Below are 72,089 nucleotides of genomic sequence, written 5' to 3'. Positions count from 1 at the left end.
TAGGATGTGTTATTTCAGTGTTCCCTTTATTTTTTTGAGCAGTGTATATATATATGGTTTTTCTGGCCCTGAGGACGGAGAAGCTATCTCCGAAACATGTCGGCCTTTAGCCAATAAATTTACCACGTTCATTCAGCCTGACGAGTGCCGCCTGTTTATCTCGCTTTTCTATCTGATGGGAATTATTTTCTTCATGAGGAAGGCACCGCAGCAAGTCGTCTCTTTACATGAGAGTGCCGGACACCACACTGGACGCTATATATATATATATATATATATATGCACACTAATGACAAAATGATATAGCGCTCTCATTCGGTCTACAGGGACCTGGGCCCACTGTGTGACAACGGCCGGTAGGTCAAGGTCAGACTCACAAGATTCAGCCTCCTGCAGCATGCAAAATCAGCATTCAAGAGTGGGTCCCATCTCACAGTCCAGCAGCAGCAGTGGGTGCACCATTGCTTGCTGCAGTGCAGGCTAAGCGGTACTAGGTAGGAGCCGCCCTGTCCCCTTTTGCCGGAGTTAGCAGGGCTCCTGGGACAGAGCTGATTAACTCTGCAGCAGCAGCAGCAGCAGATGCGTCGCAGAGCTCTGTTGAAACAGCAGTCCTGCTATAAACCACACAGGTGCTGCTGTACATGCAGGGCTTGGAGCCCTGAGGCAGGTGTCTCCATTGCCTCTGGGAGTTCCCCCCTGCAGGCACTGCTGGCCTGGTACCATGTCTGTTGCTGTGCTGTGACTGCTTTAGGGGTGGGGAGGGTGTCTGCAGTGCTGCTGTACAGTGGGTGTTGTTGAATGCTGCTGCTTGGTTGGCTGCAGACCATACCACACTGCGCTTTTGCACATGCCCATCATGCCTCCTCCTGCTCCTCCTAGATGGCCACACAGCAGGGACAGGAAAGTGCCGCTGCAGTTCAAAGTCGCACATAATTATGCCGCCACAGCAGACGCAGATTAAGGAACAGGAGAAATTGGGAAGGGTTACCTTTGCTTGTTTGTTTTTGTTTAATATTGCACCACCCAGTCAACCAGCCAGTGCAACCTCTAATTCACATTTAGACAGTTGACACTGCGGCCATCAAGGCTCAGGGTCACTCTGAACATCCGAGCCCGGTACAGGTGTTTGAAATACCCTTTTATCTGTCCTGCAGTGCTACCATTATGCACACTGGGAGGAAGTCAATTATCCGTGAAACTTATCGTGAGCTTCTTGCTCCTGGGTTAAGACCCCAGAGCTATTCAGTTATTGCCCATGGTATGTTCCCACAATATGCACCTTAAGCAGTCCCACTGCTCTTAGTACTCACTGCCCTATTGTGGCAGGATCCCGCTGAATCCTCAGCTTTCATTTCTCATACGTCCTAGAGGATGCTGGGGACGCTTCAAGAACCATGGGGTATAGACGGGATCCGCAGGAGACATGGGCACTTTAAGACTTTGAATGGGTGTGAACTAGCTCCTTCCTCTATGCCCCTCCTCCAGACTCCAGTTAGATTCTGTGCCCAGTGAGACAGGATGCACACTGAGGAGCTCTCCTGACTTTCTCTGAAAAAGACTTTATGTTAGGTTTTTTTATTTTCAGGGAGACCTGCTGGCAACAGGCTCCCTACTTCGTGGGACTGAGGGGGAGAAACAGACCTACTTCTGTGAGTTTCATGGCTCTGCTTCTTATGCTACTGGGCACCAATAGCTCCAAAGGGTCTGATTGCTAGGTACGCCTAGATGCTCGTTCCCGGAGCCGCGCCGTCACCCCCCTTGCAGAGCCAGAAGTTAGAAGATGGGTGAGTAGAAGATCAGAAGACTTCAGTGACGGCTTTGAGGTACCACGCAGCGGGCGTGTTGCACGCCATGCTCCCACACACACAGCGGCACTACAGGGTGCAGGGCGCAGGGGGGGGGCTCTGGCCAGCATAAAACCTCACAAATGGACTGGCAAAAGAGGTATAAAGTGCTTGGGCACTAAAACCAGAACCCCACCAGTATAAATATTTGGAAAATAGGGGGGCTGAAGCGCGCCATTGAGGGGGCTTGGCTTAGCCTCACAGCTCTAATCAGCGCCATTTTCTCTTCACAGAGCTGCAGAGACACTGGTCCTGACCTCCTACACTGCTGTACAAGTAACAGGGTGCAAAACGGGGAGGGGGGGGGCACAGTAATTTGGTGCTGTTTTATTAATATTAAAAGCGCTAACAGGTCTGAGGCATTATATGAAACGTTTCATAACTGGGATAGGCACTGGGTTGTGAGCTGGCAAAACTCCCTCTGTGTTTCTCTAACAGGCTTTGCTGTGGGTCTGTCCCCTATAGCCCCAGTGTGGTTGTGGGTGTCGGTACACGTGTGTCGACATGTCTGAGGCTAAGTGCTCTTCCCAGGAGGAGGATGGAGTGGGGACACAAAAGACGGTGGGAGTGACCTTGTCGGCATCGCCGACTGCTGAGCGGGTACATTTTTTTAGTGTTTTGAATGCAACTGTGGCTCGATTGAATAAGAGATTAGATAAATCTGAGTCTCAGAACCAGGCATGGAGAAAATCCATGGAGGATGCATTGTCACGAGTCCAGACCCCCTCGGGGTCACAGAAGCATTCATTTACCCAGATAGCGGATACAGATACCGACACGGACTCTGACTCCAGTGTCAACTATAGTGATGCCAGGTTGAATCCTAAACTGGCTAAGAGCATTCAGTACATGATTGTGGCGATAAAAGACGTATTACATATAACGGAAGACCCTGCTGTTCCTGAGAAAAGGGTCTGTATGTATAAAGGAAAGAAACCTGAGGTAACGTTTCCTCCCTCTCATGAACTGAACACTCTTTTTGAAAAGGCTTGGGAAAATCCTGACAAAAAGTTACAGATTCCCGAGAGAATTCCGGTGGCATATGCGTTCCCCTCTGGGGAAAGGGAATAGTGGGAGTCAACTCCCACTGTGGACAAGGCTCTATTGCGTCTCTCCAAAAAGGTGGCGCTTCCGTCTCCTGACACGGCAGCCCTGAAGGATCCTGCGGATCGTAAGCAGGAAAATACATTGAAATCCATTTATGTCACTACGGGTATGCTGCTCAGACCTGCCGTTGCATCGGCATGGGTGAGTAGCGCTATTGAGAAGTGGGCAGATAACTTGTCATCTGATATAGATTCCCTGGATAGGGATAGCATTCTTTTGACACTGGGTTATATCAAGGACGCTGCAGCCTACCTAAAGGAAGCTGTGAGGGATATTGGCCTTTTGGGATCAAGGGCCAATGCCATGGCAGTCTCGGCTAGGAGGGCATTGTGGATTCATCAATGGAATGCTGATGCTGACTCTAAGAAGTCTATGGAGTCTCTGCCGTATAAAGGTGGTGTCTTGTTTGGTGACGGCCTTGCTGACCTGGTATCTATGGCTACCGCGGGTAAGTCATAATTTCTACCTTATGTCCCTGCACAATAAAAGAAAACGCCCCACTATCAGATGCAGTCATTGTCACGGTACCCCCGTCACAGCAGGGAGAAGGCTTTTATTCGAGCCTGTTCGTGGTCCCGAAGCCGGATGGCTCGGTCAGACCGATTCTGAACCTAAAATCCCTCAATTTCTACTTAACAAAATTCAAATTCAAGATGGAATCTCTCCGAGCAGTGATCTCCAGTCTAGAGGAGGGGGGTTTTATGGTGTCGGTCGACATAAAGGATGCCTACTTACATGTCCGCATATATCCTCCACATCAGGCTTACCTGAAGTTTGCTGTTCAGGATTGTCATTACCAATTTCAGACGTTGCCGTTTGGTCTGTCCACGGCTCCGAGGATTTTTACCAAAGTAATGGCGGAAATGATGGTTCTCCTGCGCAAGCAAGGAATCACAATTATCCCGTACTTGGACGATCTCCTGATAAAGGCGAGATCCAAGGAGCAATTACTGAAAAACGCTACGCTCTCCCTGACAATTCTGAAACAACATGGTTGGCTCCTAAACTTGCCAAAATCACAGTTGGTTCCGACAACATGGCTGTCATTCTTGGGTATGATTCTGGACACAGAATTACAGAGAGCCTTTCAGAATTACAGAACATGGTCAAACAGATTCTCAAACCAGCAAGAGTGTCGATTCATCAATGCACTCGGTTGCTGGGGAAGATGGTGGCGGCCTACGAGGCCATTCAGTTTGGCAGGTTCCATGCCATGGTGTTTCAGTGGGACCTGTTGGACAAGTGGTCCGGGTCTCTCCTGCACATGCACCGGAAAATAATCCTATCTTCCAGGACCAGAATCTCTCTCCTGTGGTGGCTGTACAGTTCTCACCTCCTAGAGGGACGCAGATTCGGGATCCAGGATTGGATCCTGGTGACCACGGATGCAAGTCTCCGAGGCTGGGGAGCAGTCACACAGGGGGAAAATTTCCAGGGAAAATGGTCAAGCCAGGAAGCTTGTCTGCACATAAACATTCTGGAATTGAGGGCCATTTACAACGGCCTTCTGCAAGCGGAACATCTTCTTCGCGGTCTGCCCGTCTTGATTCAGTCGGACAACATAACAGCAGTGGCGTACATAAACCGCCAGGGCGGAACAAAGAGCAGAGCGGCAATGGCGGAGGCCACAAAAGTTCTTCGCTGGGCGGAAAGACATGCATGCACTCTGTCCGCAGTCTTCATTCTAGGCGTGGACAACTGGGAAGCAGACTTCCTCAGCAGACACGATCTCCATCCAGGAGAGTGGGGTCTTCATCAAGAGGTCTTTGCAGAAGTGACAAGTCGTTGGGGAATTCCTCAAATAGACATGAGGGCATCTCACCTCAACAAGAAACTTCAGAGATATTGTTCCAGGTCAATGGACCCTCAAGCGATAGCGATAGCGGTGGACGCCCTAGTGACACTGTGGGTGTTTCCGTCGGTCTAGGTGTTCCCTCCACTTCCACTCATTCCAAAGGTGATAAAGATCATAAGCAAAACAAGGGTTCAGGTGATACTCATTGTTCCAGACTGGCCAAGGAGGGCCTGGTATCCGGATCTTCAGGAATTACTCATAGGAGATCCCTGGCCTCTTCCTCTATGAGAGGACATGTTACAGCAAGGTCCGTGCGTGTATCAAGACTTACCGCGGCTGTATTTGATGGCATGGCGGTTGAACGCCAAATCCTAGCCCGAAAGGGTATTCCCAGTGAAGTCATTCCCACACTACTTCAGGCTAGAAAAGAAGTAACGGCGAGGCATTATCACCATATTTGGAAAAATATGTGTCTTGGTGTGAATCCAAGAAGGCCCCTACGGAAGAATTTCAGCTGGGGCGTTTTCTCCATTTTTTGCAAGCAGGTGTGGATGCGGGCCTAAAGTTAGGCTCCATTAAAGTACAAATTTCGGCGTTGTCAATTTTCTTTCAGAAAGAATTGGCCTCCCTTCCAGAAGTTCAGACCTTCGTGAAAGGAGTGCTGCACATCCAACCTCCCTTTGTGACCCCAGTGGCACCGCGGGATCTTAACGTGGTGTTGCAATTCCTTCAATCTCATTGGTTTGAACCTTTACAGAAGGTAGAGTTGAAATTCCTCACTTGGAATGTGGTCATGCTGTTGGCCTTGGCATCCGCAAGGCGGGTGTCTGAATTAGCGGCCTTGTCTCACAAGAGCCCTTATTTGATATTCCATGTAGATAGAACTCGTCAGCAATTTCTACCAAAAGTGGTTTCTTCGTTCCATATGAACCAACCTATTGTGGTGCCAGTGGCTACTGAAGCCTTGGCGGACTCGAAGTCTCTCGATGTGGTCAGAGCTTTGAAAATTTATGTCGCCAGAACGGCTCAGATTAGGAAAACGGAGGCTCTGTTTGTCCTGTATGCTCCCAACAAGATTGGGGCTCCTGCTTCCAAGCAGACTATTGCACGTTGGATCTGTAATACAATTCAGCATGCTCATTGTACGGCGGGATTGCCATTGCCAAAATCGGTGAAGGCCCATTCTACGAGAAAGGTGGGCTCATCTTGGGTGGCTGCCCGAGGAGTCTCTGCGTTACAGCTTTGCCGAGCGGCTACTTGGTCGGGTTCGAACACTTTTGCTAAATTCTACAAGTTTGATACCCTGGCTGAGGAGGACCTTATGTTTGGTCAATCGGTGCTGCAGAGTCATCCGCACTCTCCCGCCCATTCTGGAGCTTTGGTATAAACCCCATGTTTCTTGAAGCGTCCCCAGCATCCTCTAGGACGTATGAGAAAATAGGATTTTAATACCTACCAGTAAATCCTTTTTTCCTAGTCCGTAGAGGATGCTGGGCGCCCGTCCCAGTGCAGACTCTATCTGCAGTAATTACTTATTAGCTATTGGTTATGTTACACACGAATTGTGTTTCTGTTATGGTCAGCCTGTTGCTGACATTGTTCATGCCGTTGACTGGAATTTTGTTAAATGCCAGGTTGTACGGCGTGTTTGGTAGTGTGAGCTGGTATCTCACCCTTAGTTTAACAATAAATCCTTTTCCTCTAAATGTCCGTCTCCCTGGGCACAGTTCCTATAACTGGAGTCTGGAGGAGGGGCATAGAGGGAGGAGCCAGTTCACACGCATTCAAAGTCTTAAAGTGCCCATGTCTCCTGCGGATCCCGTCTATACCCCATGGTTCTTGAAGCGTCCCCAGCATCCTCTACGGACTAGGAGAAAAGGATTTACCGGTAGGTATTAAAATCCTATTTTCTTCGGACAGGGATGCTGTATGCAGACAGAGCAGCTTTCCGCTCTCTTAGTGTTACGGATGTGACATAACACTTAAGAAACTCAGAAGCCGGGAGCTGCCCTGCATGTTGCATTCAGGAACAGTAGTGCAAGACACAAACAGTTTGGCCCACAGAGGATCTGCTTGGTTACTTTGTAGGTCAATCTGACTCTGTTTGGGGGTCCCCCATCTGTGGGTGGCTTGACGGCGACCACCCCAGCCTTCCCTGCCAGTAGTCCAGCACTAGCCCTCTATGTTGCAGGCACAGCACCAGCTTTTGCCACAAATACCACCAACAATATGAGCAGCCTTTTGGGGATATCACTCTGCAATACAGTATGTTGTTTTCAATGAGCAGAATTTCTCTGTAATACGTTCCTCTCAACTGTGTATTTATCCACAAAATGTGATTTGTACTGCAGCAGATTTCTGTGCAATATTATCCCAAAAATAATTATTTATCTCTGTGCCAAAAAGGTCTGGCAATGATGGCTTGTTTCATGGATAAAAGAATGGCATTAATTTGCTATTTAGGAGGATGGTCGCTGTTGGCAGTACAGAAGAAAGTTTCCATTGTGTTATGTGCTGCGTTATGCTGTCCCACATATGCTTCAAAAGGATATTTTTAAAACACCACAGGTACGTACGTTCTCTATAGGATAGAGACACTGCCCAGAATTCATCTGCATCCTTAAATAGTAGATTATATGCTTCCCTAATAAAATGTGTTGTTGTTTTTTGTATATAAAGCATATAATAGAAATTATTCTGTAAAACCATATTTTGTTTACTAGGAGATGCTACTCAGGTTGAGCGTCCCATATCATAATGCTTGGGATCAGAAGTATTTTGGATTTCAGATTTTTCCATATTTTGGAATATTTGCATACCATTATGTGATATCTTGGGGATGGGACCCACGAAATGCATTTATGTGTCAAAATACACCTTATACACATAGCCTGAAGGTAATTTTATACATAGGTTTAATATTTTTGTGCATAAAACAAGGTGTCACTATCTCCGACACTCTCATATAAATTGAATATCTGAATACAGTATTTCGGATAAGGGAGTACTGCCGTAAACCAGCACATGCAATATTGTCAATAGACAGCAGATGTGTGCTCATACACTGAGCTTCTTTACACCATATGGTGTGAGATGCCGGACATGACTGAGACATTCTGAGGCATGTAGTACTGTACACAGAATTTTTCTTTACATTTTGTGTATTAGTCGCGTCACAGATGCAGTGAAAAGCTGCAAACAATATACCAGAGCCGCTAGGCTGCGACTTTAACGTCACTGGAATTGATTTTACAGATGCATACAGTCGCAGATAAAGCACAAAGGAACTTGGCGTGAGGAAAACCCACAGCTGCTTACATCTGAGCCCTGTTCAAGAGCATAGCTACCATAAGTGCAATAACTGCAGCTGCTATGGGGCCCAGAGCTGAGAGGGGCCCACCTTCCCTGTCAAAGTTACATGTGTTATATACAGTACATTTTTATCCATTGGATGGTATGTAGGGGTCCTTTCAAACTTTTTCCTTGGGGCCTGCAATATATCTAGGTATTCCCCTGGACCTGCTCATTGTAGTGTGGTATAAAATGAACTGGAGGGCATTTTAATGTTACATAATATGAACCTGGACACTGTAATGAGGCACAATATGAATGGGGAGCACCATATATCATAATGTGAATTGGGGGTACTGTGCGGCATAATGTGTACTGGCAGCTCTGAAATGTGACATAGGGTGAACTTAAGCACTACTACGATTCATAAAAGAAACTAGGACACTACTATGGGGCATAACATTAACTTAGACACTACTATGGTTCACAAAATGAACTAGGGCTCTATTATAGGGCATAAAATTAATAACTGCTGCAGAGAAGTGTCTCTCTAGCAGTATTGGGGGAGGGGTCCCTTGAAAATGTTACAAAGTTACATAGTTAGTGAGGTTGAAAAGAGGCAAAATGCCCATCGGATTAATCCTGTATTCTGTGTTAAGCTGTTCATATTATAATGCACCTGCTGAAGTAATGGTTTAGTACCAATTGACAACTATGATTCTTACCACTCCCAGATATTAATGTCACTATGTTAAATGCTATAACCCTGGATACTTTTTCCAGTTAAAAATTTGTCCAATCCGTTTTTAAATGCATTTACAGAGTCTGCCGTTATTACCTTCTCCGGCAGGGAGTTCCAAATCTTTATTGCCCTTACCGTGAAGAACCCTTTCCTACGTTGTGTACGGAATTTTCTCTCCACTAGCCTCAGCGAATGCCCACGTGTCCTATACAGAGTTCTTCTAATAAACAAATCCCCTGCTAACTCCTTGTAATGACCCTTTACATATTTGAAGATATTAATAATGTCTCCTCTTAGACGCCTCTTTTCTAGTGTACACATATTTAACCTAGTAAGCCTTTCCTCGTACTCCAGTGTCTCTAACCCCTTTAATCAATTTAGTAGCTCTCCTTTGAACTCTTTCTAGTTCCACGATATCTTTTTTATAATATGGGGCCTGATAAAGCTAAATATTTATCGTGTATATAACCCTTTATGAGGTCTAAGAACACTGTACGCTAGCTACGTAAGAAGTACCGTAAGGGTACGCTAGTTGCGTATCGATTGCTTAGCCGTGATCTAGACGCTCAAGCGTCACGTTCACTCACGGCCAAGAGATCACAGGCAGACACGTTATTGGCTGTTGACTATTGAAAGGGTTAAAGCTCGTCTCTGCTTCAATGTCATAGAATTGCTTGTGTTATAGAACTTAATGTTCCAGCACATTCCTTGCTACTGTCCTTGTCTCTTATCTTTTTTATACCGTGTGAACAACCTCCCTATTTGAAATACAAACTTGCCCATATATGCATATCCTTCCACTGCGGCAGTTCCTAGCCAATCATGTTATGTTAGCCCCTTTTTGTGTTCTGTCCAATTAGTTATTGACTTGGGATATACACGCCCTAAATCCTTTCTTTTATATACTTTTGTTAAACGAACAATAAACAGTGTGAATCTTTACTGCTTGTGTTGTGCATGTAACTTGTGGCTAAAGGTTTACACTCACGGACGTCTGAGAGGCCATCACATCGAGGGTTAAAGAATATAGGGGCAATCCTTTCAAGTGGGGGCTCCGTCCGCGATTCAGTGATCGTCCCTGGATGGTAAGATAGAGAATTTATTGTCTGTCTTTGCCATACGGGATTGCGGTCATACACTGAAGCTGAATCCGTGTCAGTGTTCTGGGAACACGTGACCAAACATCTTTAATGTCTGGGACTTAAAGATACGTCTGAGAAGGGACCAGGGGTCCAAGCGCAATTCTCCAAAGACGTTAGTATCTGGGATACTTAAAATAGACCTGGGAGTCTATACATAACGTGACGTTAGTATCTGGGATACTTAAAATAGACCTGGGAGTCTATACGTAACGTAGATTATACCTCGATTTGATCGTCTATATATTCTTTTATGTTTGTAGTGAGATAAGTTCTTATATTTGGTCAAACGGCTGGTAAGTTTTCGTCTGCCAGATATCTTTACTCAAACACTTTTCCTGCTTCCTGTTTAAAACGCTGTATTTTTCTGACATCTTGTACGAATGGTAAGTATCGTACACGTCAAAAGATTTCATGTTCTCACTATACAGATAATATTGTGATATTGTCAATGACTAATTAACTGGTTAGCTGATGCATGTATAGTAGAGTGTTGTAAATTTTAGATATTTTCTTTTAAAGTTGTACTGTTGATTTATATTACTGTCTGACAATGGGCTCTAGTCAGAGTAAAAAAAAACTACATATCCCCCGCCCCTCCCTGGTGAGACATGCAAGATGTATGTCGCCCGCAACTCTACCTCAGAGTATTACTTAGTTAACCCATGGGTGGATAATTTAGCGGGATGGACAGAGAAAGCAGGACAGGACCCATTCCTACGGGAAGGCAGTAATTACCCTTTCTATATGGAGGATTAAAAATGTCAGTTCCCAACAGCACAGAAGCGAAGAAGTGAGAAACTGTAAGTCTTTGAAATCCCTCTCGCCTCCCCCTTGCATTCCAATGTATCCTGCGCTCGGAGACACAGATCTCTTGGCAGCAGCAACCCTTTCACACCAGATGGGATCGCCTCCAACTCCACTGCTGGAGGGTGCGTCCACTAGCTCTATCCCTAACGCACCAGTAACCCAGAGTTTAGATAATAGTAAAACACTGTCCCAAGCCCACTATTACCCTCGATGGCTGTATATCTTATTTGCGCAAAGCTTGCAAAGGACGCAGCTATACACATATGAAGGAAGTCTTTAAAACCCGTGCTCCTTTGCCTGTGCTTTTTTGCCTGTCGCTGTAGCTTGTAAACAGAAACCTTCGGAGTCTGTTACTGAGTTTTGGAAAAGGTTTAAGGACTGCTGGACAAATGACGCTGGCTTACCTTTGCTTAACTCAGAAAGCTTACTCATTTCCACCTTCATTAACAACCTTCTACCTTCTGTCATAGTTTCTGTTAAGCAAAACGTCTAACGTCTCTTCCTGGACTTCTGATAGTACGATAGATTTTGAAAAAAAAACATCTGTATGAGAAAGAGGCTGCAGGGTGTTTTGATGTAAAGAAACCTGCGCCCACTCATAACTATCAGAACTCCAGACGCTTTGACAGACAGAACCAACCCCGCAGTCAGGGAAGATTCCAAAGACCCCGCGCACTGACGGGGCCCGGAGGAGGGTATCCCAGCCTTTATTCAACTCACCCGTCATAGTAAAGATTCACCTCTGCTGCCACTTATTATAAATGGAAGTAAAATTCCCTTTTTAGTGGACAGCGGTGCAACAACCAGTGTTTTGTGTTCTGACCTATGCAGTATCCCCTCTCACCAGAAAAGATAGAAGGTCTCCGCCCCATGATACAGCAATTCTTACAACAGGGTATTCTCAGACATATTGTATCACCATACTGTACTCCTGTGAACCCTGTTGCCAAAGCTGATGGCAGTATAAGATTTGTACAGAATCTCAGAGCGATCAATCAGTTAATTGTCCCAATTGCACCAATTGTTCCAGATGTAAACTCACTCATTTCTGCAATCCCTGCAGATGCTGCGTTCTTCTCTGTAATTGATTTGAAGAATGCCTTTTTTCAGCATACCTGTAGATTCACAGACACAATTACTTTTTGCCTTTTCTTTTGAGGGTAAACAACTTACCTGGTGCAGATTATTGACGCACCTGTTGTCTCCAGGCCACATTGGGGCCCTGGCAACCTCACCATGGTTCAGTCCTGCTACAGTATGCAGATGATCTGCTGCTCTGTAGTCAAACTGAGGAGGCCTGCCGAGAGGATGGTGTTTCATTACTAAACTGGCTTTGTGAATGTGGACACAAGGTGTCCAAAACAAAAATGCAATGATGTAAAAAGCATGTTGATTACTTAGGTTTTGTGCTCACTCAGGGAGAGAGGAAAATCAGTCCACAACGCATACAGTCTGTATTGGGCCTGGTCACCCCAACTACCCAGAGGGAACTACTGTCCTTCCTGGGTATGGTAAATTACTGCAGACAGTGGATTTCTGATTGCTCTTATTATGATAACATTTTGAGACAAGCCACACTGAAGGACAAACCTAAAACTGTACAATGGTCACAAGAAATGTTAACTGCATATGAAAGTTTAAAATGTATGTTGATGAAAAGTCCGGCACTTGGCCTCCCCAATTATGTACTACCTTTCCATCTATATGCAAGGGACAATTGTAAAACCATGGCGGGGGTGCTCACACAGTTTCATGGAGGGAAGTTGCGCCCCGTGGCATTTTTTTTCCAAAGTCATGCCAGTGTCTGTGCAAGGTATGCCTGCCTGCCTCAGGGCTTTGGCAGCCTGTGCAATGGTTGCAGAAATGGCCACTACCCTCACTTTAGGCCACATCACAGTACTCCACACCACACATGATGTCCTGGCAATACTTAAAGGCTTACACACACAGCACATGTCAGCACAACGCCTTAGTGGATATGAAGTACTCCTTTTGAGTAACCCTACCCTTACCATTAAGTACACTGCTAGTTCTTCTGGCCCTGCACCCATTCTCAATGCCCTTTTAGGCTTGAAAGGTCCCGAGGATGAACCACCCGACCTACATGACTGTGCTGCTTCCATTGAAGCTGAAACTTCTCCCAGACTTGACATGTCTCCCGTTCCCATACCAGGCGCAGACATAGTTTTTGTTGACGGCTCCTGTAGTAGGCCCAATGACAATACATACCAGGCTGGCTATGCCATTGTCACCCTCCCTGACACTGTGTTGGAAGCCCTACCAACACCTTATCAGTCCGCGCAAGCTGCAGAACTCATTGCACTCACTAGAGCATGTCCCTCCCTTGACAACGTCCATCTGCTCACTCAACTTCAAGCTGCTGCGACTAATACTGATCTCTCCGACTGGACTTACCCAATTCTGCAGAAAAAATCCTAAATCAGGATTAATCTGCAAAGAGGGGAAACCCTGTATACCCCAGTCCAGTGCCCCTTTGCTCGTTGCCCAGTGCCGTGGTGTTGGTCACCGTGGTGAAGCCACAACACTCCTCCTACTAACCAATGATTTTTATGTTACTAATGCCAAATCACTTGTGGACCAGTATGTTAGCAGATGCATCACTTGCCTCAGGAACAACCCTAATAAAGCTAAACACCAGCATCTTGAATACCCCACCACCCCTTTTACACACTTACAAATTGATTTTACCCATATCCCTGGTACAGGTAAACAAGAATATGCCCTGGTCATTGTAGATATGTTCTCTCGCTGGCCAGAAGTATTCCTAACTAAGTCAGAGGATGCCAAGACAGTAGCAAGAATCCTAACACAGAAAATCATCCCTAGATGGGGGTGCCCCCTGCAAATAAATAGTGATAAAGGCTCAGCCTTTACAGCCAAAATCACACAGGCCTTAGTAAAAGCTCTGCAGGTGGAGTGGAAGTTTCACATCCCGTACCACCTGCAGAGTTCAGGGGTCGTAGGAAGAATGAATAGGACCCTCAAAGACAAACTAAGGAAGGCCACAGGAGGTACCTTCCACAAGTGGAAGCAGGTCCTTCCCATTATCCTAGCAGAAATCAGAATGACCCCACAGAAAACTCTAGGATACTCACCCTTTGAAATACTAATGGGTAGACCCTTCCCCACACCCTGGGCTAAGAAACCGTTGATGATACAGGAAGGAGATCTAGAATTTATAAGAGAAGAGTATGTCAGGTCCCTCATAACCAAACTGAATGAAATTGAACATGAGGTTGTTTGTAAAAACCCTTTGAATCCACAGGAACCTACACACCCCTTTAAAGTCGGAGACAGAGTAGTGGTGAAGATCCTCCCCCGCAGCAAGAGCCCAGGAGACTTCACCTATGGCCCAGAGGCGGAAGTCGTAGCAGTTACCCGAACAGCAGTCCTGACAGAGGAAAGTCCTACCTGGATCCATGCATCCCGAGTAAAAAAGGTTCCTAGACCAGACCTAGAGAGGGAAGCAAGTGATTCCAGTGAGGTACGAACCGGGGCGGACAGCCCTGACCTCCCACCTAGCGAAGACAGAAGAACAGAAAACGATGAAGAACCTGCCCCCTATCTTTACCCTGGGGACTATCTTGATAGCCCTACTGGCCCATTTTTCCCCTCTCAATGACTGAGGTTGATATAACTCAGAATAAGGGAAACTGACACTATGGTATAACTCTTCCACCACATACAGCGCAACCTACATACTAGATTATTTCCAATTCCCCCAACTAGCTGCTGTCCAAAAGTCTGTTGACTACCAGATCCGCGCTGACACCACAGACAACCTAAGCCCCGAGGTACCTTATATTTGCGTTACAGGCCATAACTGGGGAAATGATTGCAGCTCATGGTCCGCGGCTGCCTGGAACACAGGTACCCCATGGGGCTATAAGCCCGCTGAAGCCTTAGATGAAAAGGGTAAACACGGAACATCATTAACTCAACGATTAACCCTTCTTAAAATGCCCAGCAATTACTGCAACTCCCGCTCAGGCTAAAAATTGCGCCATTGGTGTGCAGAAAGACGTAAGCTTTGCAAGAATCATATAGTATAACAATAATGATTCTAAGAGGGGATTGAAAGGGTTAAAGCTCGTCTCTGCTTCAATGTCATAGAATTGCTTGTGTTATAGAACTTAATGTTCCAGCACATTCCTTGCTACTGTCCTTGTCTCTTATCTTTTTTATACCGTGTGAACAACCTCCCTATTTGAAATACAAACTTGCCCATATATGCATATCCTTCCACTGCGGCAGTTCCTAGCCAATCATGTTATGTTAGCCCCTTTTTGTGTTCTGTCCAATTAGTTATTGACTTGGGATATACACGCCCTAAATCCTTTCTTTTATATACTTTTGTTAAACGAACAATAAACAGTGTGAATCTTTACTGCTTGTGTTGTGCATGTAACTTGTGGCTAAAGGTTTACACTCACGGACGTCTGAGAGGCCATCACATCGAGGGTTAAAGAATATAGGGGCAATCCTTTCAACTATCGTAATGATTCGCTATAGCGTAGCGGCGCTCGGGACCACGAGGAGATCACCAGCGATGCAGACGCTCACAACGTTAAACCTTTATATCTATACCTCTAACAATGAAATACACAGTAAACCTTAGTGTAGAGACAAAGTGTAAGTGCAACCTTGTGTAACCTGATTACCTACAAAGCTGCTTGAGCGTCACCGACGCTCAGAGAATACTTAACACTACAAAGAATACACAGATACCTGGCTTAGGGTCCGAAACCTATCATATGTATTATGACTATTACTTGCAAAAAGAATCACAGTACAAAGCATACACTACAGTATAACATAAACCAACTAACCAGATAACTACACAGGAAATACAATACAATACAATTCAAGTCTAATCAAGGGAAAATACGAGAGAAAGAGAAGAGAGGGAGAGAGAGAGAAATGGCTCACAGTAAGACAATATGATTACGGAGAAAACTTACGCACAAGGGGAACGATCGCATGCGCCTCGATATCCAGCTCCCGATTATCAGCAATGAGAACCGTTGAAGAGAGTGAAGTTGGATATGGTCGGCCTGCTATTTATGCTCCACACACAATACAATTCAATGGTCCCTACAATCTCATTGTTCATTGGACACAGGAATTCGGCTTCGCATTATAACAAAAGGTCATAGGTTGATTCATACAGGTGGGCTGTGACTATTTCCAACTGCTCAGGTGGGAGGGAAACTGAGTTTCCCGCCGCATGGGTAATAAAGTGCAAATAGAGTAAATGTTCATAAACTTCTTATGTCCATAACTATTCGCACGAGCGATTGATCTGCTTCAAACCAACACCGGAATATTTCTAATTAAATATTCTTCCGATGGATACTAAACACCACTGTATTACTCCTATCTGACCCTTCGTATCAAACAAAGAGGGATTCCTCTGTTCATGAACATTCTATATTAACCAAACTTTCAGAATCTATCAAAGGGACCATGATCTACAAAATACATTATTAGTGAAAATATGTAATGATTGAGTCGCACGCTATGATCGCATAAACTCTACCGTAAATACGCATACCATGCGCCTGCGGGTGCCCGCGACTGTGAGTATGTGCACGTACGGGAGAGCGTACGCATGCGCAGCACGGACCTGTGTGCGGTGCAAATATGGTAGTGTGCATAGAGATATTTTTCTGACTTTGACAGTCCACCCTTTGGCAGTCAATAATAACTGCCACTTCCTGAAAACATTTCAAAAGGAGAAAAATATATGTCAGGGGTTAATTCATTTCCATGGTTGGGTAAGGGAAGAGAGAGGAGTAGGTGGGAAGAGGGTATGACCTAGTGAGATAGCAGAAGCATGTGTGTATGGGTCCATGTTTGGGGGGTCATGTATCATCGTGCCGTACGTGTTGTAAATCAAGCTTCGAGGTATTGCGAAGTATACATTTGAATTCCTTCTTATCCCGTGGTACAGGTCTGTGGATGGGCTGTCAAACTTTACCGAGCTCTTTTCGGATTTTGAACAAAATGGGGAGCACATTTTAGTTGATGATACATGAATGGGGGAATATGTGATTGCTGATATCTGTGCCTGTATTCCCTATACTATGTGTGTCATTACCTGAGGGTTGTAGAAATGAAGAAAAGACATAATTACGGTAAATGCGGTGGTATTCTATGTCAGGTTAATGTACATCTGTCGGTTGAAGTTTTGTTCGGTATCAGTTGAAAGTCGTCTTCTTTGCGCTGTTTTGCTCATTAAGCGTGAGCAATAAGCTTTGTCAATGCCATTAGATTTACAAAAAATGTTGGGCTAGCGTAATTTTAAGAATTCTAGGGAAACTGGGGATCCATGGCAAAGTTCATCAAGTGTCCATATCTCAAGTGGTCAAAACTTCTTCTTTGGTCTATCCGTTGTCTGTATAGCGTCTCATCAACTTCCTCGTCCAAGGGGGTCTTGTTATCTTGGAGAAAAACCAGAAAAACAGGTGAAAGAAACGGACCGTAGAAATCGCATTTTCATCACATCATTGTTTCTATCGTTGGGTCGTAAATCAAATCCAGGTTAATTACAGTTTCCTCACTCCTCAAACTTATCACTCTGGTACTTTGTTTGCACCTCATTACAGCCTGCCCGCATCTAAATATCAATCCAATCGATATAACGACACCTAAGATACATAGTAGAAACTTCCCAACATCCATTATGACTCCTTGAGCCCAGTCTCCTAAACCAGAGAACCAATTTCGCGGGTTCAACCATGACACCCAACCAGTCAGCTCATTACCTACAGCAGCAAGAGTGAGATTGTGTTTTCGACGAAATTCCCACTTTAATTGGAGAATATCGTCCATCTTTTGGTCTATGACCTCTACCGGATCCTCGGTGCTATTCGTGATATAAGTGCAACACTTCACGCCGTACTGTGTTGCTAATGTAACACAATATCCGCCTGTCACTGCTGTGAGGTAATTAAGAACCATTCTATGCTGTACCAGTTCTGTTTTATAAGCCTGAAGTTCTCTTCCAGTATATCTAAACGTGTCATCATACATTTCAGTGATATTATCTAACAAATTGGCGAGTGCGGAAATGTATCTATAATTCATCACTCCTCGAGCGGTGCGAGTGAAATCTAACGCCACCAGAACCTGAATCCCGGTGGATTCATGGATCAGATCAGAGGCCGGATGCTCTAACCTTTCTGACAGTTGTCTTTTAACGAGGTGCTCGTAATGAGTGTGAGTATAAGGAGCTTGGGCACCACGGTGTATGTCTTTCATTTTATCATGAGTTACAGTCATTACTTCAGGCAATACTCTTCCAATATAACACAATCCTTCAGAGTTTGGGGCAAGCCACTTGTACGCCTTTCTCCCGCATATGAAATATGCATCATCGGGGAGAACATATGGGACGGAGAAAGACATTACCATATTACACACCTTCCAGGTGAAATCTCCTAGCCCTAATTCTTCCATCTGCTTGATGCACGTATCAGGTTGTACGATATGTGCACAGTATCCTGGTGATACTTCTCCAACTCTAGTAATCCTATTTCCTAGGGTGTATCTATACCGGAAAGATTTTCCTCTACTGGCTATGTGGCGTACAAGCTCTGTATCTGTAGGCATTCTATCTGCTCTGTGTGAAAAGGTCATGGTGTGGTCGCTCCATGATACTTCCCAATTTCCCGGCTTTCTGGAATTGGAGATGTTAAAACATAATAGGGACCTATCCACGTGGTATTGGTGGAGCTTCAAACTAGGAGGGCTGGAGATATTAAACCTCCGGTCCACCGGTCTCCCACCATTTAACTCAAGTACCTCCCCTATCGTTAAAGGAAATGGTACTAGCCCTGATTTGCTATGACCCTGAGGTACTTGAGAGCATACCCAACAATCTGTTTTGTTTAATACATTACCCACTAAGGAGTGATAATCACTCAATGGATGCCGGTCCATATGGATATTAAAACTGGATTGGCATTTCTTAATGCACCCATCTTCAATGACATTGTTACAGAGCCTACAGATACAGTTTTCTTCAGCTAACAATCCGTCACAATTTCTTCTATGGTCAATGCTATCGGATCGTTTTCTGATACTCGCCTTTGCTTGTTGGTTAGGTTGATCTTGGAAAACTACGCCTCCATCTTTATCATCAGAACCCATTCCAGAACCTCTATCGACCTCCATGGTACTCTCGCCGGAACAGACTGCTCTGGTCAACATCATGGTCAACAGGAAAATCCGGATCACAGTCTCTTGGGGCAAGTCCATCTTTGAGGAGGAGACGAAGAAGAATGAGAAGGAGGAAAAATACATTTGAGGGAGAGGGGATGGGAAGTGGAGAAAAACAATAAAAGGGGGTGGGGAGTCGACAACAGCTCTCGGTCTTCAAGGCTCAGGTGCCGCCTCAGTCCTCCTGGAACAGACACTCCAGTGATACAACCTCTACCGTCAGTTCCTTATCACGGGACTTCTCTGGATCAGCAACCTTCTTGCAGTGGGATGAATGGACCCAAGTCTCTCTCTCAGCAACCTTCAGTGCTGTAGTGCTAGTCAATAAGACCTGGTATGGTCCTTCCCATCTGTCAATAAGGCAACCTGAGCGTAGAAAATTTCGTATCATTACATAATCCCCAGGTTCAATGTCATGACAACTACTATCAGGTAGATCAGGAATCACCAACTTTAGATTATCATTTTGATTCCTTAACTGTTTACTCATGTTAATCAAGTACTTTACAGTTACTTCATTGTTACATTTCAAATCATCCTGAGGGTTAATCATGACATGCGGTTGTCGACCAAATAAGATTTCAAAGGGGGACAGATTAAGAGGGGACCTGGGAGTGGTTCTGATACTGTACACTACAATGGGTAAAGCTTCTGGCCATGTCAATCCTGTCTCTGCCATCACTTTACTCAATTTATTTTTAATAGTGCTGTTCACTCTTTCGACCTTCGCACTCGCCTGTGGACGGTACGGAGTGTGCAGCTTGCTATCAATTCCCATCAACTTACACATTCCTTGAAAGACATCACCTGTAAAATGGGTACCCCTATCACTTTCGATTATTCTAGGGATACCATATCTACATACAAATTCCTGCACAATTTTCTTAGCTGTAAACATAGCGGTATTTGTAGCTGCAGGAAATGCTTCGACCCAATTCGAGAAAACATCTATACAAACAAGTATATATTTCAAATTCCGACAAGGGGGTAATTGAATGAAGTCAATTTGTATTACCTGGAAAGGGCCGCCGGCAGGTGGGATATGGGATGGTTCTGTTGGTATTGCCTTTCCAATATTCTTTCTCAGACAGGTAAGGCATGACATTGCTCTTTTACTCGCATGAGAGGAGAATCCTGGGGCGCACCAATAGGCTCTTACCAATTTGCACATTCCCTCCTTGCCTAGATGAGTCAGCCCGTGAGCTGCTTCAGCCAGACATGGAAGATATGCTCTGGGGGCCACTGGTTTACCATGTCCATCCGTCCAGAGTCCTGAGGACTCTTGGCCACATCCCTTTGCCTTCCAGACTGCCTTTTCCTGTGTGGAACACAAATTTTGCATTTTACACAACTTCTGTGTGTTGATGGTATTGAATACCATCAGTTGTGTGGTGTCTGTCTGTATGGGGGTAGCAGCTGCTAACTTAGCAGCTTCGTCTGCTCGGCTGTTACCAAGTGATACCGGGTCTTGGCTATATGTGTGTGCTTTACATTTGATAACAGCCACTCTGTCGGGTTCCTGTATCGCTGTTAGAAGCCTTTTTATGTGAGCTGCATGCGCTACCGGTGTACCAGCTGCCGTCATGAAATTTCTGAGGCGCCATAGGGCTCCGAAATCATGGACTACCCCGAATGCGTATCTAGAATCGGTGTAGATATTGGCTGACTTACCCTTAGCCAATTCACATGCTCTGGAAGGGCGACCAGTTCAGCAACCTGGGCTGAGTGAGGTGGGCCTAGCGGTTCCGCTTCTATGGTGTCTTGGTCATCTACGACTGCGTATCCAGTACACAAATCTCCCGAGTCTGACTGTCTGTGACAACTACCGTCCGTGTAGAACGTGAGTTCTGCATCTTCCAGTGGGTTGTCACTGATGTCAGGCCTTGCGGTAAAATTTTGGGTCAAATATTCCATACAATCATGTGTATCTTCCTTTGTATTAAATCCTCCTTCCCCAGCACTCTCACCTTCCACCCTTTGTGCCTGACCAGGCACACCTGGGAGATATGTTGCAGGGTTTAATGCACTGCATCTCCTTATGGTGATGTTTACGGGGGCCATTAGTGCCAATTCCCATCTTGTAAACCTCGCTGATGAGACGTGTCTGGTTTGGGCAGAATTCAATAAGGCTGATACCGCATGTGGCGTATGGATTGTGAGGTTGTGGCCTAGCACGACATCTTCGCTTTTTGTCACTAGCAATGCTATCGCAGCAACGCTTCGCAAGCATGTGGGGAGGGATCGCGCTACCGTATCTAGCTGAGCGCTGTAGTATGCAACTGGCCTGCTGGCATCACCGTGTTTTTGGGTTAGTACGCCTGCCGCGCAACCAGCACTTTCTGTTCCGTATAGTTCAAAGGGTTTCCCATAGTCTGGCATACCTAGTGCTGGTGCCTGTGTTAGGCACTGTTTAAGTCTCTCAAATGCTGTTTCGGACTCGTCTGTATGCGAGATCCTATCAGGTTTGTTTGAGGAGACCATTTCCTGCAAAGGTAACGCTAAAATGGAAAACCCTGGGATCCAATTACGGCAATACCCACACATTCCTAAAAACGTTCTGATCTGTTGCTGGGTTTGTGGCAGGGTCATGTCTCTAATTGCTTGGATTCTATCAGCGGTCAGGTGTCTCAGTCCTTGTGTTAGACAGTGTCCCAAATATTTTACCTTAGTTTGGCATAATTGCAACTTGTCTTTGGACACCTTGTGTCCGGTGTCTGAAAGATGAAACAGGAGCTGTTTCGTATCCTTCAGAGATGCTTCCAGTGAATCTGAACACAGTAATAAATCGTCCACATACTGTATCAATACTGATCCACTGTCTGGTTGAAAAGACTGTAAACAATCATGCAAAGCCTGAGAAAATATACTTGGACTATCTATGAAACCTTGGGGTAATCGAGTCCACGTGTATTGGACTCCTCTGTATGTGAATGCAAACAAATATTGACTGTCAGGGTGCAGAGGTACCGAAAAGAAAGCGGAGCAGAGGTCAATAACAGTGAAAAATTTGGCAGTGGGAGGGATTTGCATTAGGATGACAGCTGGATTTGGCACTACGGGGAACTGACTCTCAACTATTTTGTTAATCCCCCTTAGATCCTGCACTAGCCTGTAACCCCTCCCCCCACTCTTCTTAACAGGGAAGATGGGACTATTGGCAGTGCTGGACGTTCTTACCAGAATGCCCTGTTGTAGCAAGCGCTCTATTACTGGGTAAACTCCTAACTCCACCTCTGGCTTCAGAGGATATTGTGGGATTTTTGGAGCTATCCTACCATCTTTTACTTGCACAACTACTGGAGCTACGTTTGCCATTAATCCAGTGTCCTGTCCGTCTTTTGTCCAAAGTGACTCTGGTATCTGAGATGTCATCTCTTCTACTTGGGATGGATTCCTATTTGTCATAATGGTATGTGACATTAATTTTGATGGGGAGTCTAACATGTCTCGCACTTCCTGAGCGTGTTTCTCAGGTATGTCCAAGAATACACCTTCAGGAGTACAATAAATGACGCACCCCATTTTACACAGTAAATCTCTTCCCAGGAGATTGGTTGGTGCCGATGCAGCCAGCAAAAAGGAATGCTTGGTATGCAAAGGCCCTATTGTAATCTCGGCTGGTTTGCTAACAGGGTAGTGCTGGACTACTCCTGTTACTCCCATGGCTGGAATTGTCCTACCAGTGGTCCTCATGCCCACTGTCGAATTTATCACTGACTTGGCCGCCCCTGTGTCTACAAGAAAGTTTAAAGTTTTACCAGCTACATTAATTGCGACCTCGGGTTCACTTTCAAGGTTGGCAATCAATTTCACTGGCTGCAGATTACAGGTATGGCCACACCCCTATTGGGTATGGTGACCTCCCTGAATCCCGCTGGCAGCAACTATTTGTGAGGGAGATAGTTGGGAACTACCAGAGGCATGCCAGTCTCTGTTTGGGGGATATCTTTTTGTTTCCCCTGTATGTGGCTCATAACTCTGTTTCTGCGGACCTTGCTCCCAATGTCGTGTGTCGTGTCGTTGTCTAGGGGGTTGGTATGATCTTTGCGAATTTTTCGCTCTACAGTCTCGTGCATAGTGCCCCTGTCTTTGACAAGAATAACATGTTATCATAGTTGACTTACCCACAGGGTTGGATGGTACATACGCAGGCTGCTTTGTGGTCAGAGCCTGTATACTTACTGACATTAGCTTATCACTCTGCGACTCCCTGTGTCTGGTGATGTTTCGGTCGTGATCAATAGCAGCCTCTCACAAAGTGGACACTGACAGACCTCGCCAACATAGTTGCGTGGTCTGTACCCTTGCCTTTAATGTTTCCTTCAAACCATCCATTAGTACAGACACTGCTATTTCTCGATGGTTTGGATTTGTCCTAATGTCCTCTATACCAGTGTACTTTGCCATTTCTAATAGTGCCCGGTGAAAATATTCTGCAGCTGTTTCTGACTCTTTTTGTTTAATGGAAAATATTTTGTTCCATTTAACAACTGCTGGGAATTGCTCCTTTAACTGTAAGTTTATCCTTCTTACGTTATCTTTGTTGTACACATCTGTAAGAGGTACATCCAGATCTAGTCCACAATCAGCTAAAAATTGAGCTGAGTCGACATTGGAGGGTAAACAAGCTTTTAGCAATATCTGCCAATCTTTATTATTGGGCTCTAAAGTGTTTCCTAAGTCTGTGATGTATTTTTGGCTGGCAACTAAATCTTTTCTAGGGTCAGGGAATTCAGACACTATGGTCCTTAATTCCATTCGGGAAAATGGGCTGTACATGGCAATGTTCCTTATGGGAGTGGCTCCTGATACATCTGTTTTCCCATTGGGAACTGCTATTACCCTAACAGGAGTAATTCTAACAACCTCATTCTGTGTAGATTCTACAGCTTGTGGTGAAATAGTCTCAGCATAATGTATGGTGCCGTACTTACCAGTTGATACGACCTCACCTATCCCTCCGCTAGGGGCCTTTACTAATCTCGTGGGTGTTGCTGTGCCTACTGTGGTCTCTGCTATGGTGGCTGCTAGAGAGAGCGCTGAAATCGTTGTCGCTTCGTCCTCTTGATCACACTCCTGAGGAAAGTTCAAAACAGGGTACAACTTGCACGGGTTAATACTTGCATGGGTTAATGGGTTAACATTATCATTAACATTTACACAGTTACTAAGTGATTTTGTGTTACACCTTAGTGCGTCTTTCTCCGTAATCAACTTCTCTCCTGATATATATGGTGGCGGCGGGGCCGTGGCAATTAGTTTTCTGTTAGAGCCAGATCCTGCCGCCTGAGCCAAACCTCTCTGTATCTCACCTTCCTGTTGCCACAACTGTAAATAATCATAATGCTGAACTCGTCTCTTTGTTGATTTTATGAGACATATCCTCCTCCTTAAATTTTGTAACACCTCTGGGCTGAAGCTACCTATTCTTGGGAATTTCTCCCGGTCTTGTACCGTCATTCTCTCCCATTCATCACATAAAACCTCTGTGTGACTTCCATATTTCTCACACATGATATACCTGGCCGACCCAATTGGTCGGACCACTGAATCAACCCGAACCGAGGTTGATCGCCCCCTACCTGAACAACTGGCCCCCATAACTCTGCAGGCGTTGCTTGCTCTACCTCTGATCTCTATATCAAGGTCTTCAGCGAATCCTTACAGAAAACCAGATTGTTCACAATAGGCCGACGGTGGCGGTTTACCGAGTACCCCACTCACTCGCCCACGCCGACCAATACGACCTGATCACACCGATATGGTGCTGGCGTACTCGACCCAGGGCACCTATAAAAAACGTTGTTTACTGGAACATGTGAGGGCTATCCGCAGAACACTTACTCTTTCCAGTAAAGGTGAGGTTTGTCAGATAGTTCCTGAGTGACCAGCGAACTTCCCTTCTTGAAAAATAAAAAATTACACAAATCACGTCAGAATGTACAAATAGCGTTTGTGACCCCTTTACTCTAAAGGTACTAGGTCAGATTACTAACTACTGTACACAATTACGTGCGGTCCAGTCGTTCAGTACACAAACAACTAAGCTTGTGTACAGAAAGACCAATGGAATCGAAACTTACGACTGCGAATTCCTTCAGCCAGAGCTTGTACGGCCTATATGGGTCTTGCACCAACCCTTCTCGGTGTTGTGCCTCTGAACTGTATAGCGGACTTCCCTGTTTACTGTACCTGGACCTCCTGGTCTGTTATGACCTCCTGGTCTTGTTCTGTACGACCTCCTGGTCTTGTTCTATACTGGTCCGCTATACTCTAATGCTCAAATATTATGTTTAACCAAGGATGCCTCCCTAGCCACCGTGCACGTCACTTACACGCGTGTACCTCACGAGTACTCGACTTTTCTTGTGGTTCAACCTTTAAGTTATATAAACTTATGTAATACAAAAACACTCACTCATCACATGTACACTTTTGCTTCTATTTCTATTTCTGCGCAGAAATTTTTCTTTAGCCCAGCTGTGTTACCAATTAGGAGCAGGATCTGTTAATTTAAATTTTGGATTTCCAAAAATAGACTTGCGTTATTTATCGCCTGTGGCGCTATTTACCGCTTTGCGTTACTTATCGCGTTGCGTTAAAAATCAATTTATCGTGACTTGAGCTACGTGGGCGTAACCGGACGCTCCGTTGCGTAATGTACGCTGCGTGCGTCCGCCTTTGGATTGCGTACACAAGTCTTTTGTTAGGGACACGTGTACGCAAAGCAAAGATCCACCGTAACACAATTTATATTTTTATCAATGTAGATGATCCCTGGTCATCTACCACACAACACACTGACTTCGCCTTATCTCCCAGGCAAAACTGTGTGTTTGTCTATCTTTTAACTATATTACCTTTACTCTTAAACTATGAAATAACGGCAAATCTTTTTTTAGCACTTCTATTGACTATAAAACTGGCAGACAGGAGAGTGATATACGAAAATGAAAAAGAAAAGAAATGCAGATATATATGTGTGCGTGCGTGTGTACGCAAGACAGAAAAATACAGTTTTAAAAGACACTAGCGTTTTGTTCTTACCTCCGGTTCCCGGATTCCTTCAGCACTCTTTTGTCTAAGCGAAGCAGACGCTTATCCCGTCAGCACTACGAGACAACCTCCCGCCCTTTGCTGAGGGATAATGTCTGCTGATCTACCTAGTGCAGATATGTGAAGGACAGGACGAGCCGCCAATTGATAAAGCTAAATATTTATCGTGTATATAACCCTTTATGAGGTCTAAGAACACTGTACGCTAGCTACGTAAGAAGTACCGTAAGGGTACGCTAGTTGCGTATCGATCGCTTAGCCGTGATCTAGACGCTCAAGCGTCACGTTCACTCACGGCCAAGAGATCACAGGCAGACACGTTATTGGCTGTTGACTATCGTAATGATTCGCTATAGCGTAGCGGCGCTCGGGACCACGAGGAGATCACCAGCGATGCAGACGCTCACAACGTTAAACCTTTGTATCTATACCTCTAACAATGAAATACACAGTAAACCTTAGTGTAGAGACAAAGTGTAAGTGCAACCTTGTGTAACCTGATTACCTACAAAGCTGCTTGAGCGTCACCGACGCTCAGAGAATACTTAACACTACAAAGAATACACAGATACCTGGCTTAGGGTCCGAAACCTATTATATGTATTATGACTATTACTTGCAAAAAGAATCACAGTACAAAGCATACACTACAGTATAACATAAACCAACTAACCAGATAACTACACAGGAAATACAATACAATACAATTCAAGTCTAATCAAGGGAAAATACGAGAGAAAGAGAAGAGAGGGAGAGAGAGAGAAATGGCTCACAGTAAGACAATATGATTACGGAGAAAACTTACGCACAAGGGGAACGATCGCATGCGCCTCGATATCCAGCTCCCGATTATCAGCAATGAGAACCGTTGAAGAGAGTGAAGTTGGATATGGTCGGCCTGCTATTTATGCTCCACACACAATACAATTCAATGGTCCCTACAATCTCATTGTTCATTGGACACAGGAATTCGGCTTCACATTATAACAAAAGGTCATAGTTTGATTCATACAGGTGGGCTGTGACTATTTCCAACTGCTCAGGTGGGAGGGAAACTGAGTTTCCCGCCGCATGGGTAATAAAGTGCAAATAGAGTAAATGTTCATAAACTTCTTATGTCCATAACTATTCGCACGAGCGATTGATCTGCTTCAAACCAACACCGGAATATTTCTAATTAAATATTCTTCCGATGGATACTAAACACCACTGTATTACTCCTATCTGACCCTTCGTATCAAACAAAGAGGGATTCCTCTGTTCATGAACATTCTATATTAACCAAACTTTCAGAATCTATCAAAGGGACCATGATCTACAAAATACATTATTAGTGAAAATATGTAATGATTGAGTCGCACGCTATGATCGCATAAACTCTACTGTAAATACGCATACCATGCGCCTGCGGGTGCCCGCGACTGTGAGTATGTGCACGTACGGGAGAGCGTACGCATGCGCAGCACGGACCTGTGTGCGGTGCAAATATGGTAGTGTGCATAGAGATATTTTTCTGACTTTGACAGGCCCAAAATTGAACACAATATTCAAGATGTGGACGTACCAATGATTTGCACAGTGGCAGGATTACATCCTCGTCCCTTGTCTCAATTCCCCCGTTTTATGCATGCAAGCACTTTACTTACCTTTTTTGCTGCATTTTGACATTGTGTACTGTTATTAAGCCTATTATCTATGAGCACACCCAAATCTTTGTCCACCACAGTTACCCCTATATTTTCCCCATTTAGAGTATAGGATGCATGTGTGGTTTTTGTCCCAAAATGCATAACCTTGCATTTTTCTATATTGAACCTCATTCCCCATTTAGACCCCCAGGTTTCAAGTTTAAATAAGTAATTCTGTAGAGACTCCACATCGCTTTCTGACTTAATTACCTTACACAGTTTAGTAACATAGTAACATAGTAACATAGTATTTGAGGTTGAAAAGAGGCAAAATGCCCATCGCGTTCAACCTATTATATTAAGTTGAGTTGATTTTAATGTATCTGCGAAGCTGTTTTATGACTAGTTAACAACTACAAAAAACGTTACACCCGGATTAACAACTTCAGTATTTTAAGTGTTTTAGCCTTGGATAGCCTTTTCAATCAGAAATTCATCCAATCCCCTTTTAAATGCATTTACAGTGTCCACCATTACCACCTTCGCTGGCAAGGAATTCCAAATCCTTATTGACCTAAGAATGAAGAACCATTTCCTCTGTTGCATGCAGAATTTTCTCTCCTCCAGCCTCAGCGAGTGCCTGCGTGTCCTAAACAGAGTTATTTTAATAAATAATTTGTCTGATAACTCTTTGTAGTGCCCTTTTACATATTTGAAGACATTAATAATGTCTCCTCTTTGACGCCTCTTTTCCAGTGTATACATGTTCAATCTAGTAAGCCTTTCCTCGTAATCCAGTCCCTCAAGCCCTTTAGTCAATTTAGTAGCTCGCCTTTGAACCCTCTCTAGTTCATCGATATCTTTTTTATATAGGGGTGCCCAAAACTGAACACAATATTCCTGGAGCGGACGTACCAATGATTTAAACAGCGGCAGGATTACATCCTCATCCCTTGTCTCAATTCCCCGTTTTATGCACGCTAACACCTTACTTGCCTTCTTTACTGCGCTTTGACATTGTATACGGTTATTACGTTTATTATCAATGAGTACCCCCAAATCCTTTTCCAAAACTGTTACCCCTAGACTTTCCCCGTTTAATATGTAGGATGCAAGTTTGTTTTTAGTCCCAAAATGCATAACCTTGCATTTTTCTATATTGGACCTCATTCTCCATTTAGACGCCCAGATTTCAAGTTTATATAAGTCATTCTGCAGAGATTCCACATCTTTTTCTGATTTAATTACCCTACACAGTTTGGTATCATCTGCAATGATTGACACTGTGCTTTCCAGGCATATTTCTAGGTCATTGATAAATATGTTGAACAGTGGTGGCCCGAGTACTGACCCCTGTGGTTTTCCGCTGAACACCGGTGTCAAGCTTGAGGACTTCCCGTTGACCACTACTCGCTGTACCCTGTTTTCCAGCCAGTTGCTTATCCATGTACAAACAGTTTTTCCTAGACCAAGCTCTTTTAATTTGATAATTAATCTCCTGTGAGGCACTGTATCGAAGGCTTTTGCAAAATCTTAGTAGACCACATCCACTGCTTTTCCTTGGTCGAGATTGTCACTTACTTCCTCGTAGAAGTTAACTAAGTTAGTTTGACATGATCTGTCCCTCATAAACCTGTGCTGGTTTTTGCTAATAATCTTAGTAGTCTGCAGATACTCCTGTATGCTATCTCTTAAAATTCCTTCCAAATTTTTCCCCACTATAGATGTCAAACTAATCGGCCTGTAGTTACCCGGATGATTTTTGGATCCCTTTTTAAATAATGGCACTACCTCCACTATACACCAATCCTTCGGTTCCATGCCAGATCTAATTGAACTATTGAAAATCAAGTACAGGGGTCTTAGTAATTGTGACCTAAGCTCCATAAGAACCCTCGGATGAAGTTCTTCCGGGCCAGGTGATTTATTAATCTTTATGTTACGTAATCTCTCCCTGACTACTTCTTCACTTAAACAAGTATCTAACCACAAAACATTACTATCACTATCGCTATGCACTACTCCCACTATCAGTTCCTTCTTGTGAACACTGATGAAAAAAATTTGTTCAGTATTTCTGCTTTTGATTCGTCATCAATTAACAATACATCAAATTCATCTTTTAATGGACCTATGTTCTCATTTTTTAACCTTTTGCTGTTTATGTATTTAAATAAAATTTAGGATTGGTTTTACTCTCTATAGCAATTAGCTTTTTGTTATCAATTTTTGCTGCTTTTGACACTGTGCTTACCAGGCCTATTCCTAGATCATTGATAAATATATTGAACAGTAGCAGGCCAAGTACGGACCCTTGTGGTATTCAGCTGACTACTGGTGCTCAGCTCCCGTTGACCACTACTCGCTGTACTCTGTTATCCAGCCAATTTACTATCCATGTACAAATAGTATATCCTGGGCCAAGTTCCCTTAATTTGATAATCAGTCTCCTGTGAGGCGCTGTATTGAAGGCTTTTGCAAAATCTAAATACACCACATCCACTGGTCAAGGTTCTCGCTGACTTCCTCATAGAAGCTAATTAAGTTAGTTTGACATGTTCTGCCCCTTATAAACCCATGCTGACTTTTGATAATAATCTTATTAACCTGAAGATATTCCTCTATGCTATCCCTCAAAATACCTTCCAATATTTTACCCACTATATGTCACAGCGCTGCGGCCGCCACGCTTACCTCTCCGGGTGCGCTGGGTCGCCTGGCGGTCGTCCCCGCTGGTGGGCTCCGGGTCCCGGCGTCCGTTGCCGCTGGTCCCGGCGGTCTTCTGGGGAATGGATGGCGCCGGCGCGTCCAGCGTCCACGGAGGTGGGCGGGTGACATCATCGGCTCTCTTCCTCCCTGCCAATCAAACCGGGGCGGGAAGTTCAAAAGCAGACGCCGGGCAGAGCCCCGGCGCCTGAGTATCTTCTCTTTCCCTGAAAGTGACTCCAGTGCTCCTGTCTGTATGGTTACCTGCTACTGCTTTGAAAACTCCAGCGTTCCGGTGGGCAAAGTGACTCCTACTACTGCTTACAAGCTCTGGTACCTCTTTGCTGCACAGACCTCTGCGTCTCCAGCATTATTCAGTGTCTTTCACCATCGCTCACAAGTTCATCAGTGTCTATAACCATCGCTGACAAGTTCTTCATGCTTCAGTGTCTTTCACCATCGCTCCCAAGCTCGTCAGTGTCTTTCACCATCGCTCACAAGTTCATCAGTGTCTTTAACCATCGCTCACAAGTTCACCAGTGTCTTTAAACGTCGCTCACAAGTTCTTCATTCTTCAGTATCTTTAAACATCGCTCACAAATTCTTCAGTGTCTTTCACCACCGCTCACAAGTTCATCAGTGTCTTTAAACATCGCTCACAAGTTCATCAGTGTCTTTAAACATCACTCACAAGTTCATCAGTGTCTTTAAACATCGCTCACAAGTTCTGCATTCTTCAGTGTCTTTAAACATCGCTCTCAAATTATTCCGTGTCTTTCGACATCGCTCACAAGTTCCCATTCTGCTATGTGCTTCAGCATCGTGCTCCAATCCTTCTCATCATAAAGTTCTTTAGCGTTTTACACCAATTATAACTGTTAAAGTTCTGCATGAGGAAAACCTATATCCGGCCATCTCTACTCCGACCCAGCTGTGGTTCCCCTTCCCGACCATCGGAAGAACCCCCGAGTTCTCAACACTCCCAACTCAGGTCAGTGATAGTATACTCAGGCCCCATGGACCCGGGGGATCGGATCCCAGAGTCAAGCGCCATCCAAAATTTGGCATCTCGAGTTCAGAGTCAGGAGGCGGCACAGGGCCAGGTGATGCAGTATCTCCAGGAACTATCCTGCCGTCTGGATCAAATTCAGGCCTCCCTGGCTTCAGTAGTTCCGGCTCCTGTTCTGGTATCCGCTCCAGTGCCCGTTCCCAGTAATGCCAAATCCTCGGCTGGAATTAGGTCCCGCTTTCAGCTTCCCACTCCCTCTCGTTATAATGGCAATCCAAAGAATTGCCGAAGTTTTCTTAATCAGTGCGAGGTGCACTTTGAGCTTCTTTCACACAATTTCCCTACGGATCGATCCAAAGTGGCATATATTATTTCTTTGCTCGAAGGGTCAGCCTTGGATTGGGTGTCCCCGTTATGGGAACGGTCAGATCCATTGGTTTCTAGTTACACCAATTTCATCGCATCCTTTCGTAGGATCTTCAATGAGCCCGGCAGAACAACTACTGCTTCTTCCAATTTACTCCGTGTCCGTCAGGGCTCCCGCTCAGTCGGACAGTACGTGGTTCATTTTCAGACCTTTGCCTCTGAATTGCGCTGGAATAACGACGCCCTCAGGGCCGCTTTTTGGAATGGGCTCTCTGATCGTCTGAAAGATGAGCTGGTTACGAGGGATCTGCCGGATCCTTTAGAGGAATTGATCTCACTTTGCGTCAAAGTGGACCTTCGCATGCAGGAGCGTGGAAGCGAACGCAGCCGGTCAGATCGATCCAGGTTCCGGCTCCCTCCCTCTAAGCAAACGCTTGTACCGAGTCCAGACGAACCGATGCAAATCAACCGATACCGGTTGTCTCCGGAGGAACGACAGCGTCGACGGGAGGGTAAACTTTGCCTCTACTGCGGAGCTGCGGATCACTTCATCAAGTTCTGCAAGTCCCGTCCGGGAAACGGGCAGGCCTAGCTTGTTCTGGAGTTGGGGGTCACGTCCAAATCTTCTCCGATGGTGGATTGCCTACTCTCTGTATCTTTGTTTTTTGAGTCAAACGCCAAGTCTTTTAACGCCCTACTGGACTCTGGGGCTGCTGGGAATTTTGTTTCTCTTTCTTGTGCTCAGAGTTTGGGCCTAAAGCTGCAGGCCATCAAACGACCTATTAAGTTGACCGCTATCAATGGTACCAGAATATCCAATGGTCTCATTACAAGTCGCACAGAGCCAATCAAGTTACAGGTCGGAGCTCTGCATCAAGAACTTTTGGAGTTTTTAGTAATTCCAGAAATGCCTCACGATCTTGTTCTCGGGTTGCCTTGGCTCAAAATTCATAACCCCCATGTCGACTGGAAGTCGTCACAAATTCTATCCTGGAGTTCATTTTGTCACTCTAATTGCCTCACTCCCGTTTACCCACTTCATGCATCTGCCAGATCGGATGAAGAGCTCATTCCAGAGGCCTATCAGCAGGGCCGGTGCAAGGTCTCTATGAATCCTAGGCAAATCTCCAGCCTAGTGGCCCCTAACCTGCAACCCTCCCCCCCCCCCCCCAGGGAAGATGCAGGTTGACTAGGGTATATTGCATTGTTATACATATGCAGAAAAAAAGAAACAACACTCATGGACTTTTAAAGTGAAAAAGTATATTTTTGTGACTTTGTTCACAATATACAGTACTTTTACTTTCAAATCCTTGAGTGATGACCATTCTTTCTGCCTATGTATACATGCTAGCTGGCATGATGGCAATTGTATAGGACACTGAGGCCAATTTACATTTTTTTTGCTGAGTGCTGGAATTATCTATCTATCTTGTATACATTGCATCTGTATATGGCGGTCTGGTGGGATATTTATTATATACATATATTTGTATGCTCCTTATTGTGTTCCATCCCCCCATCTGTAAGTTAATTACTAACCCCCCCCCCCCCCTCCATATGTACTGTATTGTACCCCAGTGCCTGTGTTTCCCTATTATGCTGTTTACAAGAGCAAACCACCCACCAGGCTGTAAGGTGTGTACTGCCTGTGGTCCTGCAGAAACCCCCATGGGTTACTTACCTAATAGTTGTTTCCTTGTTTTCCCTCATAATTGGTACGGCTCCTCTTACAGGCGGCAGCAGCATTACAACGATGCTGCAGGTGCAGACGTAGTCAGGTGCTGCTTGCTGCTGGAGAGTTGGGATCCAGGGGCCTGCATCAGGACTATGAGGAGCGGCCATGGGGGCGCCCCTTTGGGAGCCATAGTTACATCCGCATCCTATGTGCCTTCATATGACATGATGTTACACTTGTTAGCACGGAGGAAGCGCTGAGGCACTCTGTGGTACAGCCTGATGGTGACGGCTGCACCTAATTAGACCCACAGCAGCAGCCAGCGCAGTGTAAGGAGGAGGCCGCACACAGAGTCATCCTTCAGTTTTTTGCTAGATGAATTTAGTGGCCCCCCCAGGAGCCGGCGCCCCTAGGCAGCCGCCTAAAGCTGCCTAATGGTAGAGCCGGCCCTGCCTATCGGGAGTTTACAGATGTGTTCTCTGAGCAGGCGGCCGATCAGTTACCACCCCATAGACCCTGGGACTGTCCCATTGAGCTTATCCCAGGAAAGATGCCACCTTGGGGTCGCACATATCCCCTGTCATTACCCGAGACCCAAGCTATGTCAGATTATATTAAATCTAATCTTCTGAAAGGATTCATCCGCCCCTCTACTTCCCCGGCTGGAGCAGGTTTCTTTTTCGTGAAGAAGAAGGACGGGGGGTTAAGACCATGTATCGACTATCGTGGCTTAAACGATATCACCATCAAAAATAAATACCCCCTGCCGCTAATCACTGAGCTATTCGATAGGGTTCGTGGAGCCCACGTCTTTACTAAACTCGACTTGAGAGGGGCTTATAATATTATTAGCATCCGACAGGGGGACGAATGGAAGACTGCCTTCAATACCAGGGATGGGCATTACGAATATCTGGTAATGCCGTTCAGCCTCAGCAATGCTCCTGCTGTTTTCCAGGGTTTTGTAAATTAAATCTTCCGAGATATGTTGTACCAAAGTGTAGTGGTGTACTTGGATGACATTCTAATATTTTCCAAGAATCTTGCAGAGCATCGACTACAGGTCAAAGAAGTACTTCTCCGCCTACGGAAAAACCATCTCTATGGCAAGATTTCCAAATGTACCTTTGAGGTTCCTTTAATTCCGTTCCTCGGTTATGTCATCTCGGGTACGGAGCTTCGTATGGATCCGGAAAAACTTACTGCCATTCGGGATTGGACTCAGCCCCTCTCTTTGAAAGCAGTACAAAGATTCCTCGGCTTTGCAAACTACTACAGGAAATTCATTAAGGGGTTCTCCACTATTGTTGCACCCATTACCGCCTTGACCAAAAAGGGGTCAGACCCAAGTCTTTGGCCTCCTGAGGCTGTAGTAGCCTTTATTCGATTGAAATTAGCTTTCATGTCAGCCCCGGTACTCCAGCAGCCGAACTTCTCGGAACCATTCTTCTTGGAAGTCGATGCCTCCTCTGTCGGCATCGGTGCCGTTCTGTCACAATACTCTTCTGATGGGAAGCTGCATCCTTGCGGTTTTCATTCTCGTAAGTTCTCCCCTGCTGAGCGAAATTACACTATTGGAGATCAGGAACTTCTGGCAATAAAATCCGCCCTAGAGGAATGGAGGTACTTACTGGAAGGTGCTAAACATCTAATCACCATTTACACCGATCACAAGAACTTATTGTGTATCAAAACTGCCCAGTGCTTAAATCCCCATCAAGCTAGATGGGCGCTCTTCTTCACTCGGTTCTCGTTTGTTATCAAGTACCGGGCTGGGTCTCTCAATGCTAAAGCTGATGCTTTGTCTCGTTCACTCACGGCCTCGGATGAAGAGAATTCCTTTGAGAAAAGTCTAATTCTTAGTCCAGTCACCATTTCTGCAGCTCCCACTTCTTTAGGTCCTCCTCCTGGGAGAATAGTCTGTACCAGTGGAATTCCGTCCAAAGTTTCTGTAGTGGGCCCATGTCTCCAAGTTCACCGGTCACCCAGGAGTTCAAAAAATGTGCGATTTTCTGCGAAGGTCGTATTGGTGGGACACCATGAAGAAGGATATACAAGATTATGTTAATTCTTGTCCTCAATGTGCCCAGCACAAAACTCCTCATCTGCCTCCTGCTGGCTTGCTTCGTCCACTATCCATTCCTAGAAAACCCTGGACCCATATTTCCATGGACTTCATTACCGAGTTACCCCTCTCCAAGGGTTGTAATACCATCTGGGTGATTGTTGATCGCTTTTCAAAAATGGCGCATTTCGTCCCGTTGACTGGTCTGCCAACAGCACCCAAGTTGGCTCTGCTATTTATCCGAGAACACGTCCGCCTGCACGGGTTACCTCAGGAGGTGATCTCGGATCGGGGGGTGCAGTTCACAGCAAGATTTTGGAGGGCTCTTTGCTCAGCCTTACAAATAAAACTCAAGTTCTCGTCTGCCTACCATCCGCAAACCAATGGGCAAACCGAACGTGTCAACCAGGATTTGGAGACTTTTCTTCGTGTTTATCTCTCTCCTTCGCAGGACGACTGGGTAGAACTGTCCCTGGGCTGAGTTTGCCCATAATCATCTGTACCACTCCTCCACTGGCGAGTCGCCATTCTTCATCAATTATGGACTCCATCCACGATTTCCTGAATTACCACTCCTTCCCTTAGAGGATGTTCCTGCTGCAACTTCCGCTCTTCGGCACTTCAGTCAGATTTGGAGTAGGATTCATGTTAATCTCAAGAAAGTCTCCAGCCGATACAAGTTCTTTGCGGACAAGAAACGGTGGGCAGCTCCTCAATATAAGGTTGGCGACAGGGTATGGCTCTCTACCCGCAATCTTCGTTTAAAAGTACCCACTATGAAGTTTGCTCCGAGATTCATTGGCCCTTATCCCATCGTGCAAGTCCTGAATCCTGTTGTCTGTAAATTGGGTTTGCCTTCTCACTTTCGGGTTCCAAATTCTTTCCATGTTTCTCTCCTTCGTCCTCTCATTTTAAATCGTTTCCACTCAGAGTCTTCTAGTCCAACCCCAGTGGAGACCGAGTCTGGAACAGAATTTGAGATCAAAACCATACTGGACTCTCGTTACTATCACAAGAATCTACAGTATTTGGTAGAATGGAAGGGTTATGGACCTGAAGAAAGAAGTTGGGTAAAGGCCTCTGAGGTCACTGCTCCTTGACTAGTTCGAATCTTCCATTCTAAACATCCAACGAAGCCAGGGAAGTGTCCAGGGGCCACTCCTAGAGGAGGGGGTACTGTCACAGTGCCGCGGCCGCCGCGCTTACCTCTCCGGGTGCGCTGGGTCACCTGGCAGTCGTCCCCGCTGGTGGGCTTCGGGTCCCGGCGTCCGTTGCCGCTGGTCCCGGCGGTCTTCCGGGGAATGGGCGGCCCCGGCGCGTCCAGCGTCCACGGAGGTGGGCGGGTGACATCATCGGCTCTCTTACTCCCCACCAATCAAACCGGGGCGGGAAGTTCAAAAGCAGACGCCGGGCAGAGCCCTGGCGCCTGAGTATCTTCTCTTTCCCTGAAAGTGACTCCAGTGCTCCTGTCTGTATGGTTACCTGCTACTGCTTTGAAAACTCCTGCGTTCCGGTGGGCAAAGTGACTCCTACTACTGCTTACAAGCTCTGGTACCTCTTTGCCGCACAGACCTCTGCGTCTCCAGCATTCTTCAGTGTCTTTCACCATCGCTCACAAGTTCATCAGTGTCTATAACCATCGCTCACAAGTTCTTCATTCTTCAGTATCTTTAGACATCGCTCACAAATTCTTCAGTGTCTTTCACCACCGCTCACAAGTTCATCAGTGTCTTTAAACATCGCTCACAAGTTCATCAGTGTCTTTAAACATCGCTCACAAGTTCATCAGTGTCTTTAAACATCGCTCACAAGTTCATCAGTGTCTTTAAACATCGCTCACAAGTTCATCAGTGTCTTTAAACGTCGCTCACAAGTTCTTCATTCTTCAGTATCTTTAAACATCGCTCACAAATTCTTCAGTGTCTTTCACCACCGCTCACAAGTTCATCAGTGTCTTTAAACATCGCTCACAAATTCATCAGTGTCTTTAAACATCGCTCTCAAATTATTCTGTGTCTTTCGACATCGCTCACAAGTGCCCATTCTGCTATGTGCTTCAGCATAGTGCTCAAATCCTTCTCATCATAAAGTTCTTTAGCGTTTTACACCAATTATAACTGTTAAAGTTCTGCATGAGGAAAACCTATATCCAGCCATCTCTACTCCGACCCAGCTGTGGTTCCCCTTCCCGACCATCGGAAGAACCCCCGAGTTCTCAACACTCCCAACTCAGGTCAGTGAGACTATAGAGGTTAAACTAACTGGTCTATAGTTACCGGGATTATTTTTAGTTCCCTTTTTAAATAGAGGCACTACCTCAGCTTTGCGCCAATCCTTTGGTACCATGCCTGATGTAATTGAACTTTGGAAAATCAAGTATTTGCTAGCTGCGACCTAAGCTCCATATTAACCCATCTGGCCCTGGTGATGTATTAATCTTTATGTTGCTTAGTCTCTACAGGACTACTTCCTCATTTAAACAAGCATCAAGCCAAGAGTCATTACCTTCACTTTCGTTATGCACTACTCTCACCATCTGATCCTCCCTGGTGAATACTGAGAAAAAATGTTTTCAGTATTTCAGCTTTTATTTTATCATTGTTTATCAAAGCTCCCAATTCATCTTTTAATGGGCCTACATTCTCCTTCTTTAACCTTTTACTGTTTATGTATTTATAAAACATTTTAGGATTGGTTTTACTCTATATAGCGATTTGCTTTTCGTTTACAATTTTAGCTGCCCTTAATACTTTTTTGCATTTTTATTGCATTCCTTATAATGCTGGAATGACTACTCCCCTGCATTAGATTTAAATGTTTTTAAAGCACGCCTCTTTTTAGCCATTGCTTCTTTGACTTTCTTATTGAGCCACATTGGCTTGTGTTTAGTACTCCTGCATTTACTGGTCATGGGAATGAATTTGTGAATATTGATATCAAGCAACCCTTTTAAAGCTACCCACATTTCTGTTGTGTCTTTACCATGAAACAAAACTTCCCAGTCAATGTCGTTTGGTGCCTGTCTCAGCATATTGAAGTTAGCTTTTCTAAAGTTAAATGTTTCAGTTGTTCCCTTATAGCTATGTTTCTTGAAACTGATGTCAAATGTGATCATATAGTGGTCACTGTTTCCCAAGGTCTCCCCAACTTTAGTGTTTGATATAATGTCCACATTATTGGTAATAACTAGGTCCAGAATAGTTTTACCTCTAGTTGGGTCCTCGACTAATTGAGACAAGTATTGATTGATCTTTTAATGTATTTAAGAATCTGCTGCTCCTAGTTTTTACACATGAATCGTTACTCCAATTTATATCCGGATAGTTAAAATCCCTAACACTAGTATGTCTCCCATTCCCGCAGCTTTTTCAATTTGCAGTAAGAGTTGTTCCACGTCATGTACGCTAATATCTGGTTGCTTGTAGCACGTGCCAATGATTAGTTTCTTTGCTTCTGTGCCCCCACTTGCGATCTCAACCCACAGTGACTCCACTTTATCTCCAGTCCCCTCGTAAATACCATCTATTAAGTTTGGTTTTAGAGATGGTTTAACACAGAGACATACCCCTCCTCCCCTTTTGATAGTCCTATCTCTCCTGAAAAGAGAATATCCATCCAAATTCGCAACCCAGTCGTGAAAGTCGGTTGCAAATTTGGAGGGGCTATGGGGCCCACAAAGTTCTGGCTACACCCCTGGCCCTGTTTATATAGAATATACAAATGTTGCAAGCAACAGTGTTCTGTGTATACTAGTAATGACATTTTGTCACTTCCAGTTGTTTTATTTCTGCAAATAAGATGTACCTTTTGAGCAGTAAGACGCTTGATGTAGCCAAGTCCCAGGCTGGTGCACCAAGAGGTGCTATTTGGTGTTACTGAAGCCACAGTATACAACAGACCTGGGCAAAGTACAGCCCGCGGGCCACATACGGCCCTTTGGCAATCCCTGTCCAGCCCACCTATTTATTCCAGTCACACGGCTCCCCCTCCTTAATCTCACACACACGGCACCTGCGCCTCTCTGCCCACAGGCTCCCTGCACCACACACTGTGCTGTATCGCTAGGTCACAAAGACCCTGCGATGCAGCTTAACAATTGAGGGTCAGTGACTGCCCGCGAGTCGCAAGCTAAAGAGCCGCAGTGCACGGGCAGTCACTGCCGGCGGTCCCCGCCCCCTGGGTCCCTAGCAACCAGCGCCTGATGACGTGTATCCCGCGGGAGACGGCTTTTCCCTGTCACTTTCTGCTTAAACTTCGGGGTGCTTTAGAGATCCCGTCAGACCGGCATCCAGGGTGAGTCTTGCAGCAATGGGACAGCAACCCGTCATACAGTGCACATTGCAAGCCAATAGCAGAAAAAAATTACATTAAAAAGTAGGTTTGTGCATTTATTATATATTGAGCATAATTAAGTTCAAGTTATCATTGGTTAGGCCCTCCAACACAGTTCAGATTTTTCATGTGGCCCCCTATAGAAATTAATTGCCCACCCCTGGTATAAAAGGACATATCTGTAAAAAAAAATCTTCAAGCCATTTTAGAAGTTACTTAAAACTGACATTTGAAAATTGGATCACATGATCATACCCACCTACTACCTTAAAATGCCATGACATACCTTCCAACTGTCCCAATTCCAGCAGGACAGTCCCAATATTTGGACACTGTCCTGCCACGCTGCACACACGCCGCAGTGTCCCGCGAGCAGGTTGGGAGAGTCAGTGATCACCGCCAGGGCCGGCTCCAGGCCTACTGGCACCCTGAGCGAGAAAATTTAAAAGTGCCCCCCCATACTCGCGCCGAATGCGCGTGCGCTCCTGAAAAAGTGGGCGTGGCCTCCTGAAAAAGTGGGCGTGGTCTCGCCCCCCAGCAGTGCCAGCTACACATGACATGCCCTCCAGCAGTGCCAGCTACACGTGACATGACTCCCAGCAGTGCCAGCTACACATGATAGTGTTCACTTTTTAGGGCAGGTTGCTGATCACAGGGAGGGCACATTTTTAAGTTAGGTGGGCAAAATTATGTACATATTGTAATGCTTGTTGTTCCCATTTCCACACGCTAAAGCATGGACAGTGCGCGCCGAAAAATTCAGGGGAGTTACTTCGTGGGGAAGGTGCGTAGCCACATTATAGTGGCAATTCACATTACACCACACAGTAGTGCAGCTAATACACATTGCACCAGGTAGAACCTCCTATAAGAGCATGTTAGACACATTGCGCCAGGTAGAGCACTGAGACACACTGCCCAGCCACAGACGCCTAGCGGGAACACTACATGATATGCCCCCCAGCAGTGCCAGCTACACATGACATGCCCCCCAGCAGTGCCAGCTACACGTGACATGCCCCCCAGCAGTGCCAGCTACATAAATGGCCACACAGTTCCAGATGGATAAATGCCCCCACAGCGCAGATATGCCCCCACAGTGCCAGATACATTAATGCCCTCACAGTGCAAGATATGCCCCCACAGTGCAAGAAATGCCCCCACAGTGCCAGATACATAAATGCCCCCACAGTGCCAGATACATAAATGCCCCCACAGTGCCAGATACATAAATGCCCCCACGGTGCCAGATACATAAATGCCCCCACGGTGCCTGATACATAAATGCCCCCACGGTGCCTGATACATAAATGCCCCCACAGTGCCAGATACATAAATGCCCCCACAGTGCCTGATACATAAATGCCCCCACGGTGCCAGATATGTCCCCACAGTGCCAGATATGCCCCCACAGTGCCAGATATGCCCCCCACAGTGCCAGATATGCCCCCCACAGTGCCAGAAATGCCCCCCACGGTGCCAGAAATGCCCCCCACGGTGCCAGAAATGCCCCCCACGGTGCCAGATATGCCCCCACGGTGCCAGAAATGCCCCCACAGAGCCAGATATGCCCCCACAGAGCCAGATATGCCCCCACAGTGCCAGATAAATGCCCCCAAAGTGCAAGATAAATGCCCCCAGAGTGCAAGATAAATGCCCCCACAGTGCAATATATGCCCCCACAGTGCAATATATGCCCCCACAGTGCCAGATATGCCACCACAGTGCCAGAAATGCCCCCAGTGTGCCAGAAATGCCCCCACAGTGCCAGAAATGCCCCCCACAGAGCCAAAAATGCCCCCAGTGTGCCAGAAATGCCCCCACAGTGCCAGATAAATGCCCCCACAGTGCCAGATAAATGCCCCCACAGTGCGGATCCCCCCCCCAAATACCTGCGGCTCTGGGGAGGAGTACTGCTGTCCGCCTGTCCGAGTGCGGGAGTGCTGGCGGCCGGGCGGCCGGGCGAGTGAGAGTGAGCCTGGGTCCGGGTCCGGGTGCGGGCGGGCGGCCACTTGTGTGCGCTATGCGCGTTGCGCGGCGCCGGCGTCTGACATCAGACACCGGCGCCGCGCAGCGCGCATAGCGCACACACGGGCGGGACGGGCCAATGCTGCACACACAGGGCCGGCTCCAGCATCGAATATGGCGGCGCCAGCGCGCGGCGCCCATTAAGGGTGGCGCCCTGCGCGGCAGCTCTATTCGAACATGCCTAGAGCCGGCCCTGATCACCGCTGCACTGCACTGCAGAGCAACCAGTGATCACTGAATATTGCAGGGAGGTGTGCCTGGGGCTGCCTAGCTGCTCAGGAAGCGCTGGGCACACCACCAGAATAACGAAAACGAGGGTAGTGTGGTGAGACCCCACCCTCTTCTTCTGAGGCCCCACCCCCTCCTACGGTCCCGTCCGCTTTTCAGCTCTTAACAACTTGGGAGGTATGCCATGATCCACCAAAAACACATACATTTTTTCAAAGCAACATATATTTTGTTTAGCTACACACCATTGCACCCATCAGAAATTGTTTGCATGTTCCCAAGCATACAATGCTCATCTAGTTTTTCAAATCAATAATATTTGTATGTAAATAGGATCTGTGTTATGTCTTTGTTGTTTACCTGCTGTGTTTTATCTATATTGGTATTATCCTTTTAGGAAGTCTTCTATGCTATTGTATTGAGCATTGTATTATATCAATTGCTTCTCTTATTTCCCTAAAGTATGACATATGATATATTAGCTGTGAAATATTACATTACAGATTATTTGTATTCCCTATGTACAGTTTTAATAGCAAATGTTTCCCTGAAAATCATGAATTAACCTGTGTTTTTGGAGAGCTACGCTACTGTAATCAACTATTTTAATGTGTAGACTCTTGTACATGATTTATGTTTCTGGTTAAAATGTTCTACAGAAGAGTAACGATTTCTCCTGTATGCTGAAGTTTTCTAGATTTGTCTCACATCTACAGTACGTCCTGCTTTGTGATTACTCCCCTTCCAGGGGCAAACACAGGATTTCTAGAGGGGATTACCAAATACTTGATTTCAGCGCCAACCCCAACCCCCCAAAAAAAAAAAAAAAAACTTGTTGCAATTAGCATGCAACTGACTAACAGTATATATGTATTTTTTAAGTAATATTGATTATCGTTGATTTATTCAATATTTGCTATGCCAATTGCTCTACTTGAGAAGGCTAAATATTTTCTCTGACTGACAGTGTTTGCAATGGGTTGGGTAAGATACGTTGACAGCCAAAATGTTGACATTCATCACGTAGACAGTGTTGAAATTACGATATGTTATAATGTTGACATATCATCTCTGCTGGCCCAGTGGTGACTTACCTGCTCCTGATGGCCACAGCAGCTCCAGTGGTGTCTTCTGGATCCCTGCAGTCATGTTTCACTTCTGCGTCAGACCTCTGATGTTGCAGGGGTCCACTAATCCTCAACCTTAACCCTAAACCTCCCACCTACCTCTATTGACTAACTCTACCCCCCCCTGTCCCCACACACACTCATGCACTCTTACCCTCCCACCCGCAGCATAACCATAATGTCGACATTCTGACAATGTCAGTATTTCACCTGTTGACATTATGAGAATGTTGACACATTGCTTTTGTAACCAAACGTGCATAGCACACACTTGCCACAGCCCGTGTCTTGTTGCCATGACAACTGGATGGCTCGTGTAGTAAGAGATACTATGAAGTATAAAAATAAGAAAGAGAGGGGCAAACTGTGAGAGACAAATGAGGAGGAGAGATGGATAGAAACTGGTGGGCATGAGAGAAACAGGGACATAGAACGACAAGAGTAAGAAGGAAAATAAAAAGCAAGGATTTGAAGAGTGTACAGGGAGAGAAAGAACGAGGAGAACAGAAATAGTGGAGACAAAGGGCGAGGAGAAAGAAAAAGACAGATGGGGAGGATAACGATGAGAAAAAGATAGAGAAGGAAAACAGAGATGAAGAAAGAATATTAGAGAGAGGTGAAGAATAAGACAGCCAGAGAGAGGACTTAAGACAAATAATTAAATAGAGAGACAATAGAAAGAAGAGAGAGAAAAAGGTCCTCGGTAGCACCAGGGACAAACCTTAAATTTGTCCAGTGTCCGACTGGGACATGAAGGGCCCACAGGAGGAATTTATGGTAGGGGCCCACTGAAGGGAGGCAGCCCACACTGTACAGTCATGGACAGCTGATTGATGGAATGAGGTATAAAGCATTTACCATCATATTATACACAGAGCATCACAGTGACCACCATATAAAACAAAGTGCATTGCAATGAGCACCATATAATACATACAGCATTGCAGTGACTGGCAAAAATACAGAAAGCATTGCAGTGATCGCCATATAATACAGGGAGTGTAGCAGTGATCACTATAGAATACAAGGAGCATAGCAGTGACCATATAATACAGAGAGCATCGCAGTAACTACCCTATAATACAGAGAGTGTCACAGTGACCATCATATAATGCAGAGAGCATCAGTGACACACAGATAATATGAATACATCTCCACCACAGACAACTTTAAAACACACACCAACATTAAAACACACACCAACCCTCCAGGAAAAAAACTGTTACAAATCTCCACACTGTATAAATATACAACCCACCTAGATAACATTAAAACATTTTCACACCTCCACTGGCACTTACCTGTCCAGAGGGAGGATCTGTCAGATCACTCTGGAGCACCAGAGTGTCCTGCATCTGCAATGCTCCTCTGTGACATGAAAGAACTATACATAGACAAGCTACAGAAGAGGAAGGAGTGGGGAGTTTGTGTGATGGGGTGGGATCTCAGGCACTCTAGTGTATTTAGTACCAGTTTATGCCAGTAGGTGGCAAGATAAGAAAATATTGTAAGCCCTTACTAAAGGAAGTTATACTGTATCCATACTGTTTGTGGTCTTGTTGTTTATTGTATGCAAATAACGCACAGTGGAAGGTACATCTCTCTGCTCTAGTTATGGATGGCCATCCATGCGTTAACCATTATGATCAATAGTTTTTTTTCATCATTTGGGAGAAAGCATTGATGGATGGGGCATGTGCAAAGAAATGGGGGCTCAGCTACGCTCAAGCAAATTGAAGATCTCATTGGACAGAAATCAGGAGAGAACCAATGAAGTCAATGGTTGATAGGCTGATCATATTATCCATTTAACCTGGGACACTCAGGAATTACATGGGTTCTGTGGCTGCTTAAAACTAGGGATTAACGGGTTCGATTCCCTGAGAACCGAACTCTACCAAACATCACGTCCCGGGCATGGATCCAAGCAAACATCATCATCCCGCTGTCGGATTCTCGCTGGTTTTGGATTCCATAGAAGGAGCCGCACGTCGCCGCAATCTTCACTCCAGTCCTAGAGAGTGTAGCGAGAGGACGTGCCTCCTCAGTGTCTGTGCAGGAAAGTGACTTGGTCCGTGGGGTGGCGACCTGCTCTTATGTGTAATTCCAGTGCTGTCTTGTGCTGCATCAGTCCAGTGGTGGTGTCCTGTGCTGCATCAGTCCAGTCACAGTGGTGGTGTCCTGTGCTGCCATAAGCCCAGTGCTGTTGTATAAGTCCAGTCCAATTGTGCTGTGTTGTGCTGCATCAGTCCAGTAGTGGTGTCCTGTGCTGCAATAAGTCCAGTGGTGGTGTCTGGTGCTTCCATAAGTCCAGGGGTACTGCCGTATAAGTCATGGGGTACTGCCGTATAAGTCCAGTCCAGTGTTGCAGCCGTATTAGTACAGAGGTACTGCCATATAAGTCCAGGGGTACTGCTGTATAAGTTCAGGGGTACTGCCGTATAGCCGTATAAGTCCAGGGGTACTGCCATATAAATCCACTGGTGTAGCCGTATAAGTTCAGGGGTACTGCCATATAAGTCCAGTGGTACTGCCTTATAAGTCCAGTGGTGTAGCCGTATAAGTTCAGGGGTACTGCCGTATAAGTTCAGAGGCACTGCCATATAAGTCCAGTGGTACTGCCGTATAAGTCCAGGGGTACTGCCGTATAAGTCCAGTCCAGTGGTGCAGCCGTATAAGTTCAGGGGTACTGCCATATAAGTCCAGGGGTACTGCCGTATAAGTCCAGTGATGCTGCCATATAATTCCAGTGGTACTGCCGTATAAATCCAGTCCAGTGGTACAGCCGTATAAGTTCAGGGGTACTGCCGTATAAGTTCAGGGGTAATGTCGTATAAGTCCAGTGATACTGCCGTATAAGTCCAGGGGTACTGCCGTATAAGGGCCTAATTCAGACCTGATTGCTCAATAGGGTTTTTTTTGCAGTCCAGCGTTTGCATAGTCTCCGCCCCTGGGGAGTGTATTTCAGCTGTGCAAGTGTGCGATCGCATGTGCAGCCAAGCGGTACAAAAATACTTTGTGCAGTTTCTGAGTTGTCCAGGACTTACTCAGCTGCTGCGATGACTGCAGCCTGTCCGGGGCCAGAATTAACGTCAGGCAAAAGCTTGGACACGCCTGTGTTTTTCCAACCACTCCCTGAAAACGTTCAGTTGCCACCAACAAACTCCTTCTTCTTGTTAATCTCCTTGCGATCGGCTGTGTGAATGGATTCTTCATAAAACCCATCGCACAGCAATGATCTGCTTTGTAGCCGTGCGTCGCACCTGCGCATTGCGGTGCATACGCATGCGCAGTTCTGACCTGATAGCAGCTCTGCAAAAAATGCTAGCGAGCGATCAGGTCTGAATTAGGCCCATAGTCCAGTCCAGTGGTGTAGCTGTGTAAGTTCAGGTGTACTGCCGTATAAGTCCATGGGGTACTGCCATATAAGTTCAGGGGTACTGCCATATAAGTCCAGTGGTACTGCCGTATAAGTCCAGTCCAGTGGTGCAGCCGTATAAGTTCAGGGGTACTGCCGTATAAGTCCACCGATATTGTGCATGTATTACATCTGGGCAAATTCCAGCACATCCCATGTTTTGCACATATAATTAATTTGGTGGTGCAGTATTTTTTTTTTTTAAATGACAGGGGCGTGCAGGAGATGCTGTCGGTGGCCCAAAAAAATTGCGGGCCACTTTCGACATTCAGCCACTTCATGACACTCCTAGATGGGCCAGGTGTTTGTGCCGCATACTTGTGTCGCTTAGCAAAGTCATCCAGCTACCTCATTCCACCTCTTTTTCTTCTTCTTTGCATGATGTGCTGTTTGGGGCCTAGTTTTTAAAAGTGCCAACCTCTGTGACACTGCAGTGCCACTCCTAGATGGGCCAGATGTTTGTGCGCACACTTGTGTTGCTTAGCTTAGCCATCCAGTTACCTCATTGCACCTCTTTTTCTTCTTTGCATGATGTGCTCTTTGGGGCCTATTTTTTTAAATCGGCCATCCTGTCTGACACTGCAGTGCCACTCCTAGATGGGCCAGGAGTTTGTGCAGCACACTTGTGTCACTTACCTTAGCCATCTAGCTACCTCATTGCACCTCTTTTTTTTTTTTGCATGATGTGCTCTTTGCGGCCTACTTTTTAAATCTGCCATCCTGTCTAACACTGCAGTGTCATTCCTAGATGGGCCAGGTGTTTGTTCCGCATACTTGTGTCACTTAGTTTAGCCATCCAGCTACCTCATTGCACCTCTTTTTCTTCTTAGCATGATGTGATGTTTGGGGTCTATTTTTTAAATCTGTCATCCTGTCTGATACTGCTGTGCCACTCCTGGATGGGCCAGGTGTTTGTGCTGCACACTTGTGGCACTTAGCTTAGCCATCCAGCTACCTCATTGCACCTCTTTTTCTTCTTTGCATGATGTGCTGTTTGGGGCCTATTTTATAAATTGGCCATTCTGTCTGACACTGCAGTGCCACTCCTAGATGGGCCAGGTGTTTGTTCCACACACTTGTGTCACTTAGCTTAGCCATCCAGCGACCTCATTGCACCTCTTTTTCTTCTTTGCACGATGTGCTGTTTGGGGCCTATTTTTTAAATCTGCCATCCTGTCTGACACTGCAGTGCCACTCCTAGATAGGCCAGGTGTTTGTGCCGCACACTTGTGTCGCTTAGCTTAGTCATACAGCTACCTCATTGCACCTATTTTACTTCTTTGCATAATGTGCTGTTTGGGGCCTAGTTTTTTTAAGTGCCATCCAGTCTGCAACTGCAGTGCCACTCCTAGATGGGCTAGGTGTTTGTGCCGCTTAGCTTAGTCATACAGCTACCTCATTGCCCCTCTTTTTCTTCTTTGCATCATGTGCTGTTTGGGGCCTATGTTTAAAATCTGGCATCCTGTCTGACACTGCAGTGCCACTCCTAGATGGGCCAGGTGTTTGTGCCGCACACTTGTGTCGCTTAGCTTAGTCATCCAGCCACCTCGGTGCAAACTTTTGGCCTAATGTTATTGAGGTTAATAATACCATAGAATCAAAATTACCCCCAAATTCTGTGATTTTAGCTTTTTTTCTGTTTTTCTCAAAAATCATCCAGATCTAAAACCAAAACCCGAAAAGGTGGTTTTGGCAAAACCAATCCAGATCCAAAACACGAGCGAGGATCCAGATCCAAAACCAAAACACAAAACACGAAAAGTGCCCGCTGCACATCTCTACTTAAAACCAGGTGAAATGCAGGCTTGTTGTCAGCCAGCCACAGAACCCATGTAATTCATGAGTGTCCCAGGTTAAAGGGATAATATGGTCAGCCTACGCAGTGGTTGATGACGATCCCTAGCTCTGTTACCTGATCATGATATCAGTGCTTTCCTTCCGCTGAATACACCTGGGGGTATATTTACTAAAATTTTGTGTTTGTCCGATTTGTGGGTTTTTTTCCAAGTCCCAACACGGCAATTTACCAAGCACAAATCTCGGCAGTATTGGTGCAATTCGTAATGGTTTTCACGGCTAAGTTCAGAAATACGAATGAATAGACCATTGGTCAAACGCGGCTGTTTGTTCATACAACACGGGAATTTACTATTAATTCGTATTTGGGTGTTAGTCTCTGAGTGCTCAAGCGGTGTATTTTTTGCGAATCGTTAAAAAAAGCAGCAAAAAAATAGACCTGCTTTTTCCAGGCGAGTTTGGTTAATCATGCACAGATCAGTGAGATCTGTGCATGGTTATCTATGGGAAAGGGTCTGTTTAGTATGAAAACTGGAAAATAAATTGCATGGGGTCCCCCCTCCTAAGCATAACCAGCCTCGGCTCTTTGAGCCGGTCCTGGTTGTAAAAATACAGGGGAAAAATTGACAGGGAATCCCCCATATTTTAACAACCAGCACCGGGCTCTGCGCCTGGTCCTGGTGTAAAAAATACGGGGGACAAAAGACGTAGGGGTCCCCCGTAATTTTCACACCAGCACCTGGCTCCACTAGTCAGAGAGATAATGCCACAGCCGGGGGACACTTTTATATTGGTCCCTGTGGCCCTGGCATTAATTCACCAACTAGTCACCCCTGGCTGGGGAACCCTGGAGGAGTGGGACCCCTTAAATCAAGGGGTCCCCCCCTCCAGCCACCCAAGGGCCAGGGGTGAAGCCCGAGGCTGTCCCCCCATCCAAGGGTGGCAGATGGGGGGCTGATAGCCATAGTGTAAAAAAAAGAATAATGTTTTTTGTAGCAGAACTACAAGTCCCAGCAATCCTCCCCCGCAAGCTGGTACTTGGTAGACCGCGAGGTTAAGTGGGGTCACTCTTGTGATTGGCCCCACTTAACCTCGCGGTCTACCGCAGACCGCAAAGTTGCCACCATTGGATACAATGGAGCGCCTATGCGCTACACTGTATCTTCAGTGCGCAGCCTGACTGACAGCTCAGGCACGCACAGCCAATCAGGAGAGTGCCATGACATGGCGCTCCCTGATTGGCTGAAGGGACCCTCTTTGACAGGAGTCACGGGGGGTCCCGCCAGTCGGGGAATGGGGTCCCATGTGTAAACATGGATCCCCTTTTAGTGCGTGGTCCGGGTAACCCGTTTTTTTATTTTGCCAAGTACGTGGATTACAAACAGAAGAGGACCGATCTACACTGGATTGTTGTGAGTATAATTTTATTTACAGATATCCCTGGATTCTACTGGAGAAGAGGACCGACTGCTTCGTGTCAATATAGGTAAGTATCTATGTGTGTAAGTGTGCATGTATGTAATAAAATTGTACTATAACGGTGTGTGCGTTGTGTTTTTTGGGGGGTATTTTTTTGTAGTACAACTACAGGTACCAGCGGGCCCGTTTCCCCCCCGCATGCTGGTACTTGTGGTTCTCCAAGTACCAGCTTGTGGGGAGACTTGCTGGGACTTGTAGTTCTGCTACAAAAAATAATATATTTTTTTTACACTATGGCTATCAGCCCCCCATCCGCCGCCCTTGGATGGGGGGGACAGCCTCGGGCTTCACCCCTGGCCCTTGGGTGGCTGGAGGGGGGGGCCTTGATTTAACGGGTCCCCATTCCTCCAGGGTACCCCGGCCAGGGGTGACTAGTTGGTGATTTAATGCCAGGGCCGCAGGGACCAATATAAAAGTGTCCCCCGGCTGTGGCATTATCTCTCTGACTAGTGGAGCCCAGTGCTGGTGTGAAAAATACAGGGGACCCCTACGTCTTTTATCCCCCGTATTTTTACACCAGTACCAGGCGCAGAGCTGGTTGTTAAAATATGCGCTGGTTGTTAAAATATGGGGGATCCCCTGTCAATTTTTTCCCTGTATTTTTACAACCAGGACCGGCTCAACGAGCCCGAGGCTGGTTATGCTTAGGAAAGGGGACCCCACGCAATTTTTTTCCCCAGTTTTTAATAGAGATGTGCACTTGAAATTTTTCGGGTTTTGTGTTTTGGTTTTGGGTTCGGTTCCGCGGCCGTATTTTGGGTTCGACCGCGTTTTGGCAAAACCTCACCGAATTTTTTTTGTCGGATTCGGGTGTGTTTTGGATTCGGGTGTTTTTTTCAAAAAACACTAAAAAACAGCTTAAATCATAGAATTTGGGGGTCATTTTGATCCCAAAGTATTATTAACCTCAAAAACCATAATTTCCACTCATTTTCAGTCTATTCTGAATACCTCACACCTCACAATATTATTTTTAGTCCTAAAATTTGCACCGAGGTCGCTGGATGACTAAGCTAAGCGACCCTAGTGGCCGACACAAACACCGGGCCCATCTAGGAGTGGCACTGCAGTGTCACGCAGGATGGCCCTTCCAAAAAACACTCCCCAAACAGCACATGACGCAAAGAAAAAAAGAGGCGCAATGAGGAAGCTGTGTGAGTAAGATAAGCAACCCTAGTGGCAGACACAAACACCGGGCCCATCTAGGAGTGGCACTGCAGTGTCACGCAGGATGGCCCTTCCAAAAAACACTCCCCAAACAGCACATGACGCAAAGAAAAAAAGAGGCGCAATGAGGTAGCTGTGTGAGTAAGATAAGCGACCCTAGTGGCCGACACAAACACCTGGCCCATCTAGGAGTGGCACTGCAGTGTCACGCAGGATGGCCCTTCCAAAAAACACTCCCCAAACAGCACATGACGCAAAGAAAAAAAGAGGCGCAATGAGGTAGCTGTGTGAGTAAGATAAGCGACCCTAGTGGCCGACACAAACACCGGGCCCATCTAGGAGTGGCACTGCAGTGTCACGCAGGATGGCCCTTCCAAAAAACACTCCCCAAACAGCACATGACGCAAAGAAAAAAAGAGGCGCAATGAGGTAGCTGTGTGAGTAAGATAAGCGACCCTAGTGGCCGACACAAACACCGGGCCCATCTAGGAGTGGCACTGCAGTGTCACGCAGGATGGCCCTTCCAAAAAACACTCCCCAAACAGCACATGACGCAAAGAAAAAAAGAGGCGCAATGAGGTAGCTGTGTGAGTAAGATAAGCGACCCTAGTGGCCGACACAAACACCGGGCCCATCTAGGAGTGGCACTGCAGTGTCACGCAGGATGGCCCTTCCAAAAAACACTCCCCAAACAGCACATGACGCAAAGAAAAAAAGAGGCGCAATGAGGTAGCTGTGTGAGTAAGATAAGCGACCCTAGTGGCCGACACAAACACCGGGCCCATCTAGGAGTGGCACTGCAGTGTCACGCAGGATGGCCCTTCCAAAAAACACTCCCCAAACAACACATGACGCAAAGAAAAAAAGAGGCGCAATGAGGTAGCTGTGTGAGTAAGATAAGCGACCCTAGTGGCCGACACAAACACCGGGCCCATCTAGGAGTGGCACTGCAGTGTCACGCAGGATGGCCCTTCCAAAAAACACTCCCCAAACAGCACATGACGCAAAGAAATAAAGAGGTGCAATGAGGTAGCTGTGTGAGTAAGATAAGCGACCCTAGTGGCCGACACAAACACCTGGCCCATCTAGGAGTGGCACTGCAGTGTCACGCAGGATGGCCCTTCCAAAAAACACTCCCCAAACAGCACATGACACAAAGAAAAAAAGAGGCGCAATGAGGTAGCTGTGTGAGTAAGATAAGCGACCCTAGTGGCCGACACAAACACCGGGCCCATCTAGGAGTGGCACTGCAGTGTCACGCAGGATGGCCCTTCCAAAAAACACTCCCCAAACAGCACATGACGCAAAGAAAAAAAGAGGCGCAATGAGGTAGCTGTGTGAGTAAGATAAGCGACCCTAGTGGCCGACACAAACACCGGGCCCATCTAGGAGTGGCACTGCAGTGTCACGCAGGATGGCCCTTCCAAAAAACACTCCCCAAACAGCACATGATGCAAAGAAAAAAAGAGGTGCAATGAGGTAGCTGTATGAGTATGATAAGCGACCCTAGTGGCCGACACAAACACCGGGCCCATCTAGGAGTGGCACTGCAGTGTCACGCAGGATGGCCCTTCCAAAAAACACTCCCCAAACAGCACATGACGCAAAGAAAAATTAAAGAAAAAAGAGGTGCAAGATGGAATTGTCCTTGGGCCCTCCCACCCACCCTTATGTTGTATAAACAGGACATGCACACTTTAACCAACCCATCATTTCAGTGACAGGGTCTGCCACACGACTGTGACTGAAATGACGGGTTGGTTTGGACCCCCACCAAAAAAGAAGCAATTAATCTCTCCTTGCACAAACTGGCTCTACAGAGGCAAGATGTCCACCTCATCATCATCCTCCGATATATCACCGTGTACATCCCCCTCCTCACAGATTATCAATTCGTCCCCACTGGAATCCACCATCTCAGCTCCCTGTGTACTTTGTGGAGGCAATTGCTGCTGGTCAATGTCTCCACGGAGGAATTGATTATAATTCATTTTAATGAACATCATCTTCTCCACATTTTCTGGAAGTAACCTCGTACGCCGATTGCTGACAAGGTGAGCGGCGGCACTAAACACTCTTTCGGAGTACACACTTGTGGGAGGGCAACTTAGGTAGAATAAAGCCAGTTTGTGCAAGGGCCTCCAAATTGCCTCTTTTTCCTGCCAGTATAAGTACGGACTGTGTGACGTGCCTACTTGGATGCGGTCACTCATATAATCCTCCACCATTCTTTCAATGGGGAGAGAATCATATGCAGTGACAGTAGACGACATGTCCGTAATCGTTGACAGGTCCTTCAGTCCGGACCAGATGTCAGCATCAGCAGTCGCTCCAGACTGCCCTGCATCACCGCCAGCTGGTGGGCTCGGAATTCTGAGCCTTTTCCTCGCACCCCCAGTTGCGGGAGAATGTGAAGGAGGAGATGTTGACAGGTCGCGTTCCGCTTGACTTGACAATTTTCTCACCAGCAGGTCTTTGATCCCCAGCAGACTTGTGTCTGCCGGAAAGAGAGATCCAAGGTAGGTTTTAAATCTAGGATCGAGCACGGTGGCCAAAATGTAGTGCTCTGATTTCAACAGATTGACCACCCGTGAATCCTTGTTAAGCGAATTAAGGGCTCCATCCACAAGTCCCACATGCCTAGCGGAATCGCTCCGTGTTAGCTCCTCCTTCAATGTCTCCAGCTTCTTCTGCAAAAGCCTGATGAGGGGAATGACCTGACTCAGGCTGGCAGTGTCTGAACTGACTTCACGTGTGGCAAGTTCAAAGGGCAGCAGAACCTTGCACAACGTTGAAATCATTCTCCACTGCGCTTGAGACAGGTGCATTCCACCTCCTATATCGTGCTGAATCGTATAGGCTTGAATGGCCTTTTGCTGCTCCTCCAACCTCTGAAGCATATATAGGGTTGAATTTCACCTCGTTACCACTTCTTGCTTCAGATGATGGCAGGGCAGGTTCAGGCGTTTTTGGTGTTGCTCCAGTCTTCTGTACGTGGTGCCTGTACGCCGAAAGTGTCCCGCAATTCTTCTGGCCACCGACAGCATCTCTTGCACGCCCCTGTCATTTTTTTAAAAATTCTGCACCACCAAATTCAAGGTATGTGCAAAACATGGGACGTGCTGGAATTTGCCCATATTTAATGCACACACAATATTGCTGGCGTTGTCGGATGCCACAAATCCACAGGAGAGTCCAATTGGGGTAAGCCATTCCGCGATGATCTTCCTCAGTTGCCGTAAGAGGTTTTCAGCTGTGTGCGTATTCTGGAAACCGGTGATACAAAGCGTAGCCTGCCTAGGAAAGAGTTGGCATTTGCGAGATGCTGCTACTGGTGCTGCCGCTGCTGTTCTTGCGGCGGGAGTCCATACATCTACCCAGTGGGCTGTCACAGTCATATAGTCCTGACCCTGCCCTGCTCCACTTGTCCACATGTCCGTGGTTAAGTGGACATTGGGTACAGCTGCATTTTTTAGGACACTGGTGACTCTTTTTCTGAGGTCTGTGTACATTTTCGGTATCGCCTGCCTAGAGAAATGGAACCTAGATGGTATTTGGTACCGGGGACACAGTACCTCCAACAAGTCTCTAGTTGGCTCTGCAGTAATGATGGATACCGGAACCACGTTTCTCACCACCCAGGATGCCAAGGCCTCAGTTATCCGCTTTGCAGCAGGATGACTGCTGTGATATTTCATCTTCCTCGCAAAGGACTGTTGGACAGTCAATTGCTTGGTGGAAGTAGTAAAAGTGGTCTTACGATTTCCCCTCTGGGATGACCATCGACTCCCAGCAGCAACAACAGCAGCGCCAGCAGCAGTAGGCGTTACACGCAAGGATGCATCGGAGGAATCCCAGGCAGGAGAGGAATCGTCAGAATTGCCAGTGACATGGACTGCAGGACTATTGGCATTCCTGGGGAAGGAGGAAATTGACACTGAGGGAGTGGTTTGCGTGAGCTTGGTTACAAGAGGAAGGGATTTACTGGTCAGTGGACTGCTTCCGCTGTCGCCCAAAGTTTTTGAACTTGTCACTGACTTATTATGAATGCGCTGCAGGTGACGTATAAGGGAGGATGTTCCGAGGTGGTTAACGTCCTTACCCCTACTTATTACAGCTTGACAAAGGCAACACACGGCTTGACAAATGTTGTCCGCATTTCTGTTAGAATACTTCCACACCGAAGAGCTGATTTTTTTGGTATTTTCACCAGGCATGTCAACGGTCATATTCCTCCCACGGACAACAGGTGTCTCCCCGGGTGCCTGACTTAAACAAACCACCTCACCATCAGAATCCTCCTTGTCAATTTCCTCCCCAGCGCCAGCAACACCCATATCCTCCTCATCCTGGTGTACTTCAACACTGACATCTTCAATCTGACTATCAGGAACTGGACTGCGGGTGCTCCTTCCAGCACTTGCAGGGGGCGTGCAAATGGTGGAAGGCGCATGCTCTTCACGTCCAGTGTTGGGAAGGTCAGGCATCGCAACCGACACAATTGGACTCTCCTTGTGGATTTGGGATTTCGAAGAACGCACAGTTCTTTGCGGTGCTTTTGCCAGCTTGAGTCTTTTCATTTTTCTAGCGAGAGGCTGAGTGCTTCCATCCTCATGTGAAGCTGAACCACTAGCCATGAACATAGGCCAGGGCCTCAGCCGTTCCTTGCCACTCCGTGTGGTAAATGGCATATTGGCAAGTTTACGCTTCTCCTCCGACAATTTTATTTTAGATTTTGGAGTCCTTTTTTTTACTGATATTTGGTGTTTTGGATTTTACATGCTCTGTACTATGACATTGGGCATCGGCCTTGGCAGACGACGTTGCTAGCATTTCATCGTCTCGGCCATGACTAGTGGCAGCAGCTTCAGCACGAGGTGGAAGTGGATCTTGATCTTTCCCTAATTTTGGAACCTCAACATTTTTGTTCTCCATATTTTAATAGGCACAACTAAAAGGCACCTCAGGTAAACAATGGAGATGGATGGATACTAGTATACTTATGGATGGACGAGCGACTGCCGACACAGAGGTAGCTACAGCCGTGGACTACCGTACTGTGTCTGCTGCTAATATAGACTGGATGATAATGAGATGAAATCAATATATATATATATAATATCACACTAGTACTGCAGCCGGACAGGTAGATATATTTATTATGTAATGACTGATGACGGACCTGCTGGACACTGTCAGCTCAGCAGCACCGCAGACTGCTACAGTAAGCTACTATAGTAGTATGTATAAAGAAGAAAGAAAAAAAAAAACCACGGGTAGGTGGTATACAATTATGGATGGACGAGCGACTGCCGACACAGAGGTAGCTACAGCCGTGGACTACCGTACTGTGTCTGCTGCTAATATAGACTGGATGATAATGAGATGAAATCAATATATATATATATAATATCACTAGTACTGCAGCCGGACAGGTATATATATTTATTATGTAATGACTGATGACGGACCTGCTGGACACTGTCAGCTCAGCAGCACCGCAGACTGCTACAGTAAGCTACTATAGTAGTATGTATAAAGAAGAAAGAAAAAAAAAACCACGGGTAGGTGGTATACAATTATGGATGGACGAGCGACTGCCGACACAGAGGTAGCTACAGCCGTGGACTACCGTACTGTGTCTGCTGCTAATATAGACTGGATGATAATGAGATGAAATCAATATATATATATATAATATCACACTAGTACTGCAGCCGGACAGGTAGATATATTTATTATGTAATGACTGATGACGGACCTGCTGGACACTGTCAGCTCAGCAGCACCGCAGACTGCTACAGTAAGCTACTATAGTAGTATGTATAAAGAAGAAAGAAAAAAAAAACCACGGGGAGGTGGTATACAATTATGGATGGACGAGCGACTGCCGACACAGAGGTAGCTACAGCCGTGGACTACCGTACTGTGTCTGCTGCTAATATAGACTGGATGATAATGAGATAAAATCAATATATATATATATAATATCACACTAGTACTGCAGCCGGACAGGTAGATATATTTATTATGTAATGACTGATGACGGACCTGCTGGACACTGTCAGCTCAGCAGCACTGCAGACTGCTACAGTAAGCTACTATAGTAGTATGTATAAAGAAGAAAGAAAAAGAAAAAAACCATGGGTAGGTGGTATACAATTATGGATGGACGAGCGACTGCCGACACAGAGGTAGCTACAGCCGTGGACTACCGTACTGTGTCTGCTGCTAATATAGACTGGATGATAATGAGATGAAATCAATATATATATATATATATAATATCACACTAGTACTGCAGCCGGACAGGTAGATATATTTATTATGTAATGACTGATGACGGACCTGCTGGACACTGTCAGCTCAGCAGCACCGCAGACTGCTACAGTAAGCTACTATAGTAGTATGTATAAAGAAGAAAAAAAAAAACCACGGGTAGGTGGTATACAATTATGGATGGACGAGCGACTGCCGACACAGAGGTAGCTACAGCCGTGGACTACCGTACTGTGTCTGCTGCTAATATAGACTGGATGATAATGAGATGAAATCAATATATATATATATATATAATATCACACTAGTACTGCAGCCGGACAGGTAGATATATTTATTATGTAATGACTGATGACGGACCTGCTGGACACTGTCAGCTCAGCAGCACCGCAGACTGCTACAGTAAGCTACTATAGTAGTATGTATAAAGAAGAAAGAAAAAAAAAAACACGGGTAGGTGGTATACAATTATGGATGGACGAGCGACTGCCGACACAGAGGTAGCTACAGCCGTGGACTACCGTACTGTGTCTGCTGCTAATATAGACTGGATGATAATGAGATGAAATCAATATATATATATATATAATATCACACTAGTACTGCAGCCGGACAGGTAGATATATTTATTATGTAATGACTGATGACGGACCTGCTGGACACTGTCAGCTCAGCAGCACCGCAGACTGCTAAAGTAAGCTACTATAGTAGTATGTATAAAGAAGAAAGAAAAGAAAAAAAACCACGGGTAGGTGGTATACAATTATGGATGGACGAGCGACTGCCGACACAGAGGTAGCTACAGCCGTGGACTACCGTACTGTGTCTGCTGCTAATATAGACTGGATGATAATGAGATGAAATCAATATATATATATATAATATCACACTAGTACTGCAGCCGGACAGGTAGATATATTTATTATGTAATGACTGATGACGGACCTGCTGGACACTGTCAGCTCAGCAGCACCGCAGACTGCTACAGTAAGCTACTATAGTAGTATGTATAAAGAAGAAAGAAGAAAAAAACCACGGGTAGGTGGTATACAATTATGGATGGACGAGCGACTGCCGACACAGAGGTAGCTACAGCCGTGGACTACCGTACTGTGTCTGCTGCTAATATAGACTGGATGATAATGAGATGAAATCAATATATATATATATAATATCACTAGTACTGCAGCCGGACAGGTATATATATTTATTATGTAATGACTGATGACGGACCTGCTGGACACTGTCAGCTCAGCAGCACCGCAGACTGCTACAGTAAGCTACTATAGTAGTATGTATAAAGAAGAAAGAAGAAAAAAAAACCACGGGTAGGTGGTATACAATTATGGATGGACGAGCGACTGCCGACACAGAGGTAGCTACAGCCGTGGACTACCGTACTGTGTCTGCTGCTAATATAGACTGGATGATAATGAGATGAAATCAATATATATATATATATAATATCACACTAGTACTGCAGCCGGACAGGTAGATATATTTATTATGTAATGACTGATGACGGACCTGCTGGACACTGTCAGCTCAGCAGCACCGCAGACTGCTACAGTAAGCTACTATAGTAGTATGTATAAAGAAGAAAGAAAAAAAAAACCACGGGTAGGTGGTATACAATTATGGATGGACGAGCGACTGCCGACACAGAGGTAGCTACAGCCGTGGACTACCGTACTGTGTCTGCTGCTAATATAGACTGGATGATAATGAGATGAAATCAATATATATATATATATATATATATATATAATATCACTAGTACTGCAGCCGGACAGGTATATATATTTATTATGTAATGACTGATGACGGACCAGCTGGACACTGTCAGCTCAGCAGCACCGCAGACTGCTACAGTAAGCTACTATAGTAGTATGTATAAAGAAGAAAGAAAAAAAAAAAACCACGGGTAGGTGGTATACAATATTATATATATATTATATACAATTATATATATATATATATATATATATATATTAAACTGGTGGTGATTATTAAACTGGTGGTCAGGTCACTGGTCACACTATCAGCAACTTGCAAGTAGTACTCCTAAGCAGACAATCACAATATATATTATACTGGTGGTCAGTGTGGTCACAATGGCAGTGTGGCACTCTGGCAGCAAAAGTGTGCACTGTACGTTATATGTACTCCTGAGTCCTGCTCTCAGACTCTAACTGCTCCCCACTGTCAGTGTCTCCCCCACAAGTCAGATAATACAGTCACACTATCTATTACTTCAGCAAGTAACTAGTCTAGTACTCCTCCTAATGCTCCCCAAAATTACTACTGTGTCTCTCTCTACTCTAGTCTCACTCTCTTCTCTATAAACGGAGAGGACGCCAGCCACGTCCTCTCCCTATGAATCTCAATGCACGTGTGAAAATGGCGGCGACGCGCGGCTCCTTATATAGAATCCGAGTCTCGCGATAGAATCCGAGCCTCGCGTGAATCCGACAGCGGGATGATGACGTTCGGGCGTGCTCGGGTTAACCGTGCAAGGCGGGAAGATCCGAGTCGCTCGGCCCCGTGTAAAAAAAAATGAAGTTCGGGCGGGTTCGGATTCCGAGGAACCGAACCCGCTCATCTCTAGTTTTTAACCCATTCTGCACTGCTCACAATGCACACAATGATGCCCTGCACGGATCTCACAGATCCAGCCAGGATTCATTGTGTTTTGTCAGGCAGTGTTTTACTAATCACTCTCGCAAAACACTGCCTGACATTACGAATCACATCGACATCAGAAAATACGAATGTGAAAAACTTGGCAGCTTAGTAAATGACCGTATCAGGATTCAAAAAGTTGCAGTAAAATACACACGATACTATTCGAGATCAAACACCCTTAAAAACGGCAAAAACACGAGTATTAGTAAATATACCCCCTGCTTGCTTTCTTCCACACCTAGGTAAGACTACAATTACTTTTACTGTGTGGTCTAGAATGTTTGAAATCTACCTGCTTGCAATTAATGACTCAGACCTCTCAGAAGCGAGAGAATGTGCTTTACTGATTCACTCCCTCTGTGCAGAAGGCCAGCAAATTTATTACACACTTTCATCAGTGAATGACAAATATGCTACTGCCCTTACAACATTAAAGGGCTTTTTTGCCCCTAAAGCAAATGCTGTACCTGAATATAAAACTTTATGGCAGTACAAGCAGAAAAAAAGGCAAATTCACAGTATAGTACATTGGGCCTAATTCAGAGTTGATCGCAGCAGCAAATTTGTTAGCAGTTTAGCAAAACCATGGGGGTCATTCCGAGTTGATCGCTCGCTAGCTAGTTTTAGCAGCCGTGCAAACGCTAAGCCGCCGCCCACTGGGGAGTGTATTTTATTTTAGCAGAAGTACGAAAGCACGTGCAGCCAAGCTCTGCAAACAGTTTGTGCAGTTTCAGAGTAGCTCTGAACCTACTCATCGCTTGCGATCACTTCAGCCTATTCGTGTCTTACACCCGCCCAGCGAACGCCCAGCCACGCCTGCATTTTTTCAGACACATCTGCGTTTTTGCAAACACACCCTGAAAACGGTCAATTGACACCCAGAAACGCCCCCTTCCTGTCAATCTTCTTACGGCCATCAATGCGACTGAAAGCTTCGCTAGAACCTGTTCAAAACCACAAAGGACTTTGTACCGTATGACGCGCGTGTGCATTACGGTGCATACGCATGCACAGAAGAGCTGTTTTTTAGCCTGAGCGCTGCGCTGCGAACAACGGCAGCTAGCTAGCAACTCGGAATGACCACCCATGTGCACTGCAGGGGGCGGTGGGGGGCAGATATAACATGTGCAGAGAGAGTTAGATTTGTTGTGGGGTGTGTTCAAACTGAAATCTAAATTGCAGTGTAAAATGAAAGCAGCCAGTATTTACTAGAGATGAGCGCCTGAAATTTTTCGGGTTTTGTGTTTTGGTTTTGGGTTCGGTTCCGCGGCCGTGTTTTGGGTTCGAACGCGTTTTGGCAAAACCTCACCGAATTTTTTTTGTCGGATTCGGGTGTGTTTTGGATTCGGGTGTTTTTTTCAAAAAACACTAAAAAACAGCTTAAATCATAGAATTTGGGGGTCATTTTGATCCCAAAGTATTATTAACCTCAAAAACCATAATTTACACTCATTTTCAGTCTATTCTGAATACCTCACACCTCACAATATTATTTTTAGTCCTAAAATTTGCACCGAGGTCGCTGTGTGAGTAAGATAAGCGACCCTAGTGGCCGACACAAACACCGGGCCCATCTAGGAGTGGCACTGCAGTGTCACGCAGGATGTCCCTTCCAAAAAACCCTCCCCAAACAGCACATGACGCAAAGAAAAAAAGAGGCGCAATGAGGTAGCTGTGTGAGTAAGATTAGCGACCCTAGTGGCCGACACAAACACCGGGCCCATCTAGGAGTGGCACTGCAGTGTCACGCAGGATGGCCCTTCCAAAAAACCCTCCCCAAACAGCACATGACGCAAAGAAAAAAAGAGGCGCAATGAGGTAGCTGTGTGAGTAAGATTAGCGACCCTAGTGGCCGACACAAACACCGGGCCCATCTAGGAGTGGCACTGCAGTGTCACGCAGGATGTCCCTTCCAAAAAACCCTCCCCAAACAGCACTTGACGCAAAGAAAAAAAGAGGCGCAATGAGGTAGCTGTGTGAGTAAGATTAGCGACCCTAGTGGCCGACACAAACACCGGGCCCATCTAGGAGTGGCACTGCAGTGTCACGCAGGATGTCCCTTCCAAAAAACCCTCCCCAAACAGCACATGACGCAAAGAAAAAAAGAGGCGCAATGAGGTAGCTGACTGTGTGAGTAAGATTAGCGACCCTAGTGGCCGACACAAACACCGGGCCCATCTAGGAGTGGCACTGCAGTGTCACGCAGGATGTCCCTTCCAAAAAACCCTCCCCAATCAGCACATGATGCAAAGAAAAAGAAAAGAAAAAAGAGGTGCAAGATGGAATTGTCCTTGGGCCCTCCCACCCACCCTTATGTTGTATAAACAAAACAGGACATGCACACTTTAACCAACCCATCATTTCAGTGACAGGGTCTGCCACACGACTGTGACTGATATGACGGGTTGGTTTGGACCCCCCCCAAAAAAGAAGCAATTAATCTCTCCTTGCACAAACTGGCTCTACAGAGGCAAGATGTCCACCTCATCTTCACCCTCCGATATATCACCGTGTACATCCCCCTCCTCACAGATTATCAATTCGTCCCCACTGGAATCCACCATCTCAGCTCCCTGTGTACTTTGTGGAGGCAATTGCTGCTGGTCAATGTCTCCGCGGAGGAATTGATTATAATTCATTTTAATGAACATCATCTTCTCCACATTTTCTGGATGTAACCTCGTACGCCGATTGCTGACAAGGTGAGCGGCGGCACTAAACACTCTTTCGGAGTACACACTTGTGGGAGGGCAACTTAGGTAGAATAAAGCCAGTTTGTGCAAGGGCCTCCAAATTGCCTCTTTTTCCTGCCAGTATAAGTACGGACTGTGTGACGTGCCTACTTGGATGCGGTCACTCATATAATCCTCCACCATTCTATCAATGTTGAGAGAATCATATGCAGTGACAGTAGACGACATGTCCGTAATCGTTGTCAGGTCCTTCAGTCCGGACCAGATGTCAGCATCAGCAGTCGCTCCAGACTGCCCTGCATCACCGCCAGCGGGTGGGCTCGGAATTCTGAGCCTTTTCCTCGCACCCCCAGTTGCGGGAGAATGTGAAGGAGGAGATGTTGACAGGTCGCGTTCCGCTTGACTTGACAATTTTGTCACCAGCAGGTCTTTCAACCCCAGCAGACTTGTGTCTGCCGGAAAGAGAGATCCAAGGTAGGCTTTAAATCTAGGATCGAGCACGGTGGCCAAAATGTAGTGCTCTGATTTCAACAGATTGACCACCCGTGAATCCTTGTTAAGCGAATTAAGGGCTGCATCCACAAGTCCCACATGCCTAGCGGAATCGCTCCCTTTTAGCTCCTTCTTCAATGCCTCCAGCTTCTTCTGCAAAAGCCTGATGAGGGGAATGACCTGACTCAGGCTGGCAGTGTCTGAACTGACTTCACGTGTGGCAAGTTCAAAGGGCATCAGAACCTTGCACAACGTTGAAATCATTCTCCACTGCACTTGAGACAGGTGCATTCCACCTCCTATATCGTGCTCAATTGTATAGGCTTGAATGGCCTTTTGCTGCTCCTCCAACCTCTGAAGCATATAGAGGGTTGAATTCCACCTCGTTACCACTTCTTGCTTCAGATGATGGCAGGGCAGGTTCAGTAGTTTTTGGTGGTGCTCCAGTCTTCTGTACGTGGTGCCTGTACGCCGAAAGTGTCCCGCAATTCTTCTGGCAACCGACAGCATCTCTTGCACGCCCCTGTCGTTTTTTTAAAAATTCTGCACCACCAAATTCAAGGTATGTGCAAAACATGGGACGTGCTGGAATTTGCCCATATTTAATGCACACACAATATTGCTGGCGTTGTCCGATGCCACAAATCCACAGGAGAGTCCAATTGGGGTAAGCCATTCCGCGATGATCTTCCTCAGTTGCCGTAAGAGGTTTTCAGCTGTGTGCGTATTCTGGAAAGCGGTGATACAAAGCGTAGCCTGCCTAGGAAAGAGTTGGCGTTTGCGAGATGCTGCTACTGGTGCCGCCGCTGCTGTTCTTGCGGCGGGAGTCCATACATCTACCCAGTGGGCTGTCACAGTCATATAGTCCTGACCCTGCCCTGCTCCACTTGTCCACATGTCCGTGGTTAAGTGGACATTGGGTACAACTGCATTTTTTAGGACACTGGTGAGTCTTTTTCTGACGTCCGTGTACATTCTCGGTATCGCCTGCCTAGAGAAGTGGAACCTAGATGGTATTTGGTAACGGGGGCACACTGCCTCAATAAATTGTCTAGTTCCCTGTGAACTAACGGCGGATACCGGACGCACGTCTAACACCAACATAGTTGTCAAGGCCTCAGTTATCCGCTTTGCAGTAGGATGACTGCTGTGATATTTCATCTTCCTCGCAAAGGACTGTTGAACAGTCAATTGCTTACTGGAAGTAGTACAAGTGGGCTTACGACTTCCCCTCTGGGATGACCATCGACTCCCAGCGGCAACAACAGCAGCGCCAGCAGCAGTAGGCGTTACACGCAAGGATGCATCGGAGGAATCCCAGGCAGGAGAGGACTCGTCAGAATTGCCAGTGACATGGCCTGCAGGACTATTGGCATTCCTGGGGAAGGAGGAAATTGACACTGAGGGAGTTGGTGGGGTGGTTTGCGTGAGCTTGGTTACAAGAGGAAGGGATTTACTGGTCAGTGGACTGCTTCCGCTGTCACCCAAAGTTTTTGAACTTGTCACTGACTTATTATGAATGCGCTGCAGGTGACGTATAAGGGAGGATGTTCCGAGGTGGTTAACGTCCTTACCCCTACTTATTACAGCTTGACAAAGGGAACACACGGCTTGACACCTGTTGTCCGCATTTCTGGTGAAATACCTCCACACCGAAGAGCTGATTTTTTTGGTATTTTCACCTGGCATGTCAACGGCCATATTCCTCCCACGGACAACAGGTGTCTCCCCGGGTGCCTGACTTAAACAAACCACCTCACCATCAGAATCCTCCTGGTCAATTTCCTCCCCAGCGCCAGCAACACCTATATCCTCCTCATCCTGGTGTACTTCAACACTGACATCTTCAATCTGACTATCAGGAACTGGACTGCGGGTGCTCCTTCCAGCACTTGCAGGGGGCGTGCAAATGGTGGAAGGCGCATGCTCTTCACGTCCAGTGTTGGGAAGGTCAGGCATCGCAACCGACACAATTGGACTCTCCTTGTGGATTTGGGATTTCGAAGAATGCACAGTTCTTTGCTGTGCTGCTTTTGCCAGCTTGAGTCTTTTCATTTTTCTAGCGAGAGGCTGAGTGCTTCCATCCTCATGTGAAGCTGAACCACTAGCCATGAACATAGGCCAGGGCCTCAGCCGTTCCTTGCCACTCCGTGTGGTAAATGGCATATTGGCAAGTTTACGCTTCTCCTCCGACAATTTTATTTTAGGTTTTGGAGTCCTTTTTTTTCTGATATTTGGTGTTTTGGATTTGACATGCTCTGTACTATGACATTGGGCATCGGCCTTGGCAGACGACGTTGCTGGCATTTCATCGTCTCGGCCATGACTAGTGGCAGCAGCTTCAGCACGAGGTGGAAGTGGATCTTGATCTTTCCCTAATTTTGGAACCTCAACATTTTTGTTCTCCATATTTTAATAGGCACAACTAAAAGGCACCTCAGGTAAACAATGGAGATGGATACTAGTATACAATTATGGACTGCCTGCCGACTGCAGACACAGAGGTAGCCACAGCCGTGAACTACCGTACTGTACTGTGTCTGCAGCTAATATAGACTGGTTGATAAAGAGAAGATGTCTATGTAACTATGTATGCATAAAGAAGACTGAAAAAAATCCACGGTTAGGTGGTATACAATTATGGACGGACTGCCTGCCGAGTGCAGACACAGAGGTAGCCACAGCCGTGAACTACCGTACTGTACTGTGTCTGCAGCTAATATAGACTGGTTGATAAAGAGAAGATGTCTATGTAACTATGTATGTATAAAGAAGAATGAAAAAAAACCACGGTTAGGTGGTATACAATTATGGACGGACTGCCTGCCGAGTGCAGACACAGAGGTAGCCACAGCCGTGAACTACCGTACTGTACTGTGTCTGCAGCTAATATAGACTGGTTGATAAAGAGAAGATGTCTATGTAACTATGTATGTATAAAGAAGAATGAAAAAAATCCACGGTTAGGTGGTATTACAATTATGGACGGACTGCCTGCCGAGTGCAGAGACACAGAGGTAGCCACAGCCGTGAACTACCGTACTGTGTCTGCTGCGACTGGATGATAAATGATATAAAAAATATATATATATCACTACTGCAGCCGGACAGGTATATATTATATATTATATAATGACGGACCTGCTGGACACTGTCTGTCAGCAGAATGAGTTCTATTTTTATAGAATAAAAAAAAAAAAAACACACAAGTGAAGTCACACGACGAGTGTTTAACTTTTTCAGGCAATCACAATATAAGTATACTACTAACTATACTGGTGGTCAGTGTGGTCAGGTCACTGGTCAGTCACACTGGCAGTGGCACTCCTGCAGCAAAAGTGTGCACTGTTTAATTTTAATATAATATGTACTCCTGGCTCCTGCTATAACGTATAACTGGCACTGCAGTAGTGCTCCCCAGTCTCCCCCACAATTATAAGCTGTGTGAGCTGAGCAGTCAGACAGATATATAATATATATAGATGATGCAGCACACTGGCCTGAGCCTGAGCAGTGCACACAGATATGGTATGTGACTGACTGAGTCACTGTGTGTATCGCTTTTTTCAGGCAGAGAACGGATATATTAAATAAACTGCACTGTGTGTCTGGTGGTCACTCACTATATAATATATTATGTACTCCTGGCTCCTGCTATAACCTATAACTGGCACTGCAGTAGTGCTCCCCAGTCTCCCCCACAATTATAAGCTGTGTGAGCTGAGCAGTCAGACAGATATATATAATATTATATATAGATAATAGATGATGCAGCACACTGGCCTGAGCCTGAGCAGTGCACACAGATATGGTATGTGACTGACTGAGTCACTGTGTGTATCGCTTTTTTCAGGCAGAGAACGGATATATTAAATAAACTGCACTGTGTGTCTGGTGGTCACTCACTATATAATATATTATGTACTCCTGGCTCCTGCTATAACCTATAACTGGCACTGCAGTAGTGCTCCCCAGTCTCCCCCACAATTATAAGCTGTGTGAGCTGAGCAGTCAGACAGATATATATAATATTATATATAGATAATAGATGATGCAGCACACTGGCCTGAGCCTGAGCAGTGCACACAGATATGGTATGTGACTGAGTCACTGTGTGCTGTGTATCGCTTTTTTCAGGCAGAGAACGGATTATAAAGTAAACTGCACTGTCCTCACTAGTAAACTCTCTCCACTCAGTCTCTACACTTCTACAGTAACAGTACTCCTCCTAGTCAGCTCCAGTAAATCTCTCTCAGTCTCTTATAATCTAAATGGAGAGGACGCCAGCCACGTCCTCTCCCTATCAATCTCAATGCACGTGTGAAAATGGCGGCGACGCGCGGCTCCTTATATAGAATCCGAGTCTCGCGATAGAATCCGAGCCTCGCGAGAATCCGACAGCATCATGATGACGTTCGGGCGCGCTCGGGTTAACCGAGCAAGGCGGGAAGATCCGAGTCGCTCGGACCCGTGAAAAAAAACATGAAGTTCTGGCGGGTTCGGGTTCAGAGAAACCGAACCCGCTCATCTCTAGTATTTACTAGAGATGTGCACTTGAAATTTTTCGGGTTTTGTGTTTTGGTTTTGGGTTCGGTTCCGCGGCCGTGTTTTGGGTTCGACCGCGTTTTGGCAAAACCTCACCGAATTTTTTTTGTCGGATTCGGGTGTGTTTTGGATTCGGGTGTTTTTTTCAAAAAACCCTAAAAAACAGCTTAAATCATAGAATTTGGGGGTCATTTTGATCCCAAAGTATTATTAACCTCAAAAACCATAATTTCCACTCATTTTCAGTCTATTCTGAACACCTCACACCTCACAATATTATTTTTAGTCCTAAAATTTGCACCGAGGTCGCTGGATGACTATGCTAAGCGACCCTAGTGGCCGACACAAACACCTGGCCCATCTAGGAGTGGCACTGCAGTGTCACGCAGGATGGCCCTTCCAAAAAACACTCCCCAAACAGCACATGACGCAAAGAAGAAAAAAAGAGGCGCAATGAGGTAGCTGTGTGAGTAAGCTAAGCGACCCTAGTGGCCGACACAAACACCTGGCCCATCTAGGAATGGCACTGCAGTGTCACGCAGGATGGCCCTTCCAAAAAACACTCCCCAAACAGCACATGACGCAAAGAAGAAAAAAAGAGGCGCAATGAGGTAGCTGTGTGAGTAAGCTAAGCGACCCTAGTGGCCGACACAAACACCTGGCCCATCTAGGAGTGGCACTGCAGTGTCACGCAGGATGGCCCTTCCAAAAAACACTCCCCAAACAGCACATGACGCAAAGAAGAAAAAAAGAGGCGCAATGAGGTAGCTGTGTGAGTAAGCTAAGCGACCCTAGTGGCCGACACAAACACCTGGCCCATCTAGGAGTGGCACTGCAGTGTCACGCAGGATGGCCCTTCCAAAAAACACTCCCCAAACAGCACATGACGCAAAGAAGAAAAAAAGAGGCGCAATGAGGTAGCTGTGTGAGTAAGCTAAGCGACCCTAGTGGCCGACACAAACACCTGGCCCATCTAGGAGTGGCACTGCAGTGTCACGCAGGATGGCCCTTCCAAAAAACACTCCCCAAACAGCACATGACGCAAAGAAGAAAAAAAGAGGCGCAATGAGGTAGCTGTGTGAGTAAGCTAAGCGACCCTAGTGGCCGACACAAACACCTGGCCCATCTAGGAGTGGCACTGCAGTGTCACGCAGGATGGCCCTTCCAAAAAACACTCCCCAAACAGCACATGACGCAAAGAAAAATGAAAGAAAAAAGAGGTGCAAGATGGAATTGTCCTTGGGCCCTCCCACTCACCCTTATGTTGTATAAACAGGACATGCACACTTTAACCAACCCATCATTTCAGTGACAGGGTCTGCCACACGACTGTGACTGAAATGACGGGTTGGTTTGGACCCCCACCGAAAAAGAAGCAATTAATCTCTCCTTGCACAAACTGGCTCTACAGAGGCAAGATGTCCACCTCATCATCATCCTCCGATATATCACCGTGTACATCCCGCTCTTCACAGATTATCAATTCGTCCCCACTGGAATCCACCATCTCAGCTCCCTGTGTACTTTGTGGAGGCAATTGCTGCTGGTCAATGTCTCCACGGAGGAATTGATTATAATTCATTTTAATGAACATCATCTTCTCCACATTTTCTGGAAGTAACCTCGTACGCCGATTGCTGACAAGGTGAGCGGCGGCACTAAACACTCTTTCGGAGTACACACTTGTGGGAGGGCAACTTAGGTAGAATAAAGCCAGTTTGTGCAAGGGCCTCCAAATTGCCTCTTTTTCCTGCCAGTATAAGTATGGACTGTCTGACGTGCCTACTTGGATGCGGTCACTCATATAATCCTCCACCATTCTCTCAATGGGGAGAGAATCATATGCAGTGACAGTAGACGACATGTCCGTAATCGTTGTCAGGTCCTTCAGATGTCAGCATCAGCAGTCGCTCCAGACTGCCCTGCATCACCGCCAGCGGGTGGGCTCGGAATTCTGAGCCTTTTCCTCGCACCCCCAGTTGCGGGAGAATGTGAAGGAGGAGATGTTGACAGGTCGCGTTCCGCTTGACTTGACAATTTTGTCACCAGCAGGTCTTTGAACCCCAGCAGACTTGTGTGTGCCGGAAAGAGAGATCCAAGGTAGGTTTTAAATCTAGGATCGAGCACGGTGGCCAAAATGTAGTGCTCTGATTTCAACAGATTGACCACCCGTGAATCCTTGTTAAGCGAATTAAGGGCTCCATCCACAAGTCCCACATGCCTAGCGGAATCGCTCCCTTTTAGCTCCTCCTTCAATGCCTCCAGCTTCTTCTGCAAAAGCCTGATGAGGGGAATGACCTGACTCAGGCTGGCAGTGTCTGAACTGACTTCACGTGTGGCAAGTTCAAAAGGTTGCAGAACCTTGCACAACGTTGAAATCATTCTCCACTGCGCTTGAGACAGGTACATTCCACCTCCTATATCGTGCTCAATTGTATAGGCTTGAATGGCCTTTTGCTGCTCCTCCAACCTCTGAAGCATATATAGGGTTGAATTCCACCTCGTTACCACTTCTTGCTTCAGATGATGGCAGGGCAGGTTCAGGCGTTTTTGGTGGTGCTCCAGTCTTCTGTACGTGGTGCCTGTACGCCGAAAGTGTCCCGCAATTCTTCTGGCCACCGACAGCATCTCTTGCACGCCCCTGTCGTTTTTTAAAAAATTCTGCACCACCAAATTCAAGGTATGTGCAAAACATGGGACGTGCTGGAATTTGCCCATATTTAATGCACACACAATATTGCTGGCGTTGTCCGATGCCACAAATCCACAGGAGAGTCCAATTGGGGTAAGCCATTCCGCGATGATCTTCCTCAGTTGCCGTAAGAGGTTTTCAGCTGTGTGCGTATTCTGGAAACCGGTGATACAAAGCGTAGCCTGCCTAGGAAAGAGTTGGCGTTTGCGAGATGCTGCTACTGGTGCCGCCGCTGCTGTTCTTGCGGCGGCAGTCCATACATCTACCCAGTGGGCTGTCACAGTCATATAGTCCTGACCCTGCCCCGCTCCACTTGTCCACATGTCCGTGGTTAAGTGGACATTGGGTACAGCTGCATTTTTTAGGACACTGGTGAGTCTGTTTCTGACGTCCGTGTACATTCTCGGTATCGCCTGCCTAGAGAAGTGGAACCTAGATGGTATTTGGTAACGGGGGCACACTACCTCAAGAAATTGTCTAGTTCCCTGTGAACTAACGGCGGATACCGGACGCACGTCTAACACCAACATAGTTGTCAAGGCCTCAGTTATCCGCTTTGCAACAGGATGACTGCTGTGATATTTCATCTTCCTCGCAAAGGACTGTTGGACAGTCAATTGCTTGGTGGAAGTAGTAAAAGTGGGCTTACGACTTCCCCTCTGGGATGACCATCGACTCCCAGCAGCAACAACAGCAGCGCCAGCAGCAGTAGGCGTTACACGCAAGGATGCATCAGAGGAATCCCAGGCAGGAGAGGACTCGTCAGAATTGCCAGTGACATGGACTGCAGGACTATTGGCATTCCTGGGGAAGGAGGAAATTGACACTGAGGGAGTTGGTGGGGTGGTTTGCGTGAGCTTGGTTACAAGAGGAAGGGATTTACTGGTCAGTGGACTGCTTCCGCTGTCGCCCAAAGTTTTTGAACTTGTCACTGACTTATTATGAATGCGCTGCAGGTGACGTATAAGGGAGGATGTTCCGAGGTGGTTAACGTCCTTACCCCTACTTATTACAGCTTGACAAAGGCAACACACGGCTTGACAAATGTTGTCCGCATTTCTGTTGAAATATTTCCACACCGAAGAGCTGATTTTTTTGGTATTTTCACCAGGCATGTCAACGGCCATATTCCTCCCACGGACAACAGGTGTTTCCCCGGATGCCTGACTTAAACAAACCACCTCACCATCAGAATCCTCCTTGTCAATTTCCTCCCCAGCGCCAGCAACACCCATATCCTCCTCATCCTGGTGTACTTCAACACTGACATCTTCAATCTGACTATCAGGAACTGGACTGCGGGTGCTCCTTCCAGCACTTGCAGGGGGCGTGCAAATGGTGGAAGGCGCATGCTCTTCACGTCCAGTGTTGGGAAGGTCAGGCATCGCAACCGACACAATTGGACTCTCCTTGTGGATTTGGGATTTCGAAGAACGCACAGTTCTTTGCGGTGCTTTTGCCAGCTTGAGTCTTTTCATTTTTCTAGCGAGAGGCTGAGTGCTTCCATCCTCATGTGAAGCTGAACCACTAGCCATGAACATAGGCCAGGGCCTCAGCCGTTCCTTGCCACTCCGTGTGGTAAATGGCATATTGGCAAGTTTACGCTTCTCCTCCGACAATTTTATTTTAGATTTTTGAGTCCTTTTT

Source organism: Pseudophryne corroboree, chromosome 1 (assembly GCF_028390025.1).
Source record: "Pseudophryne corroboree isolate aPseCor3 chromosome 1, aPseCor3.hap2, whole genome shotgun sequence".
NCBI lineage: Eukaryota > Metazoa > Chordata > Amphibia > Anura > Myobatrachidae > Pseudophryne > Pseudophryne corroboree.
The sequence above is the reverse complement of the archived record's forward strand: the minus strand, read 5'-3'. Positions refer to the sequence as shown.